This window comes from Mesoplodon mirus, assembly GCF_964341445.2.
Source record: "Mesoplodon mirus genome assembly, chromosome: 7".
NCBI lineage: Eukaryota > Metazoa > Chordata > Mammalia > Artiodactyla > Ziphiidae > Mesoplodon > Mesoplodon mirus.
The window spans coordinates 8150265-8209541 of NC_138983.1; the positions used below are offsets into that span (position 1 = coordinate 8150265).

At 58.8% G+C, this 59277-nt stretch overlaps 7 protein-coding genes across 10 annotated transcripts in view; 1 reads left to right on the forward strand and 6 right to left on the reverse strand.

Annotated features, from left to right (window-relative positions):
• RPS6KA4 (ribosomal protein S6 kinase A4) overlaps window positions 1-6453 on the reverse strand; it is an 11067-nt gene extending 4614 nt beyond the window's left edge. Inside the window, exons 1-9 of the mRNA XM_082626675.1 lie at window positions 6289-6453; window positions 6115-6186; window positions 5188-5406; window positions 4977-5092; window positions 4345-4452; window positions 4061-4141; window positions 3877-3980; window positions 3631-3781; window positions 718-882 (exon numbers count right to left, since the gene is read on the reverse strand). Of these exons, the coding sequence (XP_082482801.1) occupies window positions 718-882; window positions 3631-3781; window positions 3877-3980; window positions 4061-4141; window positions 4345-4452; window positions 4977-5092; window positions 5188-5406; window positions 6115-6186; window positions 6289-6343 (1071 nt within the window). The 5' untranslated portion in view covers window positions 6344-6453. The remainder of the gene's footprint in view (window positions 1-717; window positions 883-3630; window positions 3782-3876; window positions 3981-4060; window positions 4142-4344; window positions 4453-4976; window positions 5093-5187; window positions 5407-6114; window positions 6187-6288) is intronic.
• A 2197-nt stretch (window positions 6454-8650) lies between these two features.
• CCDC88B (coiled-coil domain containing 88B) lies at window positions 8651-22519 on the reverse strand. 2 transcript variants are annotated; one of them, XM_082626859.1, is made up of 27 exons: window positions 22431-22519; window positions 21996-22129; window positions 21721-21832; window positions 21511-21580; window positions 21375-21433; window positions 21188-21271; window positions 20969-21112; window positions 20649-20797; window positions 20409-20490; window positions 20100-20258; window positions 19408-19554; window positions 19141-19249; window positions 18828-18964; window positions 17616-18746; window positions 14409-14536; window positions 14214-14331; window positions 13371-13466; window positions 13148-13288; window positions 12510-12766; window positions 12021-12164; window positions 11629-11815; window positions 11338-11483; window positions 11009-11107; window positions 10667-10818; window positions 9890-10096; window positions 9656-9724; window positions 8651-8842 (listed from the first exon to the last, which is right to left on the reverse strand). In XM_082626859.1, exons 1-27 carry the CDS (start codon window positions 22488-22490, stop codon window positions 8787-8789), a joined length of 4377 nt encoding a protein of 1458 aa, XP_082482985.1. In that variant the 5' UTR covers window positions 22491-22519; the 3' UTR covers window positions 8651-8786. The 2 variants fall into 2 exon arrangements, with proteins under 2 accessions (XP_082482985.1, XP_082482984.1); XM_082626858.1 differs by lacking the exon at window positions 8651-8842 and adding an exon at window positions 8858-9027.
• A 13109-nt stretch (window positions 22520-35628) lies between these two features.
• On the reverse strand, window positions 35629-38564 carry PRDX5 (peroxiredoxin 5). The gene is made up of 6 exons (XM_082626860.1): window positions 38248-38564; window positions 36919-37053; window positions 36280-36411; window positions 36171-36209; window positions 35991-36052; window positions 35629-35882 (listed from the first exon to the last, which is right to left on the reverse strand). The coding sequence occupies exons 1-6, from the start codon at window positions 38422-38424 to the stop codon at window positions 35777-35779; spliced, it is 651 nt and encodes a 216-aa protein (XP_082482986.1). The 5' UTR covers window positions 38425-38564; the 3' UTR covers window positions 35629-35776.
• A 541-nt stretch (window positions 38565-39105) lies between these two features.
• TRMT112 (tRNA methyltransferase activator subunit 11-2) lies at window positions 39106-40026 on the forward strand. Its single transcript, XM_082628291.1, has 4 exons — window positions 39106-39223; window positions 39320-39421; window positions 39566-39655; window positions 39743-40026. The coding sequence occupies exons 1-4, from the start codon at window positions 39146-39148 to the stop codon at window positions 39848-39850; spliced, it is 378 nt and encodes a 125-aa protein (XP_082484417.1). The 5' UTR covers window positions 39106-39145; the 3' UTR covers window positions 39851-40026.
• ESRRA (estrogen related receptor alpha) lies at window positions 39975-47823 on the reverse strand. 2 transcript variants are annotated; one of them, XM_082628289.1, is made up of 7 exons: window positions 47603-47823; window positions 45790-46126; window positions 42724-42840; window positions 42436-42564; window positions 41849-42016; window positions 41481-41750; window positions 39975-41050 (listed from the first exon to the last, which is right to left on the reverse strand). In XM_082628289.1, exons 2-7 carry the CDS (start codon window positions 46112-46114, stop codon window positions 40791-40793), a joined length of 1269 nt encoding a protein of 422 aa, XP_082484415.1. In that variant the 5' UTR covers window positions 46115-46126; window positions 47603-47823; the 3' UTR covers window positions 39975-40790. The 2 variants fall into 2 exon arrangements, with proteins under 2 accessions (XP_082484415.1, XP_082484416.1); XM_082628290.1 differs by lacking the exon at window positions 47603-47823 and adding an exon at window positions 47078-47101.
• Window positions 47824-48264: 441 nt separating this feature from the next.
• Window positions 48265-51363, reverse strand: CATSPERZ (catsper channel auxiliary subunit zeta). 2 transcript variants are annotated; one of them, XM_082627451.1, is made up of 5 exons: window positions 51334-51363; window positions 50728-51079; window positions 49787-49866; window positions 49507-49573; window positions 48265-48774 (listed from the first exon to the last, which is right to left on the reverse strand). In XM_082627451.1, the coding sequence occupies exons 1-5, from the start codon at window positions 51352-51354 to the stop codon at window positions 48665-48667; spliced, it is 630 nt and encodes a 209-aa protein (XP_082483577.1). In that variant the 5' UTR covers window positions 51355-51363; the 3' UTR covers window positions 48265-48664. The 2 variants fall into 2 exon arrangements, with proteins under 2 accessions (XP_082483577.1, XP_082483576.1); XM_082627450.1 differs by having other exon boundaries at window positions 48691-49573.
• Window positions 51364-52069: 706 nt separating this feature from the next.
• On the reverse strand, window positions 52070-57994 carry KCNK4 (potassium two pore domain channel subfamily K member 4; the record flags this gene model as incomplete). The annotated part of the gene is made up of 6 exons (XM_082629325.1): window positions 57791-57994; window positions 54466-54589; window positions 54177-54337; window positions 53806-53992; window positions 53157-53296; window positions 52070-52474 (listed from the first exon to the last, which is right to left on the reverse strand). Exons 1-6 carry the CDS (start codon window positions 57977-57979, stop codon window positions 52070-52072), a joined length of 1206 nt encoding a protein of 401 aa, XP_082485451.1. The 5' UTR covers window positions 57980-57994.
• Window positions 57995-59277: the final 1283 nt, after the last annotated feature.

Consider the following 59277-nt stretch of genomic DNA (forward strand, 5'->3'; position numbering starts at 1 on the left):
TTTTGTCTGTAGCAGGCTGGTGCACAAGGAAAGGGTGACCCAGGGCCAGAGGAGCAGGGAAGACTTCACATGCGGACTGCACTGGACAACAAGGCTTGAATTTTGCCAGGTGAGCAACTATTCCCTCCAGATTGAGGGAACCACATATGCAAAGGTACAGAGGTGTGTTCTGGAACCTCTGAGCAGTTCAGAGGTGCTAGAGCACTGAGTGGAATAACAGAGTGCTGAGGCTAGGGCTCTGAGCAGAGACCACATCATGCAAGGCCTTGTATGCCGAGCAAAGGAGATGGGACTTGTCCAACAGGCCTAAGCTTCTAAAACTGGGTGGAGGGGGCCTATGCCCCCAGGAATGTGATATGGTATGCCAAAGGGACATGCAAAGCCACAGTATAAACAAGGCATCTCTTCCTAAGTGTCCCCTTAAGCAAGTGAATAATTTAAAACAGTATTTTTACGTAACAATAAAGAGATATGATGGAGAAGAAGGGAAATTAACATGAAATTTCAAGATAAACCAGGAAATTCAAAGGCATGTCCTGCCAAGGTGGTCTCTATGACTGACAATTGTAGGTTCCGCACGAGTGGAGAGATCTAGAGGAGATGCTGACTCCTGATCAGGACACAGGGCCTATGCAGTGCCCACAGGTCAGCCAGGGCTGAGGCTGGCAGCAGCATCCTGCCTCCCCCGCATCTGTGGTTCTATGAACGCTCACTCACCTGGAAGATGCGAGGATCCCCAGGTGGGGGGCTTCCAGGGGGTGAGTAGACAGGCTCCAGCCGGGTAAATTCCTCTGCAAAGTTGCCCACATCCAGCTCCGAGCGGATCTGGGGTCGGAATGGGGCTGGAATCTTCCTGGCAGCCAGAGCAGCCCAATCCAGACCCTGGAGAAAAGGAATGAGAGATAGGGGGTCAAAGGGCAGGAAGTGGAAACCCCTGTCCACTCAGGCCACCCTCACCAGGCAGCTCCTCAGTGAGGCAAAGGTCTCACTGGCATTTGTGTGGGAAGCTGTTCTTCCTGCCTCCCCAGCTTCTGTTTCCCTTCCTCTGATAACAGAATCCCTATTTCTCTTGGAGAACCACCCCTCCACCACACTCAGCCAACTCTGGGGCTTTGAATAGAATTGATGTGCAAAAAAACCCAAATCTCTTTATCCTACTGGACTTAAATCTGGGAGGATATGGGCCTGGAACTGCTGGGGACCCCCTCAATGTCTAATGATGAAGTACCTGTGCAGAAAAGCAGAACCAAGAGACAAAGAAAGAAATTCCTAATAACATAGATTCAGCACCTGGATGCAGCCTTGCCTGAAGTCAGACCACTTTTCCTTGGACTTTTCATTTATGGGAGCTAAAACATTCCTTTTATGTTTAAACTAGTATGGCGGAGCCTGTTCGTTGCCTGCCCAACATCCATTCTCCTGGTCTTCCTTAGTACTGTAGCCCCAATTTTATTTCAGGAACCAATGTACACAACTAAAAAATAATATTTTATAAACTTCCTTGCAGCTAGCAGTGACCAGTTACTTGTAAGCAAAAATTACGAGGTAGGAATCCAGGGAAAGAGCCTGAAGAGGAGGGTGAACAGTTGGTAAGGTGCCGTTTTTGCCCTTCCACTCCTTCTTCTTCGTGCTTCCCACCTGGAGAGCAACCTAGATAGCAAGAGCTCCAGCAGTCATCTTGTACCACGAGGCAACCTTGGGGACAGAGGCTATGTGCTAAGGATAGAGGAGCATTTAAAAAGAAAAAAAAAAAAGGGCTTCCCTGGTGGCGCAGTGGTTGAGAGTCCACCTGCCGATGCAGCGGACGATGGGTTCGTGCCCCGGTCTGGGAGGATGCCACATGCCGCGGAGCGGCTGGGCCCGTGAGCCATGGCCGCCGAGCCTGCGCGTCCGGAGCCTGTGCTCCGCAACGGGAGAGGCCACAACAGTGAGAGGCCCACGTACCACAAAAAAAAAAAAAAAAAAAAAAAAAATTGAACTTGGCTTCATGAAGACACCACAGAAGCCCCAGCCTGCCAACTTCTGGATTTCTTTTATGTGAGAAAATAAATAAATAAATAGACGTCTATCTTGTTTAGCCCACTATTCATTTCTATCTCTGTTCTTAGCAACCAGACTCTATTCCACAGATATCACCATCTTGAGTTGGACTTTTTGTCACTTGCAGCCTACAGGCCTGGCCTGGGCTTGAAGGCCCCAGTTCTGGCACCAGGGACCTGAGCACTGCTACCACCAAAGAGGCTATCTCAAGAGAAGGGGGGAGGGGCGGCTTCCCTGGTGGCGCAGTGGTTGAGAGTCCGCCTGCCGATGCAGGGGACACGGGTTCGTGCCCCGGTCCGGGAAGATCCCACATGCCACGGAGCGGCTGGGCCCGTGAGCCATGGCCGCTGAGCCTGCGCGTCCGGAGCCTGTGCTCCGCAACGGGAGAGGCCACAACAGTGAGAGGCCCGCGTACCGCAAAAAAAAAAAAAAAAAAAAAAAGAGAAGGGGGAATAAGGGCACCATCAGGCCTCGAAAACCTTGGGGTGCCTCTCCAGTGTGACTACTGGTCCACCTACTCCCAGCACCTAGGGCCTGGCATGTGCTCAGTGTGGGTTGAGGAATTCACTTAAGGAAACTGACCCTGTTCAGTCACTTCGCCCACAAAGGGACATCTTCACCGCAGAGACTTAGACTCCTGTCTGAGAAAGCCTCTCTGAGGGCCCTTCCAAGCAGTACTTGCTGGGAAGATTCAAGGAGATGGCACTCATAGCAAGGGTAACTGGGTGCCTGGCCCACTATAAGTGCCCGTAAGTGGATGCTTTTGTTTCTACGTCAGACAAGGCAAGTTTAAAAACCACATGTAAACAGAACATAACGGTTAAGAGGATGGGCCTTCAAGCCACCCAGATGCAGGTTTAAATCTGAGCTCCATCACTTAGCTCAGTGATCTTGGGCAAATTACTTAACCTCTCTGAACCTCAGTTTCCTCATCTGTAAAGGTGAAGATAATCAGGAAGGTTCTGAGGCTTACATGAAATAATGCAAGCAAGGGGCCAAGACACAGGTGTTCACTGTTACAGGGCCCTGCTAGGCAATGATGCTGGCCAGGCATAGTGCCCGAGCCAGTGAGGTCTCACAAGGACAGAACTGACTCTGCACTGCACCTTAAACTGTGTGTGCTTTTAACAAGTGAACAAAACCCACGTGGTTGATTCAGACATGTCCATCTGAAGAACAGGCACACAGCCTATACAGGTACAAAGACCAAAACCCTGAGTGGATGCAAGAGTCATAAGATTTGGGCCGACAGCAGACCTGGGGTCTGTTCCCAGCTCTACACTTTTACTGTGTGATCTGGGGCAAGTCACCTTGCTCCTCTGAACCTGTCCAATGAAAGGACTGATGAATTCATTCTCAAGTCCCTGCCAGCCCTACCAGGCAATGAACCTAGAATGCTTTCCCGCAAGACATCTTCCAAGTTTCAATAGAGACGGCTGAGAAGACAAGCCTGCTTTCTTTAACTGAGAGGTTTTCCAAATCAAGTGAAACTGGCCGGCCTCAGACCATCCCTCCAGTGTCCCCCAACCCAGAGCAGTAGCCTGGCCCCGGTGTGTGCAGACAGGTATGGGGGCGAGCCAGGAGCCTCACCTGGAAGAAGGGGTGGTTCTTAACTTCCTGTGCCCCCTGGTGTCCTGCACCCAGCCGCTTCTTGGGGTCCTTGCAAAGTAGCCGCTGCAGTAGATCCTGTGCCACTGGCCCAATCCGGGGGGGGAAGGGAGGGGAGCACTTCAGGATCCGTCTGGGAGGATTGGTGGGGGGGCGTCAGGGGCAGCAAGCCCCCCCTCCAGCCCTGCCCAGGCCCCTCAGCCGCCCTCTGCTTCCAACCCTGCTCACCGAGACACCTCTGCCTGCGTGTTCCTCTCGCCCTCCAGGGTGAAGGGCGAAGCCCCTGTCAGCAGCTCGAAGAGCAGGATGCCTAGGCTCCACCAGTCCACAGCCTGCAGGGCAGAGCCAGGGTGAGGGCCTGCGGCCACCCCCACCTCACCACACCCACCCCTCTGCTCCCCTGCCAACCCACCTTGCCGTGGCCCGACTTGCTGCGGATAATCTCAGGGGCCATGTACTCGATGGTGCCACAGAAGGAGAAGGTCCGCTCTTTCTGGGAGGGCAAGAGGACCCGCCCAAGGCTCAGAGTAAGACTCGTGGACTTGTGAGGGTCAGAGCAGTGGGAACACCCCGAAGGCAGGGCCTGGAGCTACTCACCTCTGCACCCCCAAGAAACGCAGAGCCAAGCATGAAGCAGGAGCCGGGAAGGGAAGGCCTGCACGGGGGTGCAGGAGGCCGAGACTGCGCTTCACTCACCTCCTCTGTCAGGAACTCCTTGCTAAGCCCGAAGTCCGTGAGGACGACATGGCCCTCGGAGTCCAGGAGCACGTTCTCCAGCTTCAGATCTCGGTAGATGATGCCCAGCTGGCAGGAACAAGAAGGCACTGAGGATCCCTCCCCCGACACCCTCTGCTCCTGTCCCTGCACCTGGTCTCTGGGGAAGGGGATCTCCAGTGCTGGTGCGGGGCCGGGGTGGGACTGGGCCATTGGATAGGAAAAGCCATTTAAGATGTAAAAGCAAGGAAGAGGACACCATGGAGAGGCCGCAGGGGAGCAGGCCCCAAGTTCCCAGGGAGAGGAGCCCCATCTCATGATGGCTTTGGGAGCCAAGGCATGAGGTCTCCGTTTGCAGAAGTTCTGTGAACGTGGCCCCAGGAAGCAGCCTCGAGTTCCCTGTGAGAGGAAAGCCCCTTCAAGGAGACCCCAGGGGAGGAGACCCCACCAGGCAGCACGGAGGCCTTCATTCCAGGAGGCCTAAGGGAAGCAGCTCCTGTCCCCACCGAGGCCACCAGCCCTCAGAAAGCCCAAGGCCGCTATGTTCACAGGCCCCTTCTAAGGCCCAGGCCCAGTCCCCACAGCCACAGCCAGGTGGCCAGGTCCTCACCCACCTTGTGCAGGTGTTCCAGGGCCAACACGATCTCACCCCCATACACGCGCACCTCAGCCTCCTTGAAGTACTGGCGCTGGTAGAGGTGGGTGAACATTTCGCCGCCGTTCACATAGTCTGGGGGCGGGGGGTGGGTGAAAGTTGCGAAGTAGCCCCCTTGTGTGGCCCCCCCGCCTCCATGGCCCCCAGGGTTGGAAGGTGCCTGCCCTCACCCAGGATGAGGTGCAGCTTGGCATCCGTCTGGAAGGCGTAGTGCAGCGTGACCAGGAAGGGTGCCTGGCGCACCAGCTCCAGCACGGAGCGCTCGGTGCGCGTGTGCTCCTGCGTCTTGGCTCGCTGCACCAGCGCCGCCTTGCGCAGCACCTTCATGGCATACAGCTTCCCCGCGTCGTGCCCGCCCGCCTTCCGCACCAGGAACACCTTCCCGTAGGCTGTGGGAGCAGCGAGTGGGCGGAGGGTAGGCCATGAACAGGAGGGTGGTGAAGACTGGTGAGAGTGGGCACGCTGCCAAGCCAGGAGGGTGTGCAAGTCGGGGGAAGGAGCTGGGGTGAGAGGCAGGTGTGCAAAAACTGGCAGAGCCTTCTGAGGAAAAGGTGTGCACACCCCCGGGCGGGGGCTCAGCCAAACCAGGGAGGGGATATGCAAACCAGGCTGGGGGGCACACAACTCCCGGAGGCCTGCAGCGGGGGTGGGGGTGGGGGTGGAGGTGGGGGGGTGGAGGGCGGGTCATGTGCAAACCTGTGGAAGACGAGACAGATGCAAGAGGATGCAAAGCCAAGGAAGGGAGGCAGAGGTGCATGCAGACAGGGGAGGGACGGTCAAACCCGAGGAGGGGAGTTTGCAAAGTGGGGGATAGGGCTCTCATATCTCGCAAGGGAAGGAGCTGTGAAATCACACAGGGGAGCTGCAAGCCCCCAGGAGTGTTGGCAGATCCGGGCGGACCTTCCAGGGAGGAGCAACGTCAGTGTGGAGCAGCCCCGGGAGTCGGCATGCAAACCATGGCAGGGCAGGGCCAAGCAGGCAAGGCAGGGAGAGGCTGGGGGGCATTGCCGGTGGCCTGGCCCAACCCAGGTAGGTGTGCAAACGGGAGGCCCGGGGCACCATGCCTGGGACACCTGCCGGTGGATAGGGCTCCTCACCTCCCGTGCCCAGCACCTTGAGCAGCTGGAAGTTCTCCACGCCCACCTTCTCCTCGTGCCCGGTCAGGTTGGCTGCGGGCACAGGGGGCAAATGAACCCAGCCAGTGCATGAACCCTCCCAGCCGGCCTGGGCAGCCATCACCCGGCCTGCACCCCGGGCCACCGCTGCCCCACCTTCGGTGATCTGCAGCTCCACCGCACAGCCCTCGTCCTCGTCCTCGTCCCCCATGGCCGGGGGGTCGCTGGGGCCCGCGAGGCTCAGCTCCGGGCGGCGCCGGTTACATGGCGGCTCCGGCCAGGGCGGGAGCTTCCTGGTGCCGCCTCCGGGGCTGAGGCGGGCGCCGGCGCCGCCTCCCGGCTCCCCGCCCCGCGCGGCCTGAGTCAGGCGCTGGAACGTGACAGCGCCGGGCGGCGGGCGGGCGGGGCGGTCCCGTCTCCCGCAGGCGCAGGGGGCTGGTGCTAGGGCTGTGCGCTCTGGGCCCAAGGCGACCATCCTGGGGACCTGGGAACACCCCTTAGGAGCCATGCCTGGGGTCCGTGGATAACCTGGAGCCTCTGTGGGGCGGACACTCCCAAGCCAGGTGTTGGCCCCAGGGCGGTAAGTCCACATCAGGCTGTGCCCCAAGGAGGGTGGGGGTCCCACTCAGGTACTTGAGAGCCGCCTTCCCCTCCAGGGTGCTAGCCCTAAGGGCAGCCAAGCAGCTCTGTCCAATTCTTAGCCACCAGCGAAAGTGAGGGATTTCATAAAAATCACAACCCACTTGCCTCATTTTTGATCACTCCTTGACCTCAGCAAATAGGGGAGGGGATCTGTCGGTCCCCTTGACAGATGAGCAGCCTGAAGCCACATGGCCACCCTTGTCCAGCTACTGCCAGCACAGCCCCAGCCCTGCACCTCTCACTCAGCGTGGCTCTCGCTCTTGGTGCTGGGCAGGCTAAGAGGGCCCCAGAAGCCGCCCAGCCCAGCTCCCTGTCTATACCCCCAACAGCCAGCGAGACCCTCTCCCCTGCCTTTGCAGGGGAGGCCTGGGGGCACAGGCACCCTGAGGACCAAGCCCTGTCTCTGGGCTCCCCTTACCTACAAGGGGCACCGGGAGGGAGCCCAGCCCGACCCCCAGCAGGGAGGGGCAGCCGATTTTCTAACCGAATCTATCTGAAGCAAGCGGACCTATAAAAGCACCTCAGCCCCCAGCCACCCTTCACAGCCCACCCAGTGCGCGCACCCCGATGTGGCTCCGCCCCTTGTGGTTCCCCAAGCCTGGCACAGAGTAGACCTCGAAAAGGCACGTCAGAGCCACGTAGGGGTGGCCTGCTCTCCCCATCAGGCCCAGAGCCTTGTCCCCCGCCCTGACAACTGACAGGGGCCACCAATAGGGTGGGGCAGCCATCAAAGCCCCCTGCCCTGAGGCCTATAGGAGGGGCTTCCAGCTGCTCAGCCCCACTGGAGGCCAGGGGGGTCCACTCCCATGCCACCAACCTCAGAAACTCAGGCTGAGAGGAGGAAGGCAGAGCGGTGGGTTGTCCCCAAGGGGAGGGCTGTGGAAACCCTGTGAGTCAGGCTGCAGTAGGTCACCCTGGGGAGGCTGGCCTGGCCACCCCTCCCAGCTCTTCCCACCCCCAGATTCAGGTTGCCTCACCTCAACCGGGCAGCCCCACCCTACTCTGGGCGGCCCCAGGTGCCTTGACTCACATCCTGCCGCCCAGGCAAATGGCCCCCTTCCCGGGCGTCAGTCACCCTAGAGGCCCTGGTCAGAGACCCCGGCATCCTTCCCACCTCGTGTGTCCCTCCACAACAGCCCCCGACACCGGGCGACACCCCAAGGGCGGTAAATTCCCTGGGGAGGGGCTCAGCCCCAAAGGCATGGAGGAGAGAGGACGAGGAGGCAGGAAGAAATAAAAGGAGAGAAGAGGGTACAGGGGGCGGGCGCAGGCCCTCTGGGTACTTCTCCTGCCCCACACTTGGGAGCCCAGACCCCACCTTTCAAGCAAAGGCTGAGCCCAGACTCAGACCCCACCCACTCTGCTGGCTACCCAGAACCTCCGCCCCCTCCCCCCACCACTACGTCGTCCAGGCCAGCCCAGCGGGCCCCTCCCCTGAAGAAAGCCCTTTGCTGCCCCATGAAGGGCAAGGAGGCCAACGGCCACAGGCCTCTGCCAGCAGAGAAGGATTCCAGGCCACATGTGTCCCTGGCACCTAGTGGCTCCTAGATGCGACTGATAGACACAGAGCACAGATTCAGGTGGTTGCATCCCAGCTTTATTCTCGTGTCCCTCACATCCCAGCTAAGGCTCAGACATGGGCCCGGGCCACAGTCCCCAGGAAATGGTCCTTGGCTCGCCGTCTGGACCGGGCAGGGGGCTCTCTTGCCCACTCCTGCCTGCCTCCTTCAGCTGGGGGGTGTCCCAGAGACCACCTCCTCAGCAAGGGCCGCATGGCGGAGCCCCAGGTGGGAGCTGTTTGTGGGGGCCAGCCATCTCCCCTGTCCACAAAGTCATCCCAGCTCCAGCTCGGGGCCCCAGTGCAGGCTGTGGAGGACCTGGGGGCCCAGGCCTCCCTGTCCAAGGATTCGCCACAAGTGCCCTGCCTCCCCAAATTCTTGGGCTGCCTGGGGCCCCTGGTGAGACTCCAGGGTCGAGAAGACTCCATTCCCAAGCTCCCCATCCACGCAGTGTCACTGGCTGAGGGAAGGGGCGAGAGTCCGTTTCTCCGATTCCTGCACCTCGACGTCTGGAGGGAAAAGCTCAGCTCAGGCTCGCTCCCTCGGGGGACTCCCGGCTGCCCTGCCAGGCCTCAAACATGCCAGGCCTTCGCTTCGGCTGTTCCCTCTGCCTGGGAAGCCATTCCCCAGATATGTGGACAGGACATACTCTCACCTCCAAGCCTTTGCTTCTCCTTCACCTCCTCCTGGAGACCTGCGTGAGCACCCTAATTAAAACTGCCGCCTGCCCACCCAGCACTCCTGATCTCACTCACCCTGCTCTCCTTTTTTCCCAGAACACTGGCACCTCCTAATATCCTAGGGCTGAGCTGCCCAGTATAGGACTGGGCACGTGAGATGTGGCCGGTCTGAACTGCAATGTGCTTGGGTGTAAAATACCACTGGACTTCAGACTTAGTGTGAAAAAAATAATAGAAAATACCTCATTAATGACCTTTACACTGACTACACACTAAAATGATAATAGTTTAGGCATACTGAGTTAAACAAAATATGTTATTAAAATTAATTTTACACGTCTCTTTCTACGTCTCCTGATGAGGCTACTTAAAAATTTTAAATTACACGTGGAGCTCACATCAGGTTTCTGTTGGATGAGCCGTTGTAGATAATTATTATTTTTATGCATATTATTATTTTTATGCATATTATTTGCTGTCTTCCACCTCCCCACACCAGAATGTTCCCTGCTGTATCCCCAGCTAGCGCATCACCTGGCACGTCGTAAAGGTTCATTGTCAAATGAGTGAATGGGTGACTGAGGCCTGCCAGGGGCCCCTGGCAGGGCAATTACCCACCCTCCCTCCCAGGCCCCCACTCACCCTCTCTGTTGGCATCTGCTTCACGCTCCGCCAGGGTCTCGACAGAGCCATCCCATCCCATGCCAGGTCCTGGGGGGGGGGGCACAAGGCAGCCACTGGGCCATGAGGACCAACACAGAGGCAACAGGGCTTGTGGGGAGACATAGGAGACAGGAAGGAAGCCCCCTCCCCCATGGAGCTGGTGGGTCCACAGGGAACTGGGGGGCTAATGGGAGGAGGGACCCTTTCCCTCACCTTTGCCATGGGAGCTGGGTGCCCCCAGCGGGCCTGGGCGCCGCTGTCGGAATCTCTGCCGCGGCGTGTCCCCGGGGCTGAATGACTCAGAGCTTCGCCCCACAGGAAATCTTGAGCTGAGTTTCCGCCGCTGCCCACCTGCCAGGGTCTCATCCCGCAGGCACAGGGAGCTCTGGGCCCGGCGCATGGGTGCCGGTGAGGGGGACCCTGCAAGAGGCACAGGCAGGGAGGGTATGAGAGCAGTGCCAGGAGGGGCTGGGCAGAGTGGAGGGGCCAGCAGGGAGAAGCTGCACAGGGGCCACAGGGGACAGGCGGCTGCAGAGGTGAAGGCAGGAAGGGGCGCAGGGTTGGGTGAGCGAAGGTGTCGACAGGAGGCTGGACCCTGTGCTGGTTCTGGCACTAACTCACTGTGTGACCTTGGGCAAGGTGTTTCCCCTCCCTGGGCCTCAGTTTCCTCATCTGCTGACAGGGAAAAATGACTTCTCACTAAAGTCCCCTGCTGCTCCGAGGTCCTAGGTACCGCTGTGGTTGGGCAGGATGGCGTGGGTGGCAGCGCAGGCAGAAGAGAGGTGCCAGCCAAGAGGGACACAGCAGGGATGCAGGGCAAAGAGCTGCTGGAACCATCTGGGGGAGTGGGGAGAGGTTGCAGCAGGGCAGGCCAGCGGGGAGCACGTGTGCAAGCCACACAGGAAGACCAGAGGCGTTGGCAAGCCCCGGGGCCAGGGGGTAGGGGACATGGAGTAGGGACCATCTTGGTCACCTGACCCCCAGACCCACCTGTCCCGTCTGCCTCCCTGCCCTCGGAGAGCTCCGTCTCTGGGGGGGCCCCTAGGCTCTCGGTGCTGCCAGCCCCATCGGCCCCCAGGCGCGCCCCCTCCCGCCGGGGCCGCATCAGCCTCTTCACCTTGTCTGCCAGCCAGCTGCCCTTCCTGGGGGCAAGAGGGCACAAGAGGGGGTAAGGCCAGGGAGGAAGGAGGGACAAGAGGGCCACGTCTGGGATGGCAAAGGCCAGGCAAACCCTCACTGGGGCCTGGACCTGGGCTGGGCCAGGGCTCGAAGGGCAGGGCAGGGGCTAGGTAGGGAAGATCCCAGGCCCACCAGGATGGAGGGGCCGCTCACTTGGTCCGGGGCAGGGGCCCAGGCTCCAGCACGCGGTACTGGTCCATGATCTTCTCCACCAGCTTCTGTTTCTCCCGGCGCAGGGCATTGAGCTGGTCCCTGGGAGGATGGGGAGGGAGGAGGTGGGCTTGAGGCCTGGGCAGGAACACGGGGTACACCCTGGTACAACCCTGCCCGTTAACACAGTCTGACATACCCCAGGATGGGCTGATAAATCCCCGCTGCCCCGAGCCCCTGGGGGTCAGCCTCCCCCTTTTCCCAGGCCCTCCCAGGGCGTCTCCCCATAAACAACCCAAGGGGCAGCCATGCCGGCCCCCACGGCCCCTCACAGGTACTCGCGCTGCTCGCGGTGCAGGTGGTCCCGGCTCTCCAGGCTGCGCTCCAGGAGCTCCCGGTTCTCCCGGCTCAGAGCCTGCACCTCGGCCAGCAGCTGCCGGTTCTCCTCTTCCTGGGCGCTCCGGAGCTCTGTCAACAGCTGTCAGGGGCAGGCGGCAGGACAAGCGGGGGTGCTTGACAGGGCTCGGGGCCGCCGCCTTCCACTCTCTGCACGCTCTTGCCAGCCCCCAACGCCCCCTCCAAGCCACCCTTCCTCCCCAGCCACCACCCACCCCTCGCCACACCTCACACTGTGTGGCCAGCCGGCAGGCGCTCAGGTCCAGCTGCTGGTTGGACTCTCGCAGTCGCAGGCTCTGCGCCTCCAGCTGTGCTCGCTCCAGCTCCAGCCTCGCCAGCCGGCCCCGCAGCTCCCCGCGTTCCCCCTGCAGCTCACCTCGCTCCCGGGACACCTCCGCCAGCAGCGTCTGAGCTCTGCAGGGGCAAGGAGAGCTGTTCTCCAAGGGGACTTGCCCCACCCCACCCCCAGGCCCCTCATGAGGGCCAGAGGAGCCTTGATGGGGAGAGGAGGCAAAGCAGGACCCCACAGGGAAAGCGATCAACTCACCACCAACCCACTTCACAGATGGGAACAGTGAGAACTGGCCCGAAGGGCGAGGGGCTGTGCCAGGGCTGGTACCTGTCATGCTCACTCTGCAGCCTCCGGAGCTCCTCCTCCAGGCCCCGCTGCCGATGCCCGTCCTGCATCAGGCGTTCACGCTCTGCCAGCAGGGCCACCTCCTGCGCCTCCACGTGGGCCCTCTGGGCCTGCAGCTGCTCGTGCCTGCAATGAACAAAGAGCTAAGAGGGCCGCAGGGACCGAGGCCAGGGCGTGTAGGTAGCTGGACCGTCTGGACCTGTAAGTCCGTCTTCCCCTAAGCATAAGCCCCGGGGCAAAGCCACAGGGCAGAACGCTGTGCCAGGCACCCACCACTCCCGACCACCAATGAGCCCCAGGGTGAGCCCACCCTGGAAGTGTAAAGAGCCCAGCCACACAAGAGGGCACAGCAATGAAGGTGGGTCCACTGGTGGCACTGCTGCCTTGGTGGCATCAGACCCACCCAAGGAACCTGCTCTGGGCAGATAGGGGGTGCCCAGGAGAGGAGCTGGGAGTTTGGAGGAGGCTCACCGGCCCTGCAGCTCCCGGTGGGCCAGCTCCAGTGCCCGCATGTTGGCCTTGAGGTCGCGGTGCCGGGCCAGCAGTCCCTCTAGCTCAGCCTCCTGCCGCCGCTGCAGCTGTGCCAGGGCCTCGTGATCCCGAAGCAGGGCCTGCTGCTGCCCACGGGTCTCCTCCTGGGAGCGCCGCGCCGCCTGCACCTCTTCCTCCAGCACCCCCAGCTTTCTGTGCAGCTCCTGGCCCTGCCGCTCCAGTACAGACTTCTCAGCCTAGGCCAGAGGAGGGAGTAGGGCCTGCTGGGTGACGTCCCAGGCCAGAAAGGGGGTAAGAGATGGGGGCAAAAGGCAGAGGGCAGGGCAGAGGAAAGGAGAGAGCGGTCCAGGGATCCGAAGGCAGAGACAGCCGTGGAGGGGAGGGCAAGGGGCAGAAGGCAGGGATGGCACAGATGGGGCTGCGGTCGGGGCAGGGAAAGCAGGAGGGGCTGATGGCTGGCTGTGGAGGAGAGGGCTGGAGACGGGGTGAAACGGGTACTGACGTGGGGGCTAGAGGCAGGCAGAGGGGTTACGGACAGGGGAAGTGGCAGGGTCGGGGGAAGGGGCAGGAAGTGGGCAGCGACAGGGCAGGGGACAGGTACGCAAGCCGCCACCCACCTGCAGGCAGCTGCTGTGCTCCTGTGCCCGCTGACTCTGCAGCAGCAGCTCCTGGGCGCGCCCTTGCAGGCTTCCCAGCTGCCCCTCCAGGTGCTGCAGCTGCCCCTGCAGAGCCGCCTTCTCGGCGGCCAGCGTTGCATTCTGCCCAGCAGGGAGGGGGTTAGCCAGTGCCAGGCCTCTGGGGCACACCCCCCAGCCCCGTGCCCACCACGGCAACACTCACACTGCGCTCCACCTCAATGAGCCGCGCGCTCTGGGCCTCCGTGACCCTCGGCTCAGCCTGCTTCTCAGGCCCCTGTCCCACAGCACCCTGGCGCAGCTGCAAGGAGAGGGGGAGTGGCAGCGGCCTGGGCACAGCGCAGCAGACCCTTACCCTCTTTGGCAGCCCTCCCCGGTCACACTGCACCCACGGCCCAGAATCCCGCAGCCCTGCCCTCCTCGCTCCGTCACTCTCTGCACCGTCTCTCGGTTCTGCAGCAGAGCCCAGCCTCTGCCCGAGCTGTTGCTTCTGCACATCCTCCTCCTCCTCTGGGCCCCAGTTTCAACACTGCTTTCTCCAGAAAACCTCCCCCGATCAATCCCACACCTGCCAGCTAAGCAGTCTGCTGGGGGCCCACTGGCTATGGTCGCCTGTGTTCTTGCCTCTGTCCCAGGTGGACAGTGAGCTCCCTGAGGGCGGTGGCAACCTGCTATGGGGCCGCACCAGAGCGGCGCTGAGCCCGCATGCAACAGGGCCATCAGAAACGATTCCCGACTTAGGACAATAGTCGTTGAGCTCAGGAAGTGGTGGAGCCAGCGCATGAGGGACACAGCAGTTGTCTCAGAGTAAAGCCGCCAGGCTCTGCCCATTTGAGGAATGGGGGAGACGAGGCCCGGGCAGAGCCGCCTGGCTCCCAGCACAGTGCTCCCTGCTATAGGCCCCAAATCGGGGCACAAGGCGAGCAACTGGCCAAGATTGAGGGGCAAGACCAAGGGGGCGATACGAGTGCACGCGGCCCTGGCTGTCTGTGTGCAGGATGGAGGGAGGAGTGGGCTGAGGCCCTGGCAAGCAGGGCAGTGGCCTCACCTGGAACAGCTCTTCCTCCAGCTGCAGGGCCCTCTTTTTGAGTGCCAGCAGTGCCTCCTCCTTGCTGGTGGCTGCCACCTGCAGCTCAGCTTCCAGCCGCTGCTCCAGGCCCTGGTACCTGCCAGGAGAAGTCTTGGCTCCCAGCCCTCCCCAGGTCCTTGCCTGCCCCTCTCTGCCCCTCGGGCAACACCCCACCTTTGCTGCTGGAACTCCTGTTCCCGCAGAAATTCCTGGTGCTCCAGAGCCGCCCGTTCCAGCTCACTCTGCAGATGCTCCAGCCGGGCCCCCAGCTCCTGGCCCCGCACCATGGCCTTCTCTAGCTCCTGAGGGCAGGCAGAGAAGCCTCAGAGCCAGAAGGACAGACCACCGCCCTCACCCAGGCCTGAGAGTCAGGAGACCCGGCTTTCTGTCCTTGCTTTGTCACCCTGGGCAAATATCTTTAACCCTTTGGGGCTCTACTCCCCCATCTGTAAAATGGGAACAAGGCCTGGTCGCCTTGTAGAGTGGGTATGAAAGAGCTGGGGATTATAAGCCTGCCAGGGTGTGAGGGAGGCCCCTGGGCCCGGAGTCAGAGACACTCGCTGGGCAAACGTCTTCACCTCTCTGAGCCCATGGTTCCTCACGTGCCCAGTGACAGCTGGATTCACCTACGTTCTGAGGCCACACAGGTCATGTGAGGGAAAGAGGGGCTCGGACGAGGCGGGTCTGGAGAGTACCCTCAGCCACAGGAGGGTGGCCACAGAGGGCAGGAACTTGGTGAAGGCCAGGCCTAACCACAGTGGGAGCTGGGAGGGGGAGGGCCAGGATGCCGCTGGCCAGGCAGCCTGTGGCGGTTGGGCCATACCACTGCGGAAGTGGATAGGAGACCCACTCTGGCCTGTGGGCCCCACGAGGTAGGTCAAACCATTCTGAGGTACGGGGGGTGGGGGCCCTGGCAGGATGAAACCCTGGGGAAGGCCCGACCATGACAGCCGCCCGCCAAATCCTACCTTTGGAAATGGGGTCTACCAACCCGTACTCTGATCTTCCTGGCTTAGCAACCCCACCCAGACCACCGCCCAGGGTCACTGCACTTCTAGACACCCTTGGCCACGGCCTCTCATTGAAAAACTAAGAGTCCCATGTGTCCCTGCTGCCTGCAGCCAGCAGCCACAAGAGCCCCAGGGCAGAGAATAGGAAGAACAGTGGTGCCCAGGAAGACCTGCATCTCGGGCCAGACCCCTGCCCTGCCCCCTGCAGGCTCTGGCCACAGCCTTCAATGCCCCATCCACCATGCCTCCTGCCCTCCCCCTAGCCGGGAGGCCCACTTGGACGAGCCCCTTGGCCCCTGGTTCCCTGCCCTCCTTCCCCTGGCCAGCCACCCCGGCCTGTACCACACCCAGCTATCACCAGGAACTGCTCCACCAGGAAATCTCACTAAATTTCCCTTTGTCCTCAGCCTCTTCCACCCTCTTGGTCCTCAGAGCCGGCTCCTCCAGCCGGCCAGCCCTACCCCTACCTTCACTGCCCACCTGCTGGCACTCCCTCTCTACGGATTAAGCCCATACTGAGTGCCAGGTACTGCCCCAAACTCTCTACGTTCATTACCTTACAGGATCCTGTGACACAGGTATTGTTTTTATTCTGGTTTCAGGTAAAGAAACTGAGACTCTGAGAGGTTAAGTAACTGGCCCCAAGCCACACAGTTGAGTAGGGGATCTGAGATATAATCCAGGTAAGTCTGACAGCATCTCTCAGTCACCTCCTACAAAGTGGACCCCAGAGACAACCTCTTGGCCTTACCCTCTCACCCACACCTCCAATTCTCACACTCCCCAGGCCAAGCCAACAGCCTGTTCCTCACTCCTCTCCATCAGGAGGCCTCTCGGAGCAAATAACTTATCCTCTCCGGATCTCAGTGCCCTCCTCTGTGCAACAGGGATGAAACTGGAAACTGCTCAGCCAGAACATGTGATTCCTCGTCTGCAGCACACCTTCCCCTCAGCACTGTGCCCCACTGGCCTGAACACCCATCCCATTGCCTTGTGGTCTCCTCTGCTTCCCCTGAGGGGCCTTCAGTCCCGCAGACCTGACCACTCTGCTCACTTTAAACCCTCCAGTGACTCCTCATTGCCCTCATGAAAACAGCTGCAACTCCTTCCTTTGCTCATAAGGAAGACAAAGCCCTGCCCTATAGGAAACCTGATTAATGAAGGCTTAGTCTCACCTCCCTCCACTCCCCTCCTCACACTCCACCCCTACAAACTCGGGCCTGTACCTCCTCCTCCAGGAAGCCTTCCCTGACGTGCCCCAGCCTGAGTCCAGTGTGCTTCCTGGACCCCCACGGCTCCCCGCACGGTCCTGTCTCCACCCCAGACTGTGAGTGAGCATCACCCGAAGGACACATGCACTGGCTGCCTGGTATAGGGCCTGGTGCCAAGGAGATGCCCACAAACATGCTTGACTGAATGAATAGAGGGGTTTCCAGGTCTTCTCTCTCCTCCATCTCCCATCCCAGCTCCAGCCAGCCTCACCTGCCACCTTTTTTTTTTTTTTGGCCGCACCACGCAGCTTGCAGGATCTTAGTTCCCCGACCAGGGATTGAACCTGTGCCCCTGCAGTGGAAGCATGGAGTCCTAACCACTGGACTGCCAGGGAATTCCCTCACCTGCCACCTTGACCACTGGCACTGCCTCCTTATGGCCCCAGCTTCCCCTGTACACCAAGGTGACCCTCCCCAAACGCATCCTCACACAGGTCTGCCCACACCCTTGGGTGAATTTCCCTGCCTGGGGATGGAGTACCAACACCTACAACGCTGGTCCAATGTACTTCTCCACCTTCCCCCACATCTCCTGGGCCCCTGAGCATCTCTAATGCCTTCAGGTCTTTGCACATGCTGTTCTCTCTGATGAAATCTCCATCTTTCCTTAGAACCCTCCCCGAAGCCTCCTTGCCCCGACCCTGGCATCAGCTCCCTTTCCCGTGGGGCTCTCAAAGCACTTTGCATGTAACAACCAACGTATCTTGAGCCTTCGCCCAGCATGAACTAGGCTCCTCACGCCATTATCTCCCTTGGTCTTCCAAAGACCCGCTGAGGCAGCTACGAAGAGCACCCCCATTTCACCGAGGGAGGCACCGGGACAGAGCTGAGTAAAGCGCCACAGTCAGAGAGCCAGGATTTGCACCCAGGCCATCTAGCTCCGTGCCCACCTGCTACAGCCATCCCATCAAAGGCAGGGGACATCTGCCCCTCTCCCAAGCCAGGCATGCCTTTGGGAGGCAGGAGGGGACTTCACCTTTCTATTTCCGGCCCCAGCTCAGTGCTGGGCACTCAGCGGCTGCTGATGGAATTAATAACCCCAAACCCAGCAACTGGCCTGGAACCCTGCTTCCTGACCCCGGCTACGAGCCCCGACGTACCTCCTGGAGGGCCTGCCTCTCCCGGCGCTCCCGCTCGGCCTCCTCCAGGTGCAGGTGGCTCTGGCTCTGCAGCGCCTGCAACCGCTCCTCGGCCGCCTCGGCCCGGGCCCGCAGCCTGGGCGCCTCTCGCTCCCACTGCCTCCGCTCGCGGCCCGTCGCTGCCAGGACCTCCGCCAGCGCCCCCCGCTCCCGCGACGCAGCCTCCAGCTCCCGGCCAGCGGCCTCCACCGCCTCCCGCAGCCGGGCCAGCTCCCGGGCCTGGGCCTCCACCTCCCGGTGGGCCTCAGCCTCTGCCCTCCGTGCCTGAGCCAGCTCCTCGGAGAGGCGGGCGGCCTCCGTGCCTCGGGCCTCCAGCCTCCAGGCCTGGGCCTCCAGCTCAGCTCGAAGAGCCTCAGCCTCTCTCCTCAGCCGTGCCATCTCGTCCTTGAGGGCCTCCTGCTCTGGGACACCACTGGCCAGGATCTCCCCTGGGATCCTCCCCTCCCAGGTCTGGGCCTCAGGAGCCCCTTCCACCTTCTGCTGTGGTTTTTGTTGGACTGGGTCCCCGACCATCCTCTCCAACTTCTCTTCATGCTTTCTGGCCTCTGCTCGCCCCTTGGGTAGGTCCAGCCTCTGGTCTAGGGTCTCCTCCAACTGCCCACAGAGGCTGGGCTCCGAGAGTCCGGGTTTGCTCCCAGGGTCCTGCCGTCTCAGCCCCAAGGCCTCAGGCACCGACTCTCCAGTCTCTCCTCCCAGCGACAGCTGGGCCTGAATTTTGATCTCTGGACCCTGAGGTGGGGCCCCAGAGGCAGGGGTCTGGAGAGGGGCTCCAAGGCCAGCCTTCTTCAGGGACTCCTGTGCCTCTACAGCGGGGCCTGACTCCTGGGCCATCGTGCCTACAGGCACCATGACAGCCGCCTGGAGGGGCCTCTCCACCACCTTTGGGTCCAAATCAGATGCCAGAGGACACTCAGCTAACCCCTCGAGGGCTGAATCTGACGCCAGGGGAGCCGGGTCCAAAGCCTGGGGGCCTTCATCCCCTGCCTGACCAGGCAAGCCCTGGGGGCCATGGTCTGAGGCCCGCCGAGTCTGGGGAGCTGAGTCTGGCCCTGGAATCACGGAGTCCTCTCTCGGCTCCTCCAGCAGGGGGGGCTGAGGGCACATGAGAGGGATGGTCAAACCCAGAGGAGGATGCCAGGAAGGACATGCTGATGCTTGGGGGAGGGGACTCACCTGGCCACCTGGCCGCCCCTGCAGCGCCCGGAGCAGGCCTCGAAGCTCCTGATTCTCCCGCTCCAGGGTCCGCAGCCGCCCAGCCTCTGCCTCCCTCACTTCGTCATGCAGAGAGGGAGCTGCTCCTGGCAGGGGCGCTGGGGTGTGGGAGATGAGGTCAGGACCCCTTTGCTACCTTATGGCTCCTCACCCACACCCCCCACCCCCCGACACACCCGGGGGAAGGGGATGAAATCAGGAGCTGTCCCCACTAAGGTTCAGGAAAACACAGGCAGCCTCCCACCCACAGCCCCTCCACTGGGGTCCCACTCACCCTCCCCAGGGGAGCCCGGGGCTGGCTCCAGGCTCCGCTGAAGCTCCAACTCCAGCTCCACGTTCTCCTCTGCCAGCTGGTCCACCTGATGCCGCAAAGAGTCCAGCTCCTGGAGGGGAGAGCAGGGTCAGACAAGCTCTCCCCGCCAGGGCCAGGCCAAGTGTGTGGGCTAGAGGGTCACGAGGGGAAACAAGGAGTAGGAGTCACAGGCATCACCACTGGGGTCACAGATCACTGCGTGACCAGGGCTCACTCTGGGAATCTCACCGCATGGGCCTCGCCCAGCCGGGTCCGCAGCAGCAGGTTCTCCCGCTGGGTCTCATGCAGCCGAGCACAGCGCTCCTGAGCGGCCTCCAGCTGCTCCTCCAGCAGCGCCTTCGAGGCTTCCAGAGCCCCGGAGAGCACCCGCTCCTCCTGGTGGGGGAGCAGAGAGAGCCGGTGGTGCGATGCCCCCAGCACTCCGGGGCCACAGACCCTGGCTCCACTCCCCCATCTGACCCTGCACCCTTGTTGCTCTCCAGGCCCCGCCTCTCCCCTCCATCTGCCCCTCCCCCTCCAAGGTTTCTTCAGGTACCACTTCCCTAGCACCCGGCCCCGCCCTTCTCCTATGTAGGCCTTGCCCCTTCTCCCCAGGAACTGCCTTCCAAGGTCCTTCTAAGCCCCACTTAGCCCCGTTGCTGGGTGCTCTCTCCAGACCCTGCCTCCCCTACAACTGGCCCCACCCTCCTCTCCAGGACCTACCCTTACCCACAGCCTCCACCTCTCCCCTCCATCTGCCCCATCCTCCAGAGGGCCTGTCCCCAGACACCACCCGACCGCGTTCTCCTAGCGGTGACTATTCCCTCCATCAGGCCTGACCTTTCCCTTGGCCCAAATTCGCTCCTCTCGAGGCCCACCCTGTCCCCAGCAGGCCGCGCCCCCCATGCCCCGCCCCCTGCAGCCCCCGTCGCCCGCCTCACCTCCAGCTGGCCCTTGCAGGCCTCTGCTGCCTGCAGCCGTTCCCGGCAGCGTCGCAGTTCCTCCTGCAGGCGGGGCAGGCGGCCGGCCCGCTCCCGCAGCGCCTCCGCCTCCTCGCGGTACAGCTCAGCCCGCTTGGCCTGTCCGGACAGCGCCTGGGCCTGGGCCAGATGGTGCGGAGCTAGGAAGGGCCACCCGCTGGCCAGAGGGATGAGGACGGGAAGGAGCCGGGTTGGGGGAGGCAGTAGGCTGGGGAAGGTGCGGGGAGCGGGTTAGGGAATGCGGCCATGTTTGGGGGCATCTGAGCGCACCTCCTGGCGGAGCCTTCGAATTTCGGCCTCCAAGCCCTGCACCTCCACCTGGGAATCTAGCAGCAGCTCGGCTTTCTCCTCCCTGGAGGGAAGGGACGCAGGAGGGGTCTGGCGACCTCCACCCTCCAGCTCTTGCTAGGCCTGATCCCCATCCGGACCCCACCCAGACCTAAGCGGCGCTCCCTGCCCGCCCCCCACCACCCCCACCCCGCCAGGTCCTTCCCAGCCAGCAGCGCTCACAGCTCCTGCCGGACGTGCCGCAGTTGGGCCCTGGTGTTGGCCAGCTGCAGGGCCAGGTGGTGTGAGGCGCCCTCCTGGGGAGTCCTGGCAGGAGCCTCAGGCAACAAGGGGGCTGCCGGCTGCCGCTCCAGCAGCAACTCAGCCAGCCGCTGGGGGACGTCAAAGGTCAGGGGTCAGGAGTAACCCACCCCAAGAGCCCCACATCTGCCCCGAGCACCACAAGGTGTGTGTGACGGTTGCAGCGCCCCACCCCCAACTGCACCCCCAGCACAGGGCTGGGTCCCCGTGGCCCTCCTCTTCCTCCTCCGGCCGCCTCGTACCTGGGCCCCCACGTCCCGCTCCCGAGCCAGCCTCAAAAGTGTCCCCACCAGGCTCCGGGACAGCATCTCCAGCTCTGGAGGCGCCAGCTCCCCAGGCTCAGGCCCAGCCAGCGCCAGCACCAAGCCGGCCCCGGGCTGGGTCACCTGGAGGCACAGGGAGAGCAGGTCAGCCAAAGAAGTAGGGGGCAGGGTGTCCCAGACGGCCGACCAAACTTGTACCTCCTGGATGGCAGCAGCCAGCTCACTCTGGACCTCGAGGCTGAGGCCCTGGATGTGCCGGATGAACAGTTCCCGGTGCTCACACTGCAGGGGCAGCAGGGGGATGAGGAGGGGACAGTGAGGCTCACACCGGAGTCTCCCACCTCTGTGGCCAAAGCTGGACCCTGCCCTTCCCTGCCCCACTCACCTGCACTGATGCCCCCAGCAGTAGCCTAAGGATGCCTTCCAGCTCCTCCACCGCCTCCTCTGCAGGGTACAAGCCACAAGGGGTTAACGGGCAGGGATAGGGGGAAGAAGCAGGAAGGGGTGGTGGGAGAGAGCACCTGAGAAGGGGTCAAACCCCAGCGCCTGGAGGTCTGGGGGTGGAGACAGGATCAGCAGCTGCAGCTCCTCCTGCGGCGGCGGACAGGCGGTGGACGGGCGGCGGACGGGCGGCGGACGGACGGACAGACCGGACAGGGTGGGAGATGTGAGAAGGGCCTTCCCGCAGGCAGGGGGCTCCCAGGCTCAGCCTCCCCCTCCTGACCCCTCACCTGGTAGAAGTCCCTCAGCCGGCCCCACAGGTGGTTCAGATTCCACACCCGCCAGGCTGCGGGACCATCGTGGCCCCTGATCATTCGAGGGCCGCCTTGGGAACTGGGGGCACTGTGGGCACAGGGGACGATAGGTGGGAAGGGTAACTGAGGACCCACCTCCCCTAAACCAGGCTCTGCCGACCACCCCTCAGGCTCTTCCCACCAGGCTGCCTGGCCCCCCTCCCCTCAAACCCCTCCGCAGATGCCCCGGGTCCCCCTCTGATGCCCCTTACATGATGCCCAGCACCCGGAGAAGCAGGGCCCCGTTGCTGAGGCGTAAGAACCTCGTCTCCGGACAAAGAGGCCCCTCTCCTTCCTCCTCTTCTTCCCCCTCCGGCTCCCCCACCAGCCCGGCCAGGCCCAGCGCCTGTGGGGACACAAAGGAGTCAGCTGGTCTGGGTGGGAGGCCCGCACCGGCAGAGTGAATCCTGAGCCCCTCTGACCTGCCTCCTGAGCCCGCACAGCCTCCTCCTCACCAGTCCCCAGAATGCCACTGGCCACGGGCCTGGACCCCTTTTCCTGCCGCACAGGTGCCTGGACTTCTCCATCCCCACCTGAGCCCCCACCTCCCCTCAGGCCCCAGCTCTGCCCCCTCTCCCCCCACCCCACACCAGCCCCTCCCTGCTGCTCATTTCCCCTCCCCAGACTCCCTCGGACTGCCCCCTCACCCAGGTGGCCAGGCTCCCATTCAGGAAGTCTCTGATCCTGGGCCCCTTGCCCCCATCCATGACGGGGTCAGGGTGTTGGTCCCGCTCTGGCGGCTACACCTGCCCTGAGAGGAAGAGGAAGTCCCCGAGTGGGCCCAGGCCCAGCCACAGACACCCTGTGCAGCTTCCTCCTTCCGGGTGCTGGCAGGCCCATGCACCCCCGGAGTCCTGCCTCAGCACCCGCCGCTTCGCCTCCCTGCATCCTCCCAGCATCTCGGGCAGGGCCAGCCCAGAGGTTAGCGGGGGGCGGTGGAGTCAGGGCCACCCAGGAGCAAGGCCCACAGCTCTCCTGGCTCGATGGACAATGGCAGGTGAGTCCTCCTCCTCTCTGGGCCTCGGTTACCCAACTTGAAACCCAAGAGGGTGACCTCGGCCTTGTACCTTCCAGGACCTCAGAAGGGGCCTTACACGGGGCATCTAGGTGCCCACACCTGCATCTTCTGATTTGCCTGGCTTCCCTTTCCCCTTGATGTTTCCCAAACTTACCCAAATCACCCTCCCAACCTATGAAGCTTGGGAGGTGCCGCCTCCCATGTCAAGCCTCCTCTGAACCCCGACCAGAAGTGAGTACCCCTTCCTCGGACCCCCCCCCATACTCTATATACACTGGACTGAGACAGGACGTCTAGCCCGTGGGCTAGTGACCTCACAGGCCTCAATTTCCCATCTGTGAAAGAAGTGAGTTAGAATCCAGCCTCTGAGGGACACAGTTCAATGCAGAGACCAGCGGCACGTGTCTCGTAGATAAACCAGGAGGCCAGGAGGACACCCCGGTTCCCCCACTGCTCACTACTGGGCTACATGTGGGACATTGCTGGGTACTGAGATGTAGTAAAAAGCCACATAGTCCCTGCCCCCGTGGGACGCACAGTACACCGGGGAGACAGCTACGCAGAAAATCACACATACACACACGCACACACGCGTGTGCACGCACACACACACACACATACACAAAATGTAACATTGCAGCTGTACTACGTGCATTGATAGGGAAGGGATTTGACTTCAGTGGGATGATCAGGAAAGACATGGGGGGTGGGGTGGGGGGGGTGACCATGAAGCTGAGATCAGGGATAACTGGGTGAACTAGGCAAAGTGGGGAGGAAGGAAGGGTATTTCAAGCAGCCGAAGCAGAATGTGCAAGCGTTCCGTGGCAGTTGGAAGCGTGGCCTGTGTAAAGTTCAGAAATTATTCATGTTTCATGGATTCCCAGACCCTTTGCTTCTCACATTTAAATCTCTAAAGTCAGGTTACATGGTAGAGTTGCTGGCTAGTCAGCAACAGTCCTGACATCATTGTCATTGTCTGCACGTGCCCACACTTCAGAAACATCAAACCCTGCCGAAAGGGCATCAGCAGCTTGGGAGAAAACCCCAGAGACAAGAGCGGAGCACTCTTAACTCCAGGCCCCAAATGGGGGGAGCTCCCAGGGGAGAGGAACCAGACTTGTCAGCCACACTCCCAAAGCCGAAATCCAGAGTCAGCTTGCTCTGCAGTCCTGCAAAGTTGGCTTCGGACTCTGATGGCTGCTGGTGGTTTCTGGTTGTCTTATGAATTTCAGGGGGGAGCACTGCTCTCCCGAACTCTTGATGCCTCACAGGAGTGGGTGGCAGGGAAACACAGACATCGCGCCTCTGTCGGATTCCAAATGTGAAGGAGTTTTCTGAACAGCGTAAGCTATTTATTTTGCTTATATTTTCCTTTTTATGTGTGCATCAGAATTATGTATGATGAGAATCTATGTCTAAGTCAAAAAGAGCTCCTTCGGGAAGTATGAAATAGTCTAGCGATGAAAGAGCCTTGGGACGTAGTTAACTGGCAGCATTCTTCTTTTAGTGGCATTTTCTTCAGTGGCATCTTTTACAATCGTTGACATCTTAGATTTGCTGCAAGATAGGGCAATATTGCAAACACAGGCTTATCATGAGCCAGTCCTGGTTACCAATACTTTACGCTTACTAACTTATTTGCATAGGACTAGATTATGAAATAAGGACTATGGGTAATCTCCAATTTATAGAGAAGGAAACCGAGACTCAGAGAGGTTAAGAACTTGCCCAAAATCACACAGCTCTGAAGTGGTAGCCTGACCAGGCAATGGGAAGCTGCGCGGGGTTGTTAGCAGAAGAGCACATCCAGTTGTTTAAGCCTCCCTAGACGCATCTGGAAATGCAGATAATCCTCTCAGAAGGTTGTTATGAGGATTCCACAGCTGGTGCCTGGCTTGAGCATTCATTAAATGGTCCCTGGTGTGGTTATTATCTTTAGTATTAATAATATCAAGGGTGGGCTTCCCTGGTGGCGCAGTGGTTGAGAGTCCGCCTGCCGAAGCAGGGGACACGGGTTCGTGCCCTGGTCCGGGAAGATCCCACATGCTGCAGAGCGGCTGGGCCCCTGAGCCATGGCCGCTGAGCCTGCGCGCCCGGAGCCTGTGCTCTGCAACGAGAGAGGACACGACAGTGAGAGGCCCGCGTACCGCAAAAAAAATAATAATAAAATAATAATAATAATAATATCAAGGGTCTATCCAGATTGGACTCTGCAAATCTTACGCCTATTTCCATCCCCAAACCCCGACCCCGGGCCCCGGGATTTCAGCCCAGGAAGTACTCCGGAGAACCCGCTCTGGGTTAGAGAAGAGTGGTGACAGGGCCTCACTTCCCAGCAGCCAAGGGCCCCTGCCGTGCTCCGTGGCTTCCGAGTCACACCCCTCCTCCAGCCTCCTCGGAGGCCTGGGCCGTGTCGCCCCGTTGCTCTTGCTGATTGCTCTCACATTCGTCACTCCAGACATGCCCGGCTGCACCTCAATCTCTCAGTCTGGTTCTATGACTTGGTTCAGCTGAGTCAGGCAGAGGGAGGCTGGGGTGGGGGGGAGGGAGGAGGCTGGGGAGGGGCTCCCTCATCAGCTGACACCAAGATACTGGGATTTCGAGGCTCAATTAACTATTGAGGGATGTTCATCCGGGGCTGGCAGTGGTCCCTATCCTTAGGCTAGATTTTTTCCTTTAAAAAATGGTTGAGGGGGCTTCCCTGGTGGCGCAGTGGTTGAGAGTCCGCCTGCCGATGCAGGGGACATGGGTTCGTGCCCCGGTCCGGGAGGATCCCACATGCCGCGGAGCAGCTGGGCCCGTGAGCCATGGCCGCTGAGCCTGCGCGTCCAGAGCCTGCGTTCCACAACGGGAGAGGCCACAACAGTGAGAGGCCCGCGTACCGCAAAAAAAAAAAAAAAATGGTTCAGGGACTTCCCTGGTGGCACAATGGTTAAGAAAACGCCTGCCAATGCAGGGGACACGGGTCCGAGCCCTGGTCTGCACATGCTGCAGAGCAGTTAAGCCCGTGCATCACAACGACTGAGCCCGCGTGCCGCAACTACTGAAGCCCAAACACCTAGAGCCTGTGCTCTGCAACAAGAGAAGCCACCGCAAAGAGAAAGCCCACTCGCAGCAATGAAGACCCAACACAGCCATAAGTAAATAAATAAATAAATTTATGTCAAAAAAATTGTTCAGATGCATGATCAAAAATGTCAAGAGAGGGCTTCCCTGGTGGCGCAGTGATTGAGAGTCCGCCTGCCGATGCAGGGGACACGGGTTCGTGCCCCGATCCCGGAAGATCCCACGTGCCGCGGAGCGGCTGGGCCCGCGGGCCATGGCCGCGGAGCCTGTGTGTCCGGAGCCTGTGCTCCGCAGCGGGAGAGGCCACAGCAGTGAGAGGCCCGCGTACAGCAAAAAAAAAAAAAAAAAAAAAAAAAAAAAAAATGTCAAGAGAGAGTCCGCCTGCCGATGCAGGGGACACAGATTTGTGCCCTGGTCCGGGAAGATCCCACATGCCGCAGAGTGGCTGGGCCCGTGAGCCGTGGCCGCTGAGCCTGTGCGTCCGGAGCCTGTGCTCCGCAACGGGAGAGGCCACAACAGTGAGAGGCCCATGTACCGCAAAAAAAAAAAAAATGTCAAGAGTGCCTAAGGATTTAGAGAAAAAATCAAGTCTCCCCCTCCTCACTCCCAGCCCCCGTCCCCAATGCTGTGCCCCGTTAGCATTTTCTGTGTCCTTCCTGAGCTGCAGCTGTCCAAGTCTGTCTGTCACAAGTGGTTGCAACCACACACACACACACACACACACACGTTACGTGTGCACCTCCATGCTTTGAGATATATTTCACAATCTGCTTCATTTCTGTTCAGAACCGTTGGCCTTGGCCTTTTGAATGGCTACATTGTATTCTACGGTGCGCTATCCCATCATCACTTTGTCTCTTATTGACAAAGATGTTAAATATTTGCATCTTTTGCTATTACTACAGTGCCATAATGACTGCTCATCTCAGAGATCTTTTTCTGGAAGTTTTTAAGGTGTGGGGGGTGAGGGGTTGGTGCCCACTGCTGCCAACATGTGGATTCAGGAGGCAGGCAAGAAGCAGAGAAAGACAGACAGACAAATGGACAGCGTCGTCAACTGCCTGCAGCCTCCTACTTCAGGGCTCAGCTTCCCCAGCTGCACAGGGTGGGAGCAGGAAGGACTCCCACTTCCCTTCTGGTTTTGAATTCTCTGGGTAGCCCTAGTCTGACCCCAAAGACCAGAGGCAGGAAGGCTCGAGGGCTCTGGGGCTCCAGGAAGCAGAGGCCAGGGAGGCCAGGGCATGTGGCAGCTGGGTTCAACCAGAGCCCAGGACCAACCAGGACTGAGTCAGAGAGTGGCTTTTTCTCCCTGCCTGCGGCAGGCCCCACCTGACACCCCAGCAGCTTGGCTGGGGTCCAGCTCCCTAACCAGATGGTTCAGGGCCCCAGGCTCAAGAACTAAAACCCTAAAACAGCCTCCAGGGCTTTCTGGGCACCTGATCCTCTGGCGTTGGGTCTGAGGGACTCCCTACTCCCCACGCAAGTGTCTGAGAAGGGGTGTTTTTCCTACTTACCATTTGGGGGTGGAAATAGCCAGAGTTGGACAAGAGCAGAAATGCTCAGCCCAGTAACCCAAACAAGCTGCCCAGGTGGGAGGAGGCAGTGGGAAGCGAGAGCCAGGGAGGGTGGGGCCCAGGGCCATCTGCCGAGTGCCGGGCCAGGTGCCCAGGGACTCAGGATGCGGCCTGCAAGGCCTGGGCCCAGCACTGAAGAGGGCCCGGTGTGGCCCAGCCGCCACTACCTGACTCTGGACCAGCTCTCCCTGCTCTCCCAGGGCTCCCCGACGCTCCTGGGGGCCCTGCCTCGCCCCGAGACTCTCACCGAGCCTGGCACCCCGGCACCAATCCTTCTCCTGGTGGCCTCCACCCAGTGTCCAAGGAGTTGTTCGGAAACACTGACTGACTCATGACCCTTCTGTGCTTAAAACTCTCCAGTGGAGGATCTTCCCTGGCAGTCCAGTGGTTAAGACTCCACACCTCCAATGCAGGGGCGCGGGTTAGAGCCCTGGTTGGGGAGCTAAGATCCCACATGCCTCGCAGTGTGGCCAAAAACAAAAAATCCTCCAGTGGCTTCCCCCTATACTTTGAATCAAGTCCCAGCCTCTCACCATGACCTCCCAGGCCCCTCAGAACGGCCCAGGCTCGTCACCTGACCCTTGCCCCCCCACACACACCTCCCAGCCTCACACTCCCTCCAGCTTCCTCAGTCTCTCTTCTGCCCTCAGCACCTCTGCATTTGCTGTTCCCCAGACTGGAACACCCTCTCCAACACACACACATGCACAACCTGCCTCCCCCATCTAGCTCCATCTCACCTTACTGGTGTGCCTAATGGCTTTCTCAGAAAAGATTTTCCCTTTTAGAGTTTTGCTTTGTTTAACAAAACTTAGAGTTTTGTTTTGTTTTTAATTTTATTTATTTATTTTTGGCTGTGTCGGGTCTTCGTTGCAGTGCGCGGGCTTCTCATTGCGGTGGCTTCTCTTGTTGCGGAGCATGGGCTTTAGACGTGCGGGCTTCAGTACTTGCAGCATGCAGGCTCTGTAGGTGTGGGTCGTGGGCTCTAGAGCGCAGGCTCAGTAGTTGTGGCACACAGGCTTAACTGCTCCGCAGCATGTGGGATCTTCCCGGACCAGGGATCGAACCCGTGTCTCCTGCATTGGGGCGGATTCTTAACCACCGTGTCACCAGGGAAGTCCAAGATTTTCCCTTTCTAAAGGAGACCCCAGTCCTTCTCCCCTCTTAGTCTTAAGCCACTCTGCATCTTCCCTCGTTCACTTCATCTACTCCCCACTAGAGTGGAAGCTCTGTGAGGGCAGGGATGCCGTGGGGTCGTCCAGGGCTGCGGTCTGGGCCAAGGAAACCATGAGAGTGACACCGACACCGTATGCTGACCACTTACCCATGCCAGCTCTGTCCTTCACATATGTTAATCACTCAATCCCCTCTACAGCATAAAATACAGGTACTATTATTACTATCTCCCTTTTATGATGAAGAAACTGAACACAGAGAGGCTAAGTCACTTGCTTCAGGCCACACAGCCAGGAAGTGCTGGAGCCACGATACAGAGGCAGCTGAATTAATGGTTTTGAACAGATGAATTCCTACTTCAGGGAATTCCCTGGTGGTCCAGTGGTTAGGACTCTGAACTCGCATTGCCAAGGGCCCGGGTTTGATCCCACAAGCCACGTGGTGCGGCAAAAAAAAAAAAAAAGAATTCCTATTTCAGAGATGAGGAAAGTGAGGCTCAGAGGGGTATGAGGGTAAATAAGACAACTGAGGGTAAATCCAAGTCCTCACTCTGAGAGCTGCATCTCCTCCCACGGTCCCCACTGCCTTTTTGCTGCCTCCTGGGAGGGTAAGTCTGGAGCCCAGAGCCCAGTTAGCAAGCACGGGGAGACCCAGTGCCAAGCCCTGAGGTTGCCAGCCTCCCTCATAATTAAAGACACACACATCAAAGACAGCTCCGAGGTACCATTAAAAATCCATTAAGCAGGGCTTCCCTGGTGGCACAGTGGTTGAGAGTCCGCCTGCCGATGCAGGGGATACAGGTTCGTGCCCTGGTCCAGGAAGATCCCACATGCCGCGGAGCAACTGGGCCCATGAGCCATGGCCGCTGAGCCTGTGCGTCCGGAGCCTGTGCTCCACAATGGGAGAGGCCACAACAGTGAGAGGCCTGCGTACCGCAAAAAAAAAAAAAAAAAAAAAAAATCCATTAAGCGAGCAAAAAATAAATCCAGAAGGTAAAACTCGGGTTGGCACACTGCGGGGAGAGGAGTACATGCACGTATCCCTGATGGCCCTTAAAACAGCCTCAGGGTTTTCAGACACCAGTAAAACCGCCAGCGCCCTTTGACCCAAGCACTCTCAGCATTTGGGAACACGCCCTGAGGAGGAAGGCCAAGAGGAAACAAAATCAGAAATGTGTCTGAAGCTGCCCATAGCCACATCGTGGACATACCCAAATGTCCACCAGGAGAAGCCAGTCGTGCCGTGGCTTGTGGACAAAATCCTCTCTCTGCCCTCACCTGGGCTGTTCGGTCCACTCTCTCATCTGCCTCACCTTTAGCCTTTACACAGGCTGTTCCCGCCACCTGGAGCACCCTTTCCACCTCTGCTCACCTGGCTATCACCTATTCATTTCTCGGCCGCAGCCAGAAGTCCTTTTCTCCCTTCCTTTCCCCCATGGGAGGGTGGGGTAGTGGGCAGGGTCCTTCTTCTGTGATAGCCCAAATGACCAACCTGTGCTTCCTCTTCACATCTTCACCACACTGATTGTAAGCACTCATGCGGCGTCTGGCGCCCCCACTAGCCTGAGAGCGCATGGAGGTGGGACCAGAGCTGTGCTGGCGCCGCCCTGGCCGGGAGACCCGTGGCGCCCGCAGGGCCCGGGCCCAGCATGTTCACTGCTGTGTCCCAGAGCCCTGCACAGTGCCTGGCGCAGAGATGACTCTCAGCAAACAGCCGCCGGATGAAAGATACTGATGTGACTGTGGGAAGCGGAGCCCCCGGAAGTCCGAATGAGTCTTCATAAACACACAGGGCACGCGCACACGCATCACAGTGCTGGGCGAGGCAATCAGCAGCCTCCTCCTGGCAGAAGTCACTGAGATTAAAAATCCACCTCAGGGACGCCCCTGGCGGTCCAGTGGTTAAGACTGTGCGCTTCCACTGCAGGGGGCCCGGGTTCCATCCCTGGTCGGGGAGCTAAGATCCTGCGTGCCCCTTGGCGCAGCCAAAAAAAAAAAAGAAAATCCATCTTAGTAGTGGTGATGGCTGCACAACTTGGTGAGTAGACTAAAAACCACTGACTTGTTCACTTTTATTTATTTATTTATTTTAAAATTTTATTTTATTTATTTATTTTTTACTGCGTTGAGTCTTCGTTGCTGCGCGGGGGCTTTCTCTCGTTGCGGCAAGCGGGGCTACTCCTCGTTGCGGTGCGCCGGCTTCTCATTGCGGTGGCTTCTCTTGTTGCTGAGCACGGGCTCTAGGCGCGCGGGCTCCAGTAGTTGTGGCTCGCGGGCTTAGTTGCTCCGCGGCATGTGGGGTCTTCCTCAACCAGGGCTCAAACCCGTGTCCCCTGCACTGGCAGGCGGATTCTTAATCACTGTGCCACCAGGGAAGCTCTGATTTGTTCACTTTTAAAGGGTGAATTTTATGATGTGTGAATTGCATGTCAAAAAAAATACTCCATCTTTGATGAAGCCAAGGGTGCGGTCCCCATGGACTGGTTCACCGAAGGAACCAGGAATGGACTGTTGTCCTCAGCAAATGGGATGGACATGGAGCCTCGAAGGTTAAAATGACTTGGGAAGGGGTAGGAAAGGGACAGGCATCCCAAGTAGTGAACATTGCTGGGAGATGCTGAAGAGGCAGGAGCTTGGAGCACCCACAAGCTAAGGAATCCGGGTGACTGTGGAGGCCAAAGTGGCAGGGACAGAGCTTGGGGATGTGAGGCAACCACACAAGGATCTGGGACAGCTTAGTATGTGCCCCTGCCAAGACTGATGGGAGCAGCAGGGAAGTGACACTGTCCCTTGAGAGGCTGTTGGAACCCAAGGAGCCATGGAACTTTTTTGGTTTTTTTTAAATTAACTAATTTGTATTTTTGGCTGTGTTGGGTCTTCTTGCTGCACACGGGCTTTCTCTCGTTGTGGTGAGCGGGCGCGCCTTTTCATTGCCTTCGGTAGTTGTGGCTCGAAGCCTCTAGAGTGCAGGCTCAGCAGTTGTGGTGCATGGGCTTAACTGCTCCGCGGCATGTGGGAGCTTCCCGGACCAGGGCTCGAACCCATGTCCCCTGCATTGGCAGGCGGATTCTTAACCACTGCGCCACCAGGGAAGTGCCAGCAAGTCTAGTTCTAATTAAGAATCACTATGGTCAAGTTTATGCTGGAACAATGGGAACCAATATCTAAGAAGCTGGAGAGAAGATAGCTTTCTGTCTCCCTCCCTGCACTTTTTACTCCTTCCCAAAACACATGTTGAATATTTCCCACATTCCCTACCCTGAGCAGGGCACCTTACCTGTGTTAAGAAAAAAATATGATTCCCAGCTCAAGCAGGCAGAGTTGGTGCAAATATTAATATCATAGCAGATTGATATGCATGTTTATTAAAACCAAAAATCTGTGCATTCACACAGATGTTACCCAAACTTCTCTAGAAGTTATACAAACACATGTATGTACACACACACACACACACATACTTTCTCTCTCCACTGTCACTCTTCTATGCCTGTGCAGCCAAACCGAAACCAAGACCAGCAGGGTGTGTTCTCCTGGGGCCAGTAATCTCCAGGGCTCCCAATCACGGTGCCTGCATGGCTGCAGCCCAAGTCTAGTCTAGGCCAGAAATGCTGGGACCACTTCCAACCCTCTCTTGCTCTCAGAAGCCCAGGTTTGATTCTCTAGGAGACGACAAAGATTCCCCTGGAGATGTCTTCCCAGCTCCTTCTGGTGAGGCTTTGGGTGCCGGACAACATAAGGAGATCCTGGGAGCCTAGAGACATTGGAGATAAGAGAATCACTAGCCCCATTATACTGATGTGGAAACTGAGGCCCAGAGGGGCACAGAACGGGAATCACCAAGGACAGGCCTGGGATTTGGCCTCTCTCTTAACTCCTAGCTCTTTCCCTACCAACATGAAGGCTGCATGATGGAGAGCAAGGGTTCTTTTTCTTTTTTTTTCCAGCTGTGTATTGGGCACTTACTGAGTGCTAGGCACTGCACCAAATGCTTTACATAAACTGTCTCATGCATTCCCCACAATGACCCTATGAGGTGGATTGGATTATTCTCACTCTAAAGATGAGGGAAGTGGGGCCAAGGAAAACCAAATAGCCTGCCCAAGGTCCCCAGCTCCTTAGTAGCAGGCTGGGACTCACAGTCTGGTGGTCTGAGCCCGAAGCCTGGCAACCCCACTCTGCTATGATGCCTCCCAGGTCGGGGACGGGGTCCACCTGGAATTCTGGTAGGACTTCAGGAGTTCCTTGAAACTTTTAAAGAACATGTAGGTGTCCATGTGTGTGCACACGTATTCAAACATGCATTTTCTAAGGAAAGGGGCATTGCTCTTAGCAATACTTCAAAAGAATTTCTGACCCAGAAGAGGCTCAGAATCACTGATACTGAGCAAAATCCTTGACCGTCTAGGTAGAAGTTGCTGTGGCCTTGGGCAGGTCAGGACATGTCTGGGGAGTTTTACTTGCAGATGTGTCGGGTGAATGTTTGAGGGTTGGTTGATTAATTCTAATGTTGGCCCTTAGGCTACCAAGAGCCCAGGCAGGTCAGTCCAGTGCTCTGTCATGTGTAGCCCCAGGCCTCCAGAACCTGCTGGTCCAGGCCACCGTGGCCTGGCCTGCCCTTATCTATAGGCCTGAAATCTGACCTGTCCGCCCTGGAGGTGGAGATCTGCCAGATGCTCTTACCATGAGATGGTTGATCTTGGGCACTCCAGCACCTGGAGCAGTTCACAGGACACCCACCACACCAAAGCTGAGCCACACGGCCAGCATCCAGGGCCACTGAGGCCAAAGGTCCACCTCTACCCACACCCAACTCCCATCATGCTGTCCGAAGGGGCCACCCCGGCCCTGGAAGCCCCCTCATCCTGCCCTAAAGGCCCAGCCAGTGGCAACAGGACCCTGGAGGGGACACTTCCTCTCAGAGGCCTCACTGGACTTCAGCCAGCCCAGACATGAGGCCAGGAGTGGAGGAACAGAGGCAGCTGAGTGGCATGCATGGAGACTGGGCTTGTCCTGAGAGTGGGGAGCTGCCAGGGTGGCACAAGGTCCGCTGGGAAGAAGAATAAGGGTGCCAGCCCACAGGGGGCCCGTTTGACCTGCCATCTACACCAGCAGACACCAGGCTCTGAGAGCCCAGCTGCTGACTCGGATGCTCCCTCTACCTGGGGCTCCCAGGAGCTCCAGACCACTCACCAGTATGCGCACAGGTGACCATGGGGGAAACTACATACGCCTCAGTTTCCTCATTTGTATGACGCAAGGATTGAGAGATGGTGTCCGAGAAAGAAAGGGCCTTCCCACCATCCGGTCCAGGACAGCACTGTGACCCAGGGCTTCGCAGGGGCAGGTTACAAGGGCTTGGGAAGCTGGAGGGGTGATCAGCCCCCTGCCCCACCCCGCCCCAGGACCCCTGAGGGGTGACAGATTGTGGGAGAGAACTGAAGGGACAAAGGTCAGTGGGCCGGCCATCTCAGGCAGGCTGAGCAGCTGGGACCCCTGCAGGGAGGCTGGCCCCCTGCTGAGGGCCCACCCATGTGGACACCACCCCTTAGACCTCCAGCCGAGTGGTCCCCTGGACTCACCCTTCCCTCCAACACCCACAGGTCCCCCCGTCCCAGCACCCACCTCCTGGACATCACTCGGTCATCAATCCTGCCCCGCACTGGCCTCTCCCCTGCTCCCTGCTCGCCCCGCTCTAGCTCTACGTCCACACGGGAGCCCAGGTAGGAATCTGACCCATCACTGCCCTGCAGACATCCTTCACTGGCCTGAGGGGCCCGCAGGGTGAAAGGTAAGCAGCTTACAGGGCTGCCCTCCCGGCATCCTCTCATTCAGCTGCCCCAGCACTGCGGCACCTTGGGGCTGTTCCACTCTCCATACCTATGGTCACATGCTCCCTCCATCTGGAGCACTGGTCCCACTGCCTCAAGGGCTGTGTCCTCCAAGAGGCCTTTCCTTGAGCTTCTCTGAGACCTCTCAGCCCGCCCTAGGCAGCTCTGCACCTGCCCTGAGCCCCCACAGATGGCCAGGCAGGGCAGGGAGGGCCCCTCGGAGCCTGGTGCTGACAGGGCACATGGCAGGGTGGTGCCACACGAGTAAAGTTCCCAGGGGCCAAGTCCAAATTCCTCTGAAGTGGCTGGATGAGCCAGGCCTACCTACCTAACCTCTCTGTGCCATAACAGGGCAGTAAGAGCTCACACCCCACAGGGTCGTGGTGAGGATTTGTAGTTTTAACTTGAGTACCTGCCTCCCTTAGGCTGTGAGCTCCTCAACATGGCAGGTGTCTAATAATCACTGTCTGCTGCCAGACACAGGGCTTCCCAGGAACAAGAGGCAGACGCCCAAGGAGGGCAGGGCCTGCAGACAGCCATGGACTTCAGCCCCAAGCCCCGCTGGCCTCCCCGACCCCCAGCCCCTCACAGTACACCCACTGCTGGGCAGGTGTCACGAGCATCTCCTCCCCTCTACAGCTCACCTAGACTCTGCTCCCAGGAAGCCCTCGGACTGAACCGGCACTGCCTCCACTGATGGAGCCCTTTCTGCCCATCAGATGGTCCCATGTGGCCAGGGGCCCTTCTTGGGACGTGGGTGCTCCCAGAAGGGGTTCAGCAGAATCTGAAAGAATGGTGGGGCTGAGGTTTGGCCCAGGTGTCAGGGGGGCCTGGGGACAAAGTTTCCACCCTGAGGTCTACAGTCAAAATGAGATCAGCCATCACCCAGATATCAGATGCAAAAGGTCACAGGCCCTAGGCAAGCCCAGGTCTGCCCAGGGCCTGCCCAGGTGAGCTCCCCCTGCACGCCTGCTCCTTCCCTCACTCTTCAGACCACTGGCCCTTTCTCAGCTTGCAGATGGAGGCTTCATAACACCTCCTTCAAGGGACTTTCTCTGACTACCTCCTAAGTTAAATCAGGGTCCCCTACTAGTCCCCCCTTCAGCACCTGCCTACTACCCTCACAGCTTGACTGTCAATGAGGCCTGGCCCTGGAAAAAGCAGGAATTCAAAATCAAGGAGACACACACGAACCAGAAGTGTTTATTACAGAAATCTGGCCAAAGTTCCAACTGAGTAGCCCCAGCTGAGGCTAGGCTGGGGCCCTCTGCCCAGGGCTGGGCAGGTGAAATAGGAAAGAATAGAAGGAGTACATCTGGGACCAAGGCCTCAGAGCTGTGAGATGATGTTGGGGGCCAGACTGCAGGTGAGGCCCGTGCCATCTGGCTCCACGTTCAGGGACTTCACGACGCCATCCTCTATCACCATGGAGAACCTGCCAGAAAGAAGGGCCGGGCCAGTTGCAACAGCCTGGGCCTGGAGGCTGGGAATGGAGACAGGCGGGGTAGCAGGGGAACCGCACAGGAAACCCTCCTCCTTTTACCTCTTCAGCCGTCGATTCCCAAAGAGGGACACCAGTGAATCATCTAGTAACAAATCTGTCTCCTGAAAGGAGAAGCAAAGGAAAGGTCAGGAACCCCCAGACCTGGCTGGTCCCCACACTGGCCATGTCCCTCCAAGTCCCTGCTTCCAAGATGGAGGCTGGGGGGGCGGGTGCACTCACCTTTCCAAAGGCCCCAGTGGGGTCGGCCAGGAGCCGAACCTAAGGAGAAAGTAAGGTTGCAAGAAAAATCTCCTGCTTGGCCCGATACCCCGCAGGACCCACACCTCACCTTGCCTTCTGTGTTGTGCGCTCGTCCCCACTCTTCAGTCACAAAGACATCGTTAACGCTCAGACACGCCACCACCTCGATCCCCTTGGCCTTCAGAGCGCCAGCCTGCTCCACGTACCCAGGCAGGTGGGTCTGGGGAGGGGAAACAAAGAATCAGAAGATGGACAATTGCCTCTGCTCCTCAGCCTACCCTTCATCTCTAGGCCCTCCTCACTTCCCTACTTCAACAGCTTTGATCAGACAATGAGAAGCGTGTAAGCCACAGTTCCTTTTTGCCTTGGCCACTAGGAAGCTTGGATCCAAACTTAAGTGTTCCTTGGTCAAGACCATGAACTTCCCATGGGCAGGACTATGTCTCATTTACCCAAGTCCCAAGTCCCAAGTCTCTTCCACCGTGCCTGTCACCCAGCAGGATCAATGAGAGATGTGGGATTTCACTGCATCACCTTTTCTCCTACATTCCTGGTATCTGTTCACAGCCTCAACTTATTTTTTAAAAACCCGATAACGGTTTTCTAACTGTCATGTCATCTACATCCTCTTGGTACAAGCTACCCCAGGACTATGTAAAGGACTAATGAACAATACAAACATGTACACAAGATTCCAATTGCTGAGCCCCAGAAGGGCAGCCCTCACCTTGGAACAGCCAGGGGTGAAGGCCCCAGGGACTCCAAAGAGCACCCCCTTCTTGCCCTTGAACAGCTCTGCCAGGTTCACCTTGTTCCCAGGCTTCCCTTCAAATACCACCACGGATGGGATGGCATCTCCCACCTAGAGGGAATGACACCAAGGTAAGGAGTTGGGGGGTGGGGTGGGATGCAGGAGGCCAAGGCCAGGGCAGCAGCGGACGGTGGATGGTGCACAAAGGGCCAAGTAGCACTGCCTGGTCCGGTGGAGCCAGGGTTGACACCCAGCGCGAAAGTCGAACCCTGTCAGAGCTTCCAGAGGTCCCTCCCCAGCAACCACCTGGTTACCCCACATGATCCAGGTTTCAAGGTGGCCCTATTCCTCTTAGGGGCCAGTTGGTAACAACAGAAAAAGGGAGAGGCTTCTCCGGGTGTCGCAAGAGGTTGAGTACACAAGCTGAGTTACAGGGAAGGACTGGGGTAGGTGGGCAGGAGGAGGCGGGGAGGAGGCCCTGACAACACGGAGGGAGGGGATCCCGGCCACGGCTGAGTGTCCCACCCTCAAGAAGAGAAAAAGGGAAGGCAGCAGAAGGTGGGAAAGTTGGGGAGTGGAGTGCAGATTCCTACATCCAGAGGGTAGAGAATAAAAGAAGGAATCTCTTGAAAGGGGAGGGATCAGTCTACCTGGGAGTGTGTGAGGGCTTCATGGGGCTAGAGAAGGTAGAGAAAAGGGGGGAAAGTCAAGGGTGAGGGGAGTGCCTCTGAGAAACCCAGCAGTTGGTTGTAGGATGAAGCAGAAGGAAGGGGGAGATCTCAGAAGACTGTGGAGCAAAGGGGACTCCCAAGGAGCTGGGGATGGTTCCAGAAGATGAGAAGGGTGAAAAACTCAGAAGCGTGGGAATTAGCCAAGAGTGGAGTGCAATGGGGGCGGGAAGGTATGGAGGAGGGCACATATGGGGATTGAAAAGGGTAAAGGAGATGGTTCCATAAGGTGGGGGAAGCCATGGTACTCAATCTCCTGAAAATGATGAAGACTCAACACAGGTGTCCCAAGGTGGATGCGGAAGGGAGACGAGGGGAAGGCCCAAAAGCCTTGACTGTCCCAGGAGATGAGGCACGAGGCCCCTAAAACTGGCGACAACGTTGCAGCTACAGGGTCTTGATGAAGGGATGAGAGGGGACAGACGTCGGGAGGAGCCTCTAGGGCAGCGGGGAGGGGTCCGGAGGGTAAGAAAGAGGGTGACCCTCCCCCAGAAAAGCAGGACGAAAGGGCTTGGGGAAACAGGCGGGGGGTGGGGGGGGCCGCGAAGAGGTCAGGCCTGGCTGGGCCAACGGTCACCTTGATCGGGGCCATGGCTACAGCAGCGCTTCTGAAACCTCGGACCCCGCCAAGCGTCCACTCTAAGCCTCCTTTCACGCACCCTCCGGCTCCCGCTGCCGCACACTCAACGACGGCCGCCCGGGTGACCGCCGAGCCCGCTCTACTGCCCAGGATGCGCAGCCACGCCAGCAGCATACCGTGTCTCGAAACCACAATTGCCCCGCCCCTGCCTCACGGCTAAGGTAGAAGGCTGGGCAGCACAAAGGGGCTACCACGCAATCCTGCGAAAGGCGGAGCAAAAGGCGGGGCGTAGGTCGCCCCGGCCCCCTGCGAGGCGCCTCCACTGCGCAGGCGCGGGCGCCGCGCGCAAGGCGGCGTCTTCGACACGGCTCGGCTCATCTGCATTAGGGACTGGATCACTTGCGCACTTGCAAATGGGCGGAGCTTTCGGCTGCCGCGCAGCTTATTTGCATGCAAGAATAGGGTGCTGCTGTCTTGATTGGCATAATTTACGGATTGGGGCAGTATTTCCGTTCCTTAACCGATGCAAGGGACGAGGAACGATGGTGTCAGGCGCCTGTGTAGGAGTAAAGCATATTTATTTTGCATTCCACGAAGGCCCCTGCATTGCAGCTGTTTTACATATTTGCGTTGTACACGACTTGTAGCAATTTGAGGTTTGTCTCGGCCAAAACCACTGCGCCTGCGCCGTAGCAAGCTCCTGCCAAAACACTTCCGGGAGCAGCGCTTGACCCCGTCCGACCTCCGCTCCCGCAAGCACGGGAAGTTCTAGCAAGTTCGCCGGTTCCGCTCCTCCCAGCTGTCCAATAGGATAGAGCGGAGCAGCCCCGGAAATGACGCCAGGGGAATCCGCCCTCCTTCCGGTTCCGGCTTTGCGAGAGCGTGTAGCGTCGACATGAAGCTGCTCACCCACAACCTGCTGAGCTCGCATGTGCGGGGGGTGGGGCCCCGTGGCTTCCCCCTTCGCCTCCAGGTACCGGCCGGGGGAGATCTCGGGCCCCTCTCCTGGGGGCGGGGGTAGGAGAACCAAGATCTGGTCCCTGCCTAACAAAATCTCTCCACCGCGCAGGCCACCGAGGTCCGCATCAGCCCTGTGGAGTTCAACCCCGACTTCGTAGCTCGTATGATACCCAAAGTGGAGTGGGCGGCGCTTCTGGAGGCTGCGGACACCGTGAGGACCCTCGTTTTCTTCCGTGCACACTTTGGTGGCGGGGGGGGGGTCGTCTCACCGCAGCCCTTTACACCAGGCCAGGGAGCCTGGCCTCAGGGCGAGTGACGGGGATACCCAGAGATGATTTAGGCCTCTTGCCCACAGTTGCATCTGGTCGAGGTGCCCAAAGAGCCGATTCAGGGATATGAGCATGACGAGATATTTCTGAGAAAGATGCACCACGTTTTACTGGAGGTGAGAACCGGCCCATTACTTGCTTCCTGGCCATACACCCACACCTGGAGGCTGTCAGTGCTCAGCTCTCTTCCCCTCTTCCCGCAGGTGGATGTGTTGGAGGGCACCCTGCAATGCCCAGAGTCAGGACGTCTGTTCCCCATCAGCCGTGGGATCCCCAACATGCTACTGAGTGATGAGGAAACTGAGACTTAAAAGCGTGCCAGGCCCGTTTTTCATTTTGTGAGCGTTGTGTATCTTTGTTTACCTGTATCCTGTTTGCTACTTCAATCCTGTGTATCCCCAACCCTTGGTCCAGTGACACACCAAACACACGGTGTTCTTGAGCTCGGTATTATATTTTTTTTCTCATTAAAGGTTCAAAACCAAAAGCGGTTTCTCTTTGCAGCAAATATACATTAAAATAGAGTCTCTGTACAGCCAAGGGCTCTGGGCCCTGGCTTGCCCCATGTCCCTGCGCCTCCCTGGCCAAACCCAAAAATAAATATAGTGTTATTGCTCTGCAGGGCATAGAGACAGTGCTCTCCCTACCCCGTGAGGAGGCTGGGTGGGAGCTGATGTGGGCGCCCTGGCCACCCCAGGGGCCCAGGGGCTGGAGCCTGCTTGGAGTTATTGCTTCAAGGGGCGGGCAGTAATGCCCAATGCAAATGATGAGGAAAGGAGCGAAGGGAGCAGGGGCCTTTGCTCTCCAAATCCCTCTCTGCTCTGGAGAGGAAGTCGGATTAAGCAGCAGCAAAAGCATCACCCACTGGGAGACTGTGGCCTCCACTCCCTTCCCTCCCTGAGATCAGGCTTCTGCCCCCCTCGCCCCACCCCACCCCACCCCACACACACACACACACACACATGTCCCCTACAGCCCTCTATGGCTTCCGCAAGGCCCCCTACACCCTGGGGGCACGTTATGGCTTGCGAGGGGCAGCACTGTACCCAGAGCCTGGGCATGCACGTTCCCAGCTTCTGACACCCCCCTGGAAGGGGGGAGGGGGGGGCATAGGGCCTGCTCCGGCTGATGGTGTTGCCCTGGCCCTGCCATCAGGCTGTGGCACTGCCCAGACCCCAGCTCTGCCCCCTTGGGGCTGACCCCGTGCTGGGCGGGTCCTGCCAGCACCCCCACCTGTGCCCAGCCCTCGCCTCAGTCCATCATGGCCTCAAGCATCTCCAGGAACAGCTTGTGCATGGGCACCTTGCCCTCCAGCTTCACCCCATAGAAATGGGCCAGCACTTTGCCTGCCGTCTGGCGAAGGAGCGGTAGTGTAAGCAGCAGCCTGCCTGCCCGCCTCCGCTCAGCACCCCCTCCGGGGCCTGCCCGGCCAGCTTCATACTCCAGCAGGGCCTCGTGTAGAGCTTCTCGAAGCTGCTCCACCGCCTCAGCATCTTCAATGTGCACAGAGTCTGCAAGGGAAGGCGAGAGAGCTGTTGACATGGGCCGTCTCCAGAAAGGGCAGAGCCACATCTGCCTGGACACGGCTGGATGGGTCCCAACCAGGAGCCAGACAAGGATTTGCTGAAGCACCACCCACTGCTCCTGCCCATCAGCCAAGGCCCACCCTTTCTTCCCCAGCTATGGCCACCTCCTGTCCCCATCACCTTCTCTCTCACTAAATGGTTCACCTTTCCACAAAAGTATCAACACCAGGGCTCAAAATCCTGCATGCAGTTCCTGGACCTGTCCTTGCCCGGCTTTGTGACTTTCAGGAAGTCACTGTTCTTCCTTCCCCTAAGCTACAGTTTTCCTTGTCTGCAAAATGGGACTGTGCCACCATCAGAGTTAAAAACCACAGGGCCTTATAAAGACACCTGTCAGTACTTGCCCCAGACTCACCTGAATTGGCGAGGGCCAGGGCCTTCAGCAGAACGTACTCCTCGCGTTCAAGCCGCAGGGCCTGCAGTCGCCGCACCAGTTGCAACAGGGCAGCCCCCAGTTCCCCAAGGCCAGCTGCTCGAGCCCCCTCCTCATCCAGGACCAGGTCCTCGGCGAAGGCCAGCTCATCCTGCAGTGGCAGTGAGCGCTGGGCCACACCCAACACCAGGACCTCCATCCACACGCTCTGCAGAACTGACATCTGGTCAGACAGCGACAGTGACGAGAAACCTGGAGGGCAGTGGGGGGCAGAGATGACTGAGCAAGCGTGCCAGAGCAGGCATGGCCCCACCCACCCAGGGAAGCCCCGCGTCACCTGGGCCCTTTACCTGGGATGCTCTTGGCCCAGCTGATGGTGACCACGATCTCTCGGTCAAAGAGGTCACAGAGGGTAGCCACGGCTGGGAGGTGCCCATCAGGGCCCGCTGGGTCGGGCATGGCATACAGCTTCTCAGGCTCAACCACCAGGAGGTGGGACACCAGTGCATTCACCGGGGCTGCAGTGATAGTTGGAAGAGGCACTCGAATTCATCACCTTGCCAGCCCTTCAGGGTCAAGCATCTTCCCAGAGTCAGTCCCCCTGTGGCCTTCCTCAAGAGCCACTGGCCAGCCAGGCTCAGACACCTCTCTCCGGGAAGGGCTGCACTATCTCCCAGGGAAAGCGTCTGTTTGTGGACAGGTTCTGAGTGTTAGAAAACCTTCCCTGCTCCCGGCTGTACTGCTCGAGGCCTGACATAGAAAAGGGTATTTTTGTAAATACTTCCTGGGGGAAATGAGTAAACGAATAGATGAAGGCAAGATTTGGGTCCCAGTGCCCAAGATAACGACTATCCCGGGTGAATGACGTCAGACAGGTCTCCCAGGTCTGAGCTCCACCCCAACCCCAGAGCCCCCAAAGACCCCACTGTGCTCTCACCTGTCTTCCGAGGGCCTCCAGCTACTGCCAGAGGTCCAGCAGGAAAGGGGCCTGGGAAGGGCAGCGGGTCCACCTCTGGCCGCCGCTTGTACTTCTGTCGCCCACCCCGGACACGGTCCAGACGTACCCCTTGAATTGTAGGACAGGGCTGTGTCCATGGGGCTGGGGCTGGCCTGCTCTCCAGAGCCCACCTGCCCAGCCCAGTCCGCTAGAACTGCTCAGGCCTTGCCCAGCCCAACCCCGTGCACCCAGCCCCCACGCCTTGCCCAGGCCCCCGCCAGCGCTCACCCTCCTTGAGCATGCCCACCCGCAGGCACTTGGTGAAGCGACAGGCCTGGCAGGCCTTGCGTCTCCGCTTGGTGATCTCGCACTCGTTGGAGGCCGGACAGCTGTACTCGATGCTCCCTGCCAGGAAGAGGCAGGGCTCCAGTGGCGGCCTCCCGGGGCCCAGAGGAGGCCCAGCGGACAGGAGTCCCTTGACTCACCCCAGGTAAGCACAGGTCTGGGGAGAGCAGGAGTGCTATGAATGGGGCAGGGAAGCCCGAGCACTGAAGGGAAAGGCCACTGGGCTAGGGGCCCCGGCCTGGGCAAGGGAGGGGCTGGGGACCAGAGGAGTCGGGCTGCACCTGGCCCACGCTCCTTGTCAAGTCATGTTTGTGGGCTGTGCTGCTCTCACCCAGGGCCAGAGTGGCCCCCACATTGCTACATCAAGCGGTCAGTTCTCATCCTTATGTCATTTGGCCCAACGGAGCATCTATTGCCATTGGTCCCTCCTAGAAACACTTTTCTTCTTTTGCTTCTAGGACACCACACGCCCGGCTTTCCTCCCACCTCACTGCCACCTGGTGGTTTCTGGGCATCGGCCCACTCTCCTTCCATCGAAGACCCCTAGGGTGGCCCTCCGACCTGTCTCCACTGACTCACTCAAATGGTGATCTCAGCAAGTCATGGGCTTTCAAATCTCCGTCTCTGGCCTAGACCAGCCTGAACTCTAGACGTATCCCACTGCCTCCTCCTGCATGCCTGGAAGACACTACAAACTTAACCAGTTCTAGATGGAGCCCCCAACCTACGCCTCCAAAACCTGCAACCCCATTTGTCCAGCTGCTCAAGCAGAAATCTAGGAGACATTTTTAATTCCTCTCTCACACCCCAAACCCAACCCACTGACAGATCCTGGTGGGCTTCACCTCCTAATATGTCCAGAAGCGCCCCTCTTCTGCCCCTGGCAACTGTTTCTACCATTGACCAGAGTCACTGTCATCTCCCCTCCTGCTCTGTCTTTGCCTCCTTCGATTACTGTCAACACAGAGGCATCCTATTAAACCTAAGACAGGGAGTTCCCTAGCGGTCCAGTGGTGCATTTCTCCTCACAGCCTGCTTTCTCCTACACCCTACCTGGGCTTCCTCAGCTCAAGACACCTCTCTTCAGGGAGGCACTCCAGAGCCCCAGACCCAGGCAGGTTCCCTGGCACACACCCCGCTCCTTGCTCTCCAGCACTCGCCACAGCTGCACTGTAACAACCGTGTGCAGTTCACTGTTTTCTCTCTCTCCCCTCTGCTGGAATGTAAACCGCTTGAGGACAGGAGCGATCCTGCCTTAATCCCAGCTATGCCCCCACACCTGGAACAGTGGCCAGGACAGCAGAGCACAAGTTTGTGAAGAGCAAGGATCCTGGAGGCTGCCACTTACCAACGGTGTGACCTTGGGCAAGTCCCACACCTAAGCCCTCGAACCCTCAGTTTTCCCATCTGTAAAACTGGGATGATTAAAAACTACTTCTGGGCTTCCCCGGTGGCACAGTGGTTAAGCATCTGCCTGCCAATGCAGGGGACACGGGTTCGAGCCCTGGTCCAGGAAGATCCCACATGCGGCGGAGCAGCTAAGCCCGTGCGCCACAACTACTGAGCCTGGGCTCTAGAGCCCACGAGCCACAACTACTGAGCTCACAAGCCACAAATGCCAAAGCCCGCGAGCCTAGAGCCCGTGCTTCGCAACAAGACAAGCCATCGCAATGAGAAACCCGTGCACCGCAATGCAGAGTAGTCCCCGCTCGCCGCAACTAGAGGAAGCCCGGGTGCAGCAACAAAGACCCAATGCAGCCAAAAATAAATAAATTAATTAAATAAATAAACTAAATAAATAAATATAAAACTTTATAAAAAAAACTACTTCTTACAAAGATGAGTTGTGAGAACTAAATGGGAAAATCAAGGTTAAGACATTTAACAAGGCTCACAGCACCTAAATGCTCAATAAATGATCACTATTTATGGCTAGTGCTCGATAAATATTTGTAAACAGAGAAAGAAGATTCCAGGGTGGGTGGGTCACCTGGACCCGGACCTGGACCTGTTGGCTCAGGTCTTCAGGGCCAGAAGGGAGCAAAGAGCTTTTAGACCAGCGGGTCTCAGCCAAGTCAAAACTTGCTAGAATGTCATAATCAGTCGTGAGGCATCTGTCCAAAGTTCAGTTATTAGTAATAAGCAGAGGCAACAGTCTGGCCTTTATGAGCTTAGCTCTGGACCTCAATCGACCCAAGTTCATATCTTGTTTCTGCCATTTTTCTACCTGTGGGACCTGAACAAAGTTTTGAAAACCTCTCTGGGCTTCAGTTATAATAGTGCTGGCACCTTAGAGATTGCTGTGTGGGTAACTGAGAGCACAAACGTAACAGGACACAGTGCCTGGCACTCAAGAAATGTTCTCAAAAAGGCTATATGTTATAACCCCCAAGTAACCAATGGTTTATATAAAAATATAAGTAATGGGCACATCCCAAATAATGCTTATTACATCACCATCTTGCTCACTCGTATTTTGATATGCTTTCCTGAGTGAGAAAAATTCAGTGAGTACAATTGGCAGGGATGCCTAATAGTCTTTTTAAAGTTACGTGCTGAAATACGACGTAGCCACTCTCAGTTACCCGTAAAAACCTGCCTTGTGCTCGTGCTGCTTTGGGGAAATCAACACAAAAGGGGGCATATTCTCTGCCGGTGAGAAGGCAGCAGCTGCTGGAAGCAAGAATAAAGTTTAGGAGCAAGCAGAGGCTGCTTTGAATTTTTCAGAGCCGCTGTGGAAGGTGCTGGGCCTAGAGTACCCAGAAACTTAGGAGGCGTCTTGAGTCCCACACTCACACCCCACATCTAATCCATCAACACATCCTGGTGGCTTTATTTAACGCTTAAGGGAAAGGACGTTCCTGGGAGGTAGGAGGGCCTGGGAACTCCAGGCTGCCAACCCCAAGTGGTACCACGGCAGCCTGGGGGCCTACGGCCACCCAGCAGTGCACCAACTGGGGAGCGCCAGGCCCAGAGGGCAAAGGGCACAGGAGCGGGGTGGGGGCTCACCCTGGATGGTCCTCTTGAAGAAGGCTTTGCAGGCCTCACAGGATGCCACACCATAGTGGTAGCCGGAGGCCACGTCCCCACAGACCAGGCAGAGGCGTTTGGGCAGGGAGCTGAGCACCAGCTTCCCACCACCCTGCTCGCCGGGCCCAGCCCCCTCCCCATCCTCCTCCTCCTTGTGGCCTGGGAGGCAGCGGGTGGGAGCTGGGCCAGGGGCCAGGGCCACGGGGGGCTCAGTCTCAGTCTCCGAGGAACCCTTTGGGCTGTCAGGACTGGCTGGCTCTGCCTTGATGTAGAGAGGCTCAATGCCCACCACCTGGCTGGACATGGCGCTGGTCACCTGCGGGAAGAGACCCGTCAGGTCACAGGGAGGCACTGGGATGGGGGATGGAGACACCCTGTCACCCTGGTTGCCCAACCTCAGGCCTGGGGCCAGGCTTCCAGGCTCAGCAAGAGGGTTGGGGGGACAGAGTCCAAGGAAGGCTGCCTATGAAGAGCACTCCCCCGCCCCGGCTGTTGCCATGGAAACAGAGTCTCCAGAGCCAGTAACTGACAGCAGGTCTCCCACTTGGGAAACGGCAGGAGGCTTGGAAACCCCCTACTCCCACCCAGGCCAAGGAATAGGGTAACCTAAATGCCCAAGCAACCTTCAACCCCGTCTGGAATCCCCAGCCAGGAGTGAGATACCTCTCAAATTTTCTCCAGATGTTAGAGAGCTCAGTGATCTCCCCCACACCTGGGTATCCTCCATTCAAGAGCAAAACTAAACTGAGGCACACAAACCCAAGGGCAGTTGATGTGCTCACACATGCGTGTGTTTACACCCTCACACTCCCACTCACCTGGGTCCTCAGGTGTCCTCACCTGCACACCCACGCTCACACACAATCACTCTCCTGGGCAGGTTCACACTCACACGTCCTTTCCCAAACCCCAGCACTCACTCATGCTCCCGTTTGCCTTCGCACACTCCTCCTGAAGTGCACACCCCATAACAGTCACACCCAAGGCTCATAATCACACTCTCGCTCACTCTTACACTCTCACCATGCCCACACTCTCACACACACACACACACACACACACACACACACACACACAGTCATAGTCCCTTGTGGAAACACATTCAGAGCCTCTCACACCTGACACATCGCCACCTCCAGCCCCAGGCACACCGGCGGGCGCGGCTCCACCTCCTTGCACCCCCTCCAGCACATTCGCTCTTACACTCCTGCTGCCGCAGAGTCCTCCACCACGGGGCGCCCCGCCCCCCCAACCTGCGCACACCTACGGGAAGTTGCCTAAAGTTGCTGCGCCTCCCCTCCCCCTCCGCCCGCGGGGGACCTCTATCAGGTTATCAGGAAGTAATGAGGGAGCGCCAAGGAGGAGGAAGTTCTCCCCTGCCAGTGCGATGACCTTTGACCCAGAGAGGAGGGTGGCCCTAGGCCCCTTCGAGCGCCCCCACGTGGTCTTCAAAGCCCCTTCCCCGACAGAGAACCCTTCCCATCTTCCAGCCCGGCCCTCCCCTGGGACTTCGGCATGCTCCATGTGCCGGATTGAACCCTGCCCTGGGACTGGATCCGAAGCCCAAGCCCGACCCTGGTCTCAGGCCGGCGCCCTAAGACCTGGACGCCATATCCCACCCAGACCCTGACCCTGTCTGGCTTTCGACCGGGTCCCGACCGTGACCCGGGCGGGACCCGGACCCCGCCTGGAGCCCGCCCCCCGCCCGCCTCCCGCCCCCCTGCCCCGTTCGCACATGGCCCCGGCGCACCGCCCGCCCACCCTCCAGCGGCGCTCCCCTCCGCCCCCGGACCTGGGGCCCCGGCAGGGCGGGCGGGCAGGCATGGGGGCCGAGCGGCCCGGAGCGCCGGGGTGAGCCTGGGGCCGCGGGCGGCCCCTCCTCCGCCGCCTCCTCGGGCCGCGCCGCCCCGCCGCGCCGCGTCCCCTCACTCGGCGGCGCCGCCGGCGGCTTGTAGGACACAAAAGGACATCGCGGCCGCTTCCTACTCCGCTTCCTCCAGCTGACAGCGGGGGCGGGGCTGGCCGTGCGCATGCAAAGCAGGGGGCGGGGCCCAGCGCCCTATGCTAATCAGGCAAGTGGGCCGAGCAGCGCCTGCGCTCCGGGACTTGTCAGGGCGGAGCCGGCGAAGCCAGCGGGCCGGCCTTCATGAAGGCCTCGCCCAGCCGCCGCCGAGCCGCAGCGGCGTACTTGCTTGCGTATGCGGCCGCTGAGAGGGCGTGGCCAGAGGAGACGCGGAGAAGCTACGGGAGGGGGTGGGGCCAGGAGCGTTCTTACGTAAAGAAGGAGGCGGGGTGCGCTGTGCTCAGGGGAAGTGGGAGAGGTAGTTCAGCGGCCGCTTCTGAGGGTCCGGGAGATGATATACATATGTAAATGAGAGGGCGGGACCAGAGCGGGGAGGGGCCTAGGGTATCTGCATATGCATGAAGGGCGGGGCCTAGCACGCCCAAATTAGATAGGAGGTGCTGTCCCTTTCCCTTTTCCGCCTTCCCCCAGGATAACACAATCGGGGCACTTGGACCGCTCACCCAATATCCCCACAAAGCTGCTGAACCCGGAGTGGAAGAAGCAGACCTAATGCATGCAAGAAGTTCTGGATTTCGAGTCCCGGGAAGGCGGAGCCGATAGGGCCGGAACCGAGAACGCTCAAGGTCACTGCGGTGACCGAGTGAAGGTCACAGGGAAAGGCGGGGCCACGTGCGTCCGCCTCACGCGGGCAGCCACGCATTGACTCACGGACCATGTACAGAAGACTCTTTTATTTCTCTAAGGCTCAAAATCCACGTGGACAGGGTCGGACTTGGATCTGGGACCAGGGCTGGAGTCGGGCGGTCACTCGAGCCCGAGGCGGTGCTCTCAGATCACCATGACTTGCAGCCTCTTGTTCCGGCGCCTCTTGAGCCCCTCGATGTATTGCTGCAGCTGTTTGGTCAGGAAGTGGTCCCGGCCGATCTCCGATCGGTAACCTGGAGGGCAGACCCCAACTCAGGGCAGTGAGCAGGGGCATGGCCTCCCCAGCAGCTGGTCTTTGTTCTTTGGGGAACTTTGGATCTCCAGGGTACTGGGACCTGCCTGTTTTATTTGTTTCGAATGGTCAAGTCGTAGACCTGTGCTCCAAATAGATGGGGGATTCAGAGTAGGATGGGGGTGTTGGAGTGCAGGATGGACGAGGAAAGGAAGGCAAGTTTAGAGAAGATGTTGCCGGCCTGAATTAGGGCACTGGGAGCAGGCAGCTTTTGGGACACCGCTTCGACCACCCAGTCTCAGCCATTAGCCCTCCCCACCCCACCCCCACATTCATAAGGTAAGCAGGGCAAACCAAAGGAAGTTTACTCAAATAATCCACTGTCCAAAGGCTCCTCACAGCAACCAGGGAGGGGCCAAGGCCACAGAAAGGCTGTCATCCCCAATGGGCAAGGGAAGAAGTAGCCTTAGAAAACCTACATCAGGTTGAGAGGGGCTGCACTGAGGCTAGAGCCCAGGCCCTTAACGGTCACCCCACGCTGTCCCCATTGGGTCTTCCTGTGCCCAGTCTCCTAACTTTTTACTTTTCATGGGGCTTCTGGAATATTTGTGGGTGATAAGGGAATCTGACAAGGCAGACACATCCTGAAACCCCACTCCCACAGGCCGAAGCCCTGCAAAATCCCCCAAGGTCTCTTGTGGGAGCTGGGGGGATGGGGAGTGGGGAAGCTCACTCCGGAGGGCTTTGGTGAGGATTTCCAGAGCTTCATTCTCCATGAGTTCAGTCAGGGGCAGGGGCAGCTGGAGAGGCAGCAAGAGACTCAGATGTACAAGGGACCCCAGCTCTGCGCACAGCTGAAATGCCCCACCTGCTCCCTCCAGCCCCAAGACCCTCAACCGACCTGCCTGCCCCTCCACCCTGCAAAGCCCCCCCACCCTCTCACCCCTGAAACCCCCAACTTGCCCATCCCCCACTCCCCACTAAACTCCCCAGCCTCCTTGGGTGCCTCCAACCTTGCTCTGCTGCTCCACCCAGTAGGCTCGATGGGGTGTGTGCTTCCAGATATTGAGCGATGACACTGAGGAAGACTTTTCTGGAGAAGAGAAAAAAGGAATCAGTCATCTGCAGACCGCTGAGACTTCCCTGGAGCAGAGGGGATGTATGGGTAGGCATGTTGGCCGGGGTGGGGGTGGGGGGCCTTCAGAGACCAGCTCCAGGTGCCACTTTAGTGGGAAACAGTATGGGACAGTGGTTTAAAGCCTGGGCTTTGTTGTCCCACCCTCCGAGGTTCCAGTTGTGACTGCCCCACTTTGTGAGACTTAAGGCCAGTGACTGACTTTCTGACCCTCAAGTTCTTCATCTGTACAATGGGATAATAAGAATGGCCCCATATGGAGGTTGTGAAGCTTAAAGGTGATCATGCAAGGGAAGCCCAGTGCCTGGCACAACAGCAAGTGCTCAATAAATGGCAGTTGTTATATGTTCCAATTCCCTGATGAAGGGCTGGAGAGCAGAGGTGGTGGGGAGAAAGGGGAGGCATGTCCCAATCAGCGCACAGCGCAAAGTAGGAAGTAAATACTTAAAAATTGTAAACATTGACTTAATGAATGAAAGACAGGCACCTCCTCAAGCAGCGCAAATCCACAGAAAAGGCATTAACTCCCTCCTTTCAACTATCTGGGTGATTCCATTAAAAGCACAGGTCCTACCGCGCTGCCTTTGCACATTCTCCTGCTCTTCTCTATGACCCCAGGACTTTGTACGACGCCTGCCCGGTAGGGGGCGTTCCTAGAAGGTCTGGTTGATTTAAAGCGTGGAAGATTAGCGTTGGCGCCCCTTCCAGGGAGTCCTAGAAACTTGGGTCCCACAGTTTTCCCCCATTTTACAGCAATAGTAACTGAGGCTCTGGCCATCCCCCTGCCCTGCGCCCACAGCCCAGTGAAGCCACACTGACCGTTGTCGGTCTTGGAATCGTCCTCCTCTAAACGGCCTCCCGGGGAGCTGCCGCGGCGCATCTCCAGCTCCATCAAGGCGTGCTCGTCCAGCTCCTCTGGCTTGAAGTTGTCCTTGTCCTCTCCGTCATCCGATTCTTCCCAGCCACCGTGCGAGTCGTGGCCAGCCTTCTGGTTGTAAGACCAGCGAGTCTTGCCGCCTACGCTGCTGCCCTCCACTTCCGAGTCCTCACGGACAGTAGGCAGCGGTACATTCAGCTTCGGCTGCGACTGCGTGGCCGTGGTCCACAGATTCCGGATGTCGTGCGGACTCGACTTGCCTGAGCCACGGTGGCCCGAAGACTTGGCCAACGCCTGTGGGCCACATACACCGAGGGAAGCCAAGGGTCGTGCGGAATTGGGGAGGAAAGGAAGAGCAGGCTGGCGGGGGGGATCCTGAGCCCATCCAGGGCCAAAACTCAGTTGCGGGGTGGGGGGGAGGAGGGGGTGATGGTTGGGAGCTGCCCTGAGCCAGGGCTGAGTGAGAGGATAGCCAGGGAGTGGCCCAGGGTGGACCTAGTATGAGTCTGGGGGCTGACAGGGTGAGGAGGACCAGGAAGAGTTCTTACTTTGAAAGGCTTTTCCTCCATGGTTCTGCCCCAACGGACCCAGTCGCCAAAGGCCTCGGGGCGAGGAGGAGGGGCTCACGCTCTAGGAAGGGGGAGGGGCAGGGTCCCGTCCGGAATGGCGACGCGGGTCTCGCGCGGGGAAAGTTCAAGCTACAGCCCTCCACACTAGATGCCATTGTGTCTCCCCATCCCTGCCCCCATAGCTGTACTGAGGATGGACGCACCGCCCATCTTGGCAGATTCCCATGCCAGACCCTATCCTTAACCTCCAGGCAGAGACACCCGAACAAGCACAGCCAAGAGTGCCACGCCTTGACCGATGGTTCGGGTGTTGAGAGGGGAGGGTTTGGCCTGGGGGTCGTAGGGGGGGGGCCTGACTTGACCCTGAGGTGGCCCGACGACGCAAGCACTCGCACACCCTCTCGCGTCCCCGGAGCTCCACGCCCGCAGCGATGCAGACTGTTTTCGTTTATTGATGCAGGCTTTGAGGCACAGTCGTGAGATGTTGTGAGGGACAGGCCCAGACGGACAACGAGACAGAAGGCCTTGGGGTTCTGGAAATGGATGAAGTGAGGAGAGGGCCAGGAGCAGAGAGTGGCAGACAAGCAACCCGTAGCCTCCTCCCCAGGTTGCAGTCGGGTCGGTCGAGAGAGGGGTCTTTGGTTAAACAAGCAGAGCATGCCGGGTAGAGAGCAAGAACGGAGCCCTTTGAGAGGCCCGGGCAGGGGTCTTGCCCCTACGCGGGCACGCCTTTCTCCCGGGGACGCCCCGGGCCGCGGGGCCGCGCGGGCTTCCTGGGGGTGTTGAGGGGGCGGCTGCTGCCCCGTGGAGCGCGGGGCAGTGCGCAGCCGCGCTCGCTCTGCGTGTCCGAGGACTCGTCGATGAAGGCCAGATTCTCGCTGGGGTAGTCCAGCGCGGAGGCCGTGGGCGGGGTGGGTGGAGTGGGCGGAGAGGGTGGCTCGGTCTTCTCCGGGGCCGCAGGGGATAGGGGCCTGCTGGCGGGCTGCGCTGGGCACGGCGGCGGAGGCAGGGGTGGCCGCTCCTTCTCCTGCGGCGGTGGTGCCGTGGGTCCGACTCGCTGGGTCACCCGCGCGGTCACCGTGCCGGTCCAGCTGGCAGCCTGCGCCGTGAGGCCGCCCATCTGCGCGGGGAGGAAAGGCAGTCCTCGACCGGGGCTCCTCGACAGTCTCCGCAACCCCGGGAGCCTGCCCCTTCACCAGTCAGGCACTGCCCCTCTTTTCTGCCTCGTCTTCCTGCCTCAGGAGTGGGAAAAGGCCGGAGGAGGGAAAAGCTCATCACCCAGCCACATGCTCTCCCCTCCTCCATCTGCGCGGAAGTGCCCTTTTCTCCAGAAGAAAAGACCGACCGGACTTTATTTCAGCTCTCCCTCCCGTGCCCCCGGAGACCTTTGCGCCTCCACCCACTCCACGGCCGGCAGCAAGGAGTGGGTCTACAAAATACTGAGAACAATAAATAAAAGTACAACAACAAATAAAATTTTAGTATAAGTATGTCCCATGCAATATTTGGGACATTTATACTCAAATATTATTTGCAACTTATCCAAAATTCACACCAACCGGGCTTCCTTTATCTTTATTTGCTAAATCTGGTAACCTTATCCATGAGAGTAGAGATGGAGTCGCCTGCAAACCTGTCAGAGTTTATCGCTTTGTTCCCGGCCGGTGCGCACTGGGGCTCCCTCAGTCCCTGCCTTGGGGAGCCCACACTCTGCAAGGGAGGCAGACTAGTCAACCTGCTGCTGGTGAGCAGTGTGCATCAGCGCCAGGGCGCAGGCGCGGTGTCGACGCAGGGGCGCCTACCTCTGCCCGAGTGCGGCGGGACACTACTCTCAGCCAGTTCCCGATGGTGGTGAGCACTGAAGCGAAGTAGGCCAGGCCGAGTAGGATCCAGAACCACACCAGCGGCTGGTAGGCTGCAGAGTTCTGGTTGGGGCTGGCTCCTGGGACGCCACGGGGAGGGCAGAAAGAAGTTGATTGTGAGACACGCCTTGAGCCTGTGAGTCTCTGGTTCACTGCCCCTCTTCCCAACTCATTGAGAGGATCCGCCCTCCCCAGGACAGTGGGTATAAGCTAGAGTGCGCGAATGGATGCAAGAAGACGAGTGGGAGTGACTTGAAGGTGTGCAAGAGAAGAGTAAGTAGGGTGCTCGCGTGCAAGAATGTGAGCATGTGTGAGGGGTGCACGTGTACAAGAATGTGGCACGTGTGAAGGGGTCACTTAATATATGTGAGCATGCGTGGGGTGCAAGCATGCAAGAATGTGAGTGGGCACGAGGTGTTGCGTCCCTGGAAAAATGTGAGGGTGCATTCAGCGAGTGGATGTAGGGATTGGAGCAAGCACGTGTGAGCGCACAAGTGCCCTGTGGAACTTGGAGGGAGAGGCAAGATTGCAGAGCCCCTGGGCAGGAATAAAATGGGTAGGGAAGTGCAACCTAAGAAAGTGGCCTCACCGGCCACATAGTCCCCGAAGCCCACCGTGGTGAGCGTCACCACGACGAAGTAGATGGCCTCCAGCTTGCTCCAGCCCTCCACATAGCAGAAAACGAATGTGGGCGTGAGGACGAAGAGCAGGCAGCCAATCAGCAGAAAGAGCACCGCCGATAGAATTCTCACCAGCTCTGGTGGCACGTGCCACTTCTGCAGGGAGGGGCAGTAGGCAGGGCCGAGGAGTCACCAAAACCTCCAACTCTCACACCCCACAACCCTTTTCTGGGAGCCCGTGTCTGAGGTTCAGGCGCCCCCCGCTCACGTGCCGGGTGGGTATGTAGGGAAGTGTATCCTGAGCCCAACGCAAGGGCGCGCAGGGTGTGAAGCAGCTCACCAGGAAGATGGCTTCGATGTGACCAATGCCGCGGCGTAGGGAGGAGCCCAGCCGGTCCCCGACCCCTGCCAGCAGTATTCCGAACAGCGGGATCCCCACCAGTGCATAAAAGATGCAGAAGAGGCGGCCAGCATCTGTGCGCAGGGCCGCGTTGCCATAGCCTGGGCAGAGGGGTCGTGCAGCAGCTCTAGGGGTTGCCTGGCACCCCCCCACCTCCCCCTGCGCCTTCGCCTGTGAGAAAGCCCAGCCACCCGGTGCCCCACACCCCATGACCAGTCCCCTCCCCCACCGATGGTGGTGATGATGGTGCCTGAGAAAAAGAAGGCGCTGCCCAGGTCCCAGGCTGAGTGGTTGCTGTTACTGGTTGAGTTGGTTTCAGGGTTTGCACCCCCTCCCAGGGCATCAGCCACCTCCTGCAGGACAAGATGCAGAAGGAGGAACCTCAGTCCTTCCCTCCCGTCCTAGCCAACCCCCTGGCCGTCCAAGTCTCCAAGGTGTTTCCCTCCTTACCCCTCCCAGCTCTCCCCTGCCCTCTGGTCTCCCTGAAGGCAATCCCTTAGGGCAGACATTGCAAATTGGGGAGCCCAATTTTGTTTGACCAACACATTGTTTTAGAGACATTTGCATTATCGGCCCCTTAATTTCATATAACAGATTTCCAGTTTTACAGTGGTCAGGAGCACAGACTCTGGGACCAGACTGCCTGGGTTCAAATCTTGGTGCTAGGTGAAGTTGAGCTGTGCATCAATTTCTGCATCTATCATTTGGGGATGGTGATAATAGTACCTACCTCATAGAGTTATTGTGAAGAGCTAAAGCACTCACATCAAAGCAAGCACTGTGTTTGTGAAATTGGTCCCCATGTAGAGATCATGCCCAGTGAGTTCCAGCTTTCCACAGACCCCACCACTCCCACTGCCCCTTTGGAAGCTGAGTTTGAGTCCCTTGCCTTCGAAAATCTGATGAAAGTTAGGGACCCTCCCTCCAGGAAGGTTCACATACCAACAAATTTTGCATCCAGTTTTAGGAGGGTCATGAATACACAAACCCCTGCCCACCCTGCTGAAGTCCAAACCAAGCCCTGTGCTACATAATAGGTGATCAATAAACATGATTAAATTAATGAAATGGCCATGATGTGTCTGCCCCTCTTGCCAACCAGTCTGCCTCCCTCGGTGTTTTGAGAGTGCCTGCCCTAAGTGATGGAGGTCAGAGCAAAAAGAGGAGGGGGTACAGCGGGGCCCTTCCCCAAGGAGCACAGAGCTAAGACACAGTGGTGTGAGGGAGGTCATAAACCACCTTCTTTCTCTCTGACTGCAAGTCCTCGTTAGCAAGACACATTCCAAATTAATCTTCCTAAAGTGACTGCCTAAAATCTCCGTTGCTCCCTGCTATCTGCAGAATAGAGTCCAAACTCCCCAGCCCAGCCTGTAAGCCCCTTCTCAATCCGGTCCCACCCTCCCTTTCCCCAGTCTTCACTCCTGGGACTCCCATTTTGGAATTCAAGTTACAGTGACCTTATCCCCAGATTTTCTGAGATGATTCCATTTCCTGAAATAATTGTTTAATACAGCCAAGAAGTGAAATGTATGATTAAAAGCGATTTAATTTTATTTTGCAACACTTTTCCAATAAATTCACTACTTAGGGGAAAAAATCCTTTGTCATTCTGTGTGTTCTAATTTTTGCTCCAAATGACTAGGCATCTGTTAAATCCAAGAACTGCAAAACACTCTGAGTTTTCCAGCCTCCACGCCTTTGCCCATGCTGTTCCTCTGCCTGGGAGTCTCTTTCAACCCAATCACTAACCCATCTCTAAATTCTACCCATCTCACCTGCTTCATTTCAATTACCAGCTCTTCCCAAAGGCCCCTGGCATCTCCCTCCTTGCCCCCAGCACCTAGCCCAGGGCCTAGCATACAACAGGCATTTAACAAAGAAGGAAGTAATGAAAGCTCCTTTTCTACTAAATCCTACAGTGAACTTTCCATGGATTTGTCCCTTCACCTAGATGTAACATCCTCTAGGGTAGAGCCTGCATCTGTTCCACCCCAATATCAATTTCCCTGCTCACGCTACGGTGTGCAGCACAGCACCTAGCACATAGTAGGTGCATAATTGCTGCATGACTATTTATGGAGGAGAAATAAAGCAGCTGTTGCCCTCCTTGCTTGGTTCTGCCCTTGCTTTCTTCCTCTTCTTCTTCTTCTTCGTCTTTTTTTTTTTTTTTTAAACCAGGAAAAAAGGAATTCCTTTGTGAAGATAAAATAGGTCAGATTTCCTCCCTCCTCCTGCCCTGTGGTCTGGCCAGACACTCTCCTACCCAGGCCTCTCAGAGCTTTGCTGGGCATTCTGGAGGTGTCAGAGACAATGTCAACCTGCCTGTGTCCTGGACCCACCCCATCCTCATCTCTGCTCCAGGTCCTGCCACCTTGGAAATCAGCTGGAACACCGAGGCTCCATGTTGATGGCTCCTCCCTCCAAAAGAAGGGGCAGGGGGCTTCCCTGGTGGCGCAGTGGTTGAGAGTCCGCCTGCCGATGCAGGGGACACAGGTTCGTGCCCCGGTCCGGGAAGATCCCACATGCCGCGGAGCGGCTGGGCCCGTGAGCCATGGCCGCTGAGCCTGCGCGTCCGGAGCCTGTGCTCCTCAACGGGAGAGGCCACAACAGTGGGAGGCCCGCGTACCGCAAAAAAAAAAAAAAAAAAAAAAAAAAAAAGAATGGGCAGGAAATAGGGGTGCCTTTCAATAAAATAATAAACATTAATGTATTAAAGTTAAATGTTACTTTATTTTTTAAAATATGACAGTGGCTCAGAAATCAGAGAGAAAGCAGCAGAGGTGCTTGCCCGACAGTAGCCCAGAAGGCTGCAACCCACACTTTCTTTAGTCATTGGTCCAAAGTTGACCCCATCCCTGACTCGCCCTCCCTCTAGCCTCCGCATCATAAGCATGTGTCCTGGTGGGAAGGTGTGCTCAACCTGGCATCCATGATGGCATGGACCAGCTTGGGGGATCCTGAAATCCTCCGGAATCATCAGTACATGTTTATATGTGCACTTTTCTGGAGGTAGGGGGTAGGGGTTCACAGTGTTCTTGGGTTTCTCTGAGGCATCTGTGACTTCAAAGAAGCATAGGAACTAGTGTAGGGTTGCCAGATTTAGCAAATAAAAATACTGCATGGGACATATTTATATTTTAAAAGTATTCATGCTTTAGTTGAAATTTACATTTAACTGAGTGTTCCAGACTTCATCTGGCAACCCTAAACCAGTGAGTTAGACCTGAGAAAATGTAACACATCTCATCTGTTACAGCCATTTATTCATTTCTTCCTTATGCGTTCCTTCATTCAACCACTATCACACACGGAAGGAGCCATTTTAGGAAGATAATCCAATGCCAGGCACAGCAAGGAAAACAAATGCCGCCCTGGCCGCCATATTGAAAACACAGAGACCTGGATCCCAGCCTCTGCCCTGCACCCCCCAGCAGCACCCTGCCTTCAAGGGTGCAGGTCTGGAAGCAGCACTCCAGCACAAGCCCCCAGTGGCATGCAGCTAGTGTCAGGGGGTCATGGGTGACTGCTGAAGGAGCTCTCCTCCACCCACGCACCTTGATGAAGAGCCCCAGGTCCTGGTCGCTCACACATGGATGGGCCCTCAGGAACTTCTCTCGGACCTCCCCCAGCTCCCTTTGGGCCTGTTGCTCATGGGGCTGTTCCAGGGCCTGGAACACCAGGGCACCGGACACCAAGTAGAGCAGGACCACAGCCAACAGTGCCAGTAGTGTGGTGCTGCGCATGGCGCGCCCAGAGGCCCGGCCAATTCCACGGCCCGTCTGGGGAGGCCGGGCAGGGGGCTCCTGGGGAGCTGCAGTCACTGTGGGCAGAACCAGGGATGCTGGGATCAATAACCTGACCTGACACCCCTACACCCTCCTTCTCCAATCCCTACACACCCAATGGTCTTGGAGCCCCCAGCCCTACTACCCACAGACGTCTTCTCCTCACATCCCTCTGGCCGGACACTTGGTACCAGGACACACCCAGTCCCCCCACCTCTGTCCTCCCCCTTACCTCCACTGCCCTGCCCTCAGCCCCTGTCCGGGGACTCCAGGGTGTGAGAAGATAAGAGGGCACCGGGAAAGGAAAGGAAGGAGAGTGGAATGGGGAAAGAGAGACCGAGCCTGATGAGGGAGAGGCGGGACGAGCGAGGAAATGTTGGGGGCCAGGAGGGGGCGTGGGGAACCCGCCTTCCAGCTGGAGTCTGAGGGGGCACAGAGGACTGTGCAGGGCAGGGACGGGGATGACGGGTCCCGGCTCGTCCACCGAGGCTGCGGCAGCATCTTCGCGGCTTCTCCCTCCCCTCCTGCCTCTCCTTGCTCCTCTTCTAGACGCGATGGACCGGGCGGGGAGCCTCCAGTGTCCCCCAGCGCCCCGCTGGGCTTTCGAGGAACCCTGGGGCGGGTCCCGATCGCTGCGCAGAGGCGAGGCAGGGCGGAGGGGAAGGGAGGGTACTGAGTTCCGGGAAGAAGCGCGGTGGGGGTGACCAGGGCCGGACCAGTGCAGCATCCCCTGAACAGCTGTCAGCCCCCGGGACAGCGGGCGGCGGCGCCCTCGCGCGCACACGCGGGCACAAAGACCCGCGCGCCCACGCTCCACCCTGCGGCTCCAGGCGGCCCCTCTGCCCGGGCTGCACGCACACACACACTCCACCTGCACACTCCCCGGCCTCTCGGGCACACCGGACCCTCAGGGCCGTGCGCGCCGGGCCAAGGCCCCCAGAGGCCCACACACTTGTGTGCACACACTCACATACACACATACCCAGACCGCGGGGCCACCGCGCAGCGCCCACTGCCCAGACACCACACCCCCGCCACTCGCTCCCACGGCCTCCCAGCGTCTTCACGCCGACGCCTCGGAGCGTGACGGGCGGCGGCTGGATGCGCGGCCGCAGGACTCCCAGAGGCGCCTACGAACGGGGAGGTGGGCGCCTCTGCCGGCCGGTCGCCCCCTGCGCGCCCCAGCCCCGGAGCCCGGCCGGCGCCCTTCGCCGCCCCTCACTCCCTCCCCGCGCCAGCGCGCCCGCCCTCTCCGC

Bases quoted from the DNA above. Each gene is read 5' to 3' on its own strand.
- CCDC88B (XM_082626858.1), bottom strand. From the start codon at position 22,490: ATGGATGGGGGCAAGGGGCCCAGGATCAGAGACTTCCTGAATGGGAGC. The intron at 21,581-21,720 runs GTGAGGGGTCAG...CCGCCGCCGCAG, and splicing joins GGCTGAGGGACTTCTACCAG to GAGGAGCTGCAGCTGCTGAT. The intron at 21,272-21,374 runs GTGAGTGGGGCA...CTGCCCCTGCAG, and splicing joins TGCTGGGGGCATCAGTGCAG to TGTGAGCACCGGGAACTGTT.
- PRDX5 (XM_082626860.1), bottom strand. From the start codon at position 38,424: ATGCTGCTGGCGTGGCTGCGCATCCTGGGCAGTAGAGCGGGCTCGGCG. The intron at 36,412-36,918 runs GTGAGGGCTGCC...TCCCCTCCCCAG, and splicing joins TCACCCCTGGCTGTTCCAAG to ACCCACCTGCCTGGGTACGT. The intron at 36,210-36,279 runs GTGAGGTGTGGG...CTTTCTCCTTAG, and splicing joins CGCACAACACAGAAGGCAAG to GTTCGGCTCCTGGCCGACCC.
- TRMT112 (XM_082628291.1), top strand. From the start codon at position 39,146: ATGAAGCTGCTCACCCACAACCTGCTGAGCTCGCATGTGCGGGGGGTG. The intron at 39,224-39,319 runs GTACCGGCCGGG...TCCACCGCGCAG, and splicing joins GCTTCCCCCTTCGCCTCCAG to GCCACCGAGGTCCGCATCAG. The intron at 39,656-39,742 runs GTGAGAACCGGC...CTCTTCCCGCAG, and splicing joins TGCACCACGTTTTACTGGAG to GTGGATGTGTTGGAGGGCAC.
- ESRRA (XM_082628289.1), bottom strand. From the start codon at position 46,114: ATGTCCAGCCAGGTGGTGGGCATTGAGCCTCTCTACATCAAGGCAGAG. The intron at 42,841-45,789 runs GTGAGCCCCCAC...TCTTCCTGGCAG, and splicing joins CTTCAAGAGGACCATCCAGG to GGAGCATCGAGTACAGCTGT. The intron at 42,017-42,435 runs GTGAGAGCACAG...CTATCACTGCAG, and splicing joins TGGAGGCCCTCGGAAGACAG to CCCCGGTGAATGCACTGGTG.
- CATSPERZ (XM_082627450.1), bottom strand. From the start codon at position 51,354: ATGGAGGAAAAGCCTTTCAAA. The intron at 49,867-50,727 runs GTCAGTGTGGCT...TCTCTTCTCCAG, and splicing joins CGATTCCAAGACCGACAACG to AAAAGTCTTCCTCAGTGTCA. The intron at 49,574-49,786 runs GTTGGAGGCACC...CTGCCTCTCCAG, and splicing joins GGGTGGAGCAGCAGAGCAAG to CTGCCCCTGCCCCTGACTGA.